Genomic DNA, 72089 nt, shown 5'->3' with positions numbered 1-72089 from the left:
GGTAGGGCCTGGTCACATTAGTAAAACCAGTAATTCAATTTAATGTGGGGGTTTGGGGTTACATGGTATCAGTCAACCTAGAGACTGAGATCAACCACATAGGCAATCCATCATGTCTATGTTTATATACGGAGCCTCAGTAAAAACCGTGAACCCCAAGGCTTAGGTAAGCTCCCCTGGCTAGCAATACTCTATCCATATTGTCATACCTTTATTCTAGGAAAGGGATGTGTCCTGATTCCACAGGGGAAAGACAGTGGAAACTTCATGTTTGGTACTTTCCTGGACCTGCTCTATGTGCTTCTTTCACTGTCTGATTTTAGTTTGTATCCTTTCCCTATCATAAACCACAACCATGAGTATAGCAGCTTTCAGTATACTCATACTTTTACAAAGTTATGTGAGTCCCTCAAGCAAATTATCAAATTGGAATGTTGTTATGGGAACCTCTACTCAGATGAACTCAATATCAAAGGAGAGATCAATGTTGGGAACTGTTCTCTCTAACTCTGTAGTTGGCTTACACTCTCATATGTACCACAGTCTCTGACCTGGGAAGCTGACCCATATGGATGACACAAACAGGTGTAACCTCTGCCTTAAGGTTGGGTGTGACCAATGGGGAGCCCGGATGAAGGCAAGAGGGAGACAGGAGGGAGAACCTAGCATTTATGAATGTGCTTCTCCCCCAGTGGAACTGCCTTATATTGGCTGTGTCATCTTTTGATACCAAGTCACTGCCCCTTCCCTTCTCCCTTTGGATAAGGACATTTGTAATTAGATTAGTTCCTTTAAAAATAAATATTTCTCAACTTCTCTTAATCTGAGTGGATTATTTATTTTCCTGTTGGTAAGGTCACTGATACAGTAAAGCACTATTTCATATGAAAACTGATGCTCAAATAGACTATGAGGAAAAAGAAAAAAAGACTTGTTTAAAGTTACATGGTTAGGAAGTGGTAAAAGTGACATTCAAACCCAAGTTTGTCTAATGGCCCAGTATATGCTCTTTCCATTACTTCAGGCCAAAGAAAAACTGACAAAGGAGATAAAGAACAGCAAGAGAAATAGGGAATGAACCGGGAATATGCACGGTCATAGTCTCTAACAGATAAGAGAATCGCAGCAACAGATTAAGGATGTGAGGAGAAATATGATAGATATAAAATCCTTCAAAGAAGACTTAACGCTTAGTAATCCTTCAATGAAACCAGTGTGCTACTAGGTTATTTCAAGTGTGAAGCATTAAATATAAAAAAAGAAAAATAAACAAATAAAATCATATAATCATTATGCACTGTAGATGAATTAACAGTGGTAAAGAAGAGTATATGTATGTGTGTATCAGCAAATGTACACACACTCACCTACGTACATACATACATACAACAAGAGACCACAGAGAATACAGACTAAGAGAAGGAAACAGTGTGAGAAGACACATTTGTGTATCACTAGTAATTTTGCAAAAATATTTGTGACTGATGGGCAGCATTTTTCATTGTGATAAATAAATATTTCATAGTAAACTATGACAGAGAAAAGTATATTTTGTATAGAATAATTTCTCACATTTCCAGGCTGCTATAAATTAATATGCAAAACCACCAAGAAACAAGTGATTGGTCTTTGTATTTTCATGAAAATAATACGTAGCTTAAAGTTGTCATTTTACGAATATTTTGCAAAACAGTACTGCTTCACAGTTCTGTGGGGGAAAGTGGCAAAAAGCTCAAGATGTGGGGTTTAAAATTTAGCAAACATTCTTCAATCAAACAAAAGAAATGCTTTCAGGGAAGAATATTAAATAATAAATTACAATCATTCCAAGTACTTACTGTTTTTAATATTTATAACAGCACAAGTATCAGCTTTTAGCAACAGAGAAACCTCTCAGTGATAATCATAAGCCAATTAAAAAGCCTCCTTCAATTTCCAACTAAAATGTAAATATAGAAAATAGCACCATTAAAAGACCCTGTCTAGTCTCTGAACTTTAAACTTCCCAGAACAAACCATGAGATCATTCTAATAATTTTAGAAACGACATGTCAGAAGTCTAACTCAAATCCCATTTGTTGTTCTGTCCACTAAGTTAGTGGGCTATCAGGGATGAAGCCAGCTATCTCTTTGCCAATAAAATAAAGTAATAGTTCTTCGAGAGAGTCGCTTTTTACTCAGTACTCAGTCTCCTTAGCTATGCACACAGATACTTTCTGGTAATGTAGAATGGACACTATATCGAGCCAAGAGGCTTGCTTGGTAAATGATTCCTTTTGCAACTTAAGCAAATAACTTCATTATTATTTTTCTTTTAACGTTCCCATCTTTAAATTGAGGGTATGAGACTAGGTCTATTAAAGCAAACGGATTCCTTCCTTTGTAACAACTTGTTTTACTGGTGATGACTGCTGGGCATGAAGAAGGATGCTTTGTGCTCAGTAAGGAGTATTTTGATCAATGAGCAATGCCTTCCATGGGCAAGCTGCAGTAGAAATGTTGTTTATTTGACATATCTGGGCTAGATGATTGTTAGCTGTCCTTTGAGCTCAAACATTTGGTAAAATGAGGAATAGTAATGAACTAATGTATAACAACAGGACATAAAGAGAACTGACACTGAGTAAGTTTTTTATCCATCAAATTAGAAACTTACAGTGGGTACTATCTAGGGTCTCTGAAAAGTAAAACATTCTATGTTTCTAGGTAAAAAAATTTTAATATATCTCACTATTGCTATCTAGAGATTATTATAATGAAGACTGATTATTATACTGACAAATGTTTAGTAGCGTTTGGATTTCAATGAGCAATGAGACCAGCAATGAGTCTCCTGAGACCCTCTGCAATATTTCTCATAATATTGCTCACCCAATTACCATTTAGGGTTCACATGAGGAGGCGAGATGGGGTAACCTGGAACTGGTCTCCTTCCTGGAGAGAAAGCTAAGGTAGAATGACAGCTACACAACTCACACAAAAAATTGACCCCCAGGATCTCATTAGATCTTTCCAGAATATGTTATTGAACAAGTTTCCAGGGCCAAAGACATGACAATGTTCCACTAAAAAGTTCTTCCACTATTTGCAAACATATCATGAAAGAAGCCACATTTGAGCCTTGGGTACTGGCATCCCTACAGTTTCACATCCAGGGCGCCCTCCTTCAAACACAGTCCATACGTAACAGAAGAAAGGTGATAAATATTATCCAGAACTTCATAACACAGATCTATAGGTTGGAAGGAAAACAGTTTTTAGCTAAAGTAGTTCACATTTTTGTCAGGAATGTAGGACTAGATGTAAATTGATAGTGAAAAAACTATGTAAGGCATAAAATATCAAGTCCAAAGAAGCTTTGAATAATTAAAAGAAAGTTATATATTCAATTGGAAAAAATACTGAGCACCACAAAACTGTAAAGGGTTGCAGGCTTCACCTCACAAGGCAGCCTTTGCATCTGAAAATATCAGCAATCTAACATGCTGCAAAACACTCCACAACGTTTAAAGTAGCATACTGTATGGCTGCACTGCTTCCAACTGTCAGGGCAAATGATGATTAGTGTTCGGTCCATGAATTCTATTAACGGTATACAGAGAAAAAATTACAGAGAAAGGCAATAGCTAGAAAAAACTTAGGATATTTTTAGGTTAAATAAAAATGTTACTGGCCGGGCGCGGTGGCTCAAGCCTGTAATCCCAGCACTTTGGGAGGCCGAGACGGGCGGATCACGAGGTCAGAAGATCGAGACCATCCTGGCTAACATGGTGAAACCCCGTCTCTACTAAAAATACAAAAAACTAGCCGGGCGAGGTGGCGGGCGCCTGTAGTCCCAGCTACTCCGGAGGCTGAGGCAGGAGAATGGTGTAAACCCAGGAGGTGGAGCTTGCAGTGAGCTGAGATCCGGCCACTGCACTCCAGCCTGGGCCACAGAGCCAGACTCCGTCTCACCAAAAAAAAAAAAAAAAAAGTTACCTGTCTAGAAAGAAACTTACGATTGGATATTTTTGACTAAGAAAATAAGGAAGATTGATAAAAACTTAGAGTAAGTTGTTTTTGCAAAAGACACTTTACAAGTTTGCCAAATTGAGCTTCATTCAAGAAATCCTAATTCAGTTTAAAAGGATTTTCCCTAGTGAGTTGAAATTACTAATTCACCGAGAAACTCCAAAATGCTCAGTTGTACCATAGTGGCCATATTTGGACAATATGGAAGGTACCTTGGACAGTAGGTATAGTATATGATATTTTAACTGAACCTTAGACGTTAAAATACAACAAACCTACACTTCTTATATATGAGTAGACATATCTTCAAGTTGTAATTGTGTAATTTCAAAGAATTATCTATTTGATATTTTCCTTGGTACTATTATTAATTCAAGTCTCTCACTTAAATTTCAGATCAGGAAAAAAACCATGACTTTAAAAACATTTGTACTTTTTAAGTAATATGATGTTATATATTACTAAAAAGTATATAACTTAAAAAGAACTTGTATAAATCAATAACAAAAAGACAAATAACCCACTTTAAAAATGGGTAAAGGACTTGAACACACATTTATCGAAGGAAGATAAATAAATGGCCTACAAGTACATGAAAAAATTTTCAACATAATTAGTCATTAGAGAAATGCAAATCAAAACTATCAGATGCTACTTCACACACACTAAAATTATAAGAATTTTTAAATCCCCACACATACAAAAATAAACAATAAAGAGTACCGGTAAGAATGTGGAGAAGAAATGTAACCCTTATACATAGCTGGTGGGAATGTAAACTGGTGCAGCCAATTTGGAAAAGAGTTTGATGGTGCTTCAAAAAGGTAAACATAGGATTACCATATAAGCCAGTAATTCCATTCCTATGTATACCTCAAAACTAAAAATAGGTACTCAAGCAAATACATGCACATGAATGTTCACAGCAGCACTATTTATAACAGCCAGAATATGAAAACAAAACAAAACAAATATCTGTCGATAGATAAATGGAGAAACAAAATTTGATATATATATAATACAATATTATTCAGCCATAAAAAGAAGTAAAGTACTGATTCATGCTACAGTGTGGATGTATCTCAAAAACATTATACTAAGTGAAAGAATCCAGACACAATGGGTCACATATTATATAATTCCAACTATATGAAATTTTTAGAATAGGTAAATTCACTGAGACAAAAAGCAGACGGGTAGTTGCCAAGAGCAAGGGGAAAGGGAGAACAGGAAGTAACTGCTTAATGGGTACAGAGTTTTCTTTTGATGAGGTGAAAATGCTTTTGTAACTTGATAGAGGTGGTGGTTGTACAACACTGTGAATGTATTAAATGCCACCAAATTTATACATTGTACATTTATAAATGATTATGTTTGTTATGTGAATTTCACTTCAATTTTTTAAAGTTTAATACAAATTTTCATAAAGTTCCCAAGACTCTGTTGATGATACGTCCACTAAAAAAATGAGGGGTCATGACAAATGAGTGAAAATGTTAAAAGGAAATATTACCCACCAGTCAAATATAGGGCAATTTAAGAATCACAATAAATAATGATATTAATAGCTTACAACTCATTGTTGGGGAAAAAATCCGTTAGTCCTTCCTGGCACTAAACAAGAAGGGAGAAGAGAAAGCTCTTCCTTACAACAGAATTCCAACTAGTAAATAGAAAAGGAATGACGGAGTTAGAAACAATCATTTTACAACATCATAATAGTACTTGATTCAGGCAAGAAACATCAGTGACTGCAAACCTCAATCCATGCATGAAGAAATATCAGGAAAACCCAAAAATAAAAGACATTCCACAAAACTCAAAAAAAAAAAAAAAAAGTCAGCATGACAAAAGACAAAGAAAACCTGAAAACTTTCAGATAAAAGCAATCTAGGCCAGGTGTGGTGGCTCAAGCCTGTAATCCCAGCGCTTTGAGAGGCCGAGGCAGGCGGATCATGAGGTCAGGAGATCAAGATCATCCTGGCTAACACAGCAAAACCCCATCTCTACTAAAAATACAAAAAATTTGCCGGGTGTGGTAGCGGGCGCCTGTAGTCCCAGCTACTCGGGAGGCTGAGGCAGGAGAACGGCGTGAACCCACAAGGCAGAGCTTGGAGTGAGCCGAGATTGTACCACCGCACATTCCAGCCTGGGCGACAGAGTGAGACTGTCTCAAAAAAAAAAAAAAAAAAAAAAGGGAGTCCAAAGATACATGACATCTGAAAGCAATGCATGATCCTGGATTAGATCCTTGGTAAGGGCATAGAAATGGCTATAAGGAACATTCTAGGAACAACTGGTGAAATTTGAATACGGAATATGTATTAGATGATTGCATTGTACCGATGTTAAATATACTGGATTTGATAATTGTACTGTGGCTATGTAAGAGAAAAACTTCTAGAAAGGATTTCCAGTTAAAGCGTCATTATATCTGCAATGTACTTTCAAATAGGTCAACAAAAATGATAGTAATAAAAATGACAATGAGTGTACACATATATGTATATATACACACATATATATAAACACACTCATACACACCCATATAGCTGTATGTGTGTGGTGGGGGAAACAGAGAGAGAAGGGGAAGAGACAGCAAGATTTAGAGTGAGAGTGAGAGACAGAGAGAGAAAGTGTATAAATGTACCAAAATGTTATAAATTGCTGAATATTGGGGGATTCATTGTGCTATTCTTGCAAATTTTTTACAAGTTTATTTTTTTTCCCAAAATTGAAAGTTACAAATTTAAAAAGTTGTATCCCTGAGAGGGTTTTTTTCATTGAAGCCTGCAAGCTTGTACAGATCTGAGACTATGTTCTCAGCCGTATTCTCTCTTGCTGGCCATTTTCCTCTTAGAAACATGGCAAGTAGAAATGAAAAATCCCATTTGCTTATCAAGTCTATCTGCTTGCCAGTGCCAGATTATTCCCTGTGGCATCATTTTTACAGCAATTTTGAGTCCATTTTTAGGAGTCTCAAATGTGTGGAATTCCACCATTTCCCTTGAGAGGTATCTTCTGTTAACTCTCTTTTCCTGAAATAGAGATCACCCTTAAATGTTTCCTTAGTTGTGTTACCAGTTATGTGGCAGAACTCTGCCACTCAGGAAGAGACTACTTATTTCTAATGGTCTGTACGCTAATGTTCTTTAATTATTAACCTTTGGCTTCAATGTAGGGAAATTTGAGAAATGTTGTATTTGGGATAAATTGTTGGTAAGTATGCATGTGCTTATTGGTCAGTTTCTGTTCCTCTCTATCCCTTGGTCTGTCCACAGAACCCAGGACAATGTCCAAGTTCTGATATCTGACCATTCAAATGGAAATCACTTTTGCATAGATAACACTTGCTGAACTCTGCTTTGTTACTCAGTAATTTTGACAATTGAACTACAGGCTCACAAAACATCAAAGCTGGAAGGGACACCAGAGACAACCAGGTTTACTACTCTCATTTTATAAAGAAATAAGGTCAAGACAGGTTAAATGACCTACCCAAACTAATACATTACATTGAAGTCAGAGCAAAAATAAGAAACCTGATCTATTCACTTCCTGACCTGCCTGTCATCTTTCCACCTACCATGATGACTCATCAACTGTCTTTTAGCTGATTATCATTTTAAGTGTTTTAGAGAATTTATAGAATACTAATTTGCTTTTCATAAACACCACCCTTGCAATAAACTTTTAAAGCAAGATTTATTTCTAGCAATGCTGAAAAAGTCTTCTTTCTTAAGGTTCGGAGCAAAACCCAGTTAATCTTGGTCCCATGTAAAATACATGGACACATGATGCATATCTTTAGTCTTCTCATTTTTGGACATATTTCTGCCTAAATACTTGTTTCTCTGCCAACTAACTAGAACTCTCTGAACAATATTTAGATCACTTTGGAAAAGGGAAGTTGGCTCACAGAGTTTTCATCTACACAGACACGGCTGGGAATCAAAATTCTAATGTTCTTGCTAATGGGGATTGATTACAATAGAAAAGGGTGACAGAGTCCCAATTTTTTTCGAATGCCTTTTTAACTTCCACATCCCAATACCTGTTTTTCCTTTCATTTCTGGTTTTGGCCAAAACTGCAATCACATATCACGTTTCAGGAATAAGGATACTTTTGCAGTACTTTTGGCTATGATCAAAAAACAGAAATGCTGAAAATATCAACAGAACATCTATTTGTACACAGAATCTTTAAGACTTTGAGACTTTGGCAACATGCAAGTGACTGATAAGAACTGTTCAACACAATGAGAGAGATCAAAGGCTAATTAGCATGGACAGAAGAGATCATGGGAAGGAAGAAAGTAGAGCGAAGGGCTATGAGGCAGTGGGGTTCAAGAACTGTGATTGTAATGGGAGCAAAAAAGTTTGGCTGTTATATTTTAAATAGCTTGTTTTCAGACTCTCTTTTTTGAGATGGAATCGCGCTCTATCACCCAGGATGGAGTACAGTGGTGCAATCTCGGATCCCTGCAACCTCTGCCTCCCGGATTCAAGTGATTCTCCTGTCTCAGCCTCCTGAGTAGCTGGGAACACAGGCATGTGCTACCATGCCCTGCTAATTTTTTGTGTTTTTAGTAGAGATGGGGTTTCACCATGTTGGCCAGGCTGGACTTGAACTCCTAAACTCGATTGACCCAACCGCCTTGGCCTCCCAAAGTGCTAGGATTACAGGTGTGAACCACGGCACCTGGCCTTGTTTTCAGACACTGAAAAGTTTTATTTGTAACTATCATAAATGAATATTAGTTGCCAAATCTGATGGTGAATATTCTGTTTTCATGATACTCGAAATTGCAGGAACATTTAGAACAGTCCTTCCTTTCTTGAGAATGTTTTTTCTCTGAGCCTCCGTAACACGAAGCTCTTTTGGGTTTCTTTTTGCTGGTTGCTCTTTCTCACTGTCCTCTGCTGGCTTTTCCATTTTATTTCACATTAGATAATAGAGTGCCCCAGGTCAGATTCTCAGGACTTCTTGTCTCCGTGTACACTTTTTTCCCATGTTGTTGCATCTAAAGATAGATATGCTGATCACTTCTAAATTTACACCTTAAACTCCAATCTCTCCTCTGAGCTCCATGCTTTTATATTTAAAATGTGATGAGTCCATTATTTGGCTAAAAGGTCGCCCAGGCTTAACTCAATATTCTGAACTATTAAAAAAACACAGTGTTTCACTTTTGTTTGCAGCCAATTTAATTGTTCACCTCATCCTTCCCCTTGCCAGCTACCAGAAAATCAAATGAACTAAATATCTTATCTAGTTAAAATTTGGTCTAGTCTAATAGTTTCACTGATCCTTCCAATCATATTTCATTTCTCTCTAGGAAAAAAAAAAAAAAAGTTTGGTTCTTCAAATAGCCCCCCTCATGATATTGGAGGAGAGAAGTCCATTGGCCTTCAAGATGATCCTGTGTGTGTACTAGCTCTTTGCTACTCAAAGTGTGGTCTGTAGACCAGCACCACCACCGTCTCCTGACAGGCTGTTGGAGATGCAGGCTACACTCCAGCCCTACTGAATGAGAATCTGCATTTTAACAAAATCCTTAGGTGATTCATAAGTTTGAGAAGCACTGAACATCTGGTATGTATTCAATGTGCCCCTGAGTACTACTTGCTCTGTTGACATTGAAAGCTGTGATCTATGGTTGGTAACACTTTTGTGGAGGTTTGGATGGTTGATTGGCTTAGTGTGGGGACTTTTTTTTTTGTCCCCATTAGTTTGCTGAGAGCCTGATAGTTCTTTGTAGCTGGATCAGCCTCACCTCAGCTTCCACTGGCAGCAACCTCCTGAATGACTCATTTGTCTTCCATTCAGTATGTAGTTCAGGAATCAGCCCAGCCTCTGCTGTTGGGACCCTTTATCCATTAGCCTTCTGTCTCTCAACCCAGCATCTGTGGCTCAGGAAAGTTAAATCACAGGGAATCCCTCTGTCCACATAATAGTGTGGTCAATTTGCTGTGACACAGTATAAAAGTGATGGGCGAACAAAGAGGTGATATTTTACCAGAGATGGGGGTAATGATATTATTGTTTACTTAATGCACCTACCCATCTCCAAGCTAAAGTCACAAGGGTACATCAGAACACACCTCTCTAACTACCTCACTCTCATCTCTCTTCTCTCTTTTCTCCCTAAAAATCCTCAGGGCAAAGTAAAAGGCTTTTAGTTTCCTTCTACTATATTTTATTTTTCTTCTTTCTGACTCTAGCTAGACCTTAATAGTGAATGGGGTCTCCCCTCCAACTAGGGAAAAATTGCATGAGCTGAGTCTCAGGCTCAGGTGGAATCAGGAAAATCTTATCTCAAGATGAAAGCCTGGCTTGCTGTATTTGGTCCAGAAATTCACACCTTAAGGCCATTGTGCTAGTTGTTTCTTCTGCTGGTTGCATAATTACATTTTTGTAAAACAAAGCTGCATCTTATACTGACTACTTCTTGGAATTTCTTCTGTTAAAATTTGAATCTCCCTTCAGGGAAATAAATGACTAGGGCTGATGAGGGCAAAGTTTTTTGTTTGGTTGTTTTTTGTTTGTTTGTTTTATATGGTTAAGCAACAGATAAAAGCATTTTAAACATTTTAAAACATTACCCTTCCATTACATGAGAAAGAGAGAATTCTGTTTGGGCATGGGCCGCAACTTGCTCTTCTCTCAGAATCCCACCTCTCACTTTATAGCACCACTATCCACATAGCAGCACCACAGTCTACCACAATGTAGAAGTCTGACTTAAATCCTCTTCTGTCATATCCCTTATACACAATCCATTAACAGTCTTTTTAGGTCTAGGTTTAAAATATCTCTGGAATACTACCATCTCTCAACATCTCTTCAGCTATCAAGGAAGTCTAGTATTCAGCATCTGTTGCTCCCCTGAACTCCTACCCACCTCTAACTAATTCTCCATGTTGCAGCCTAGTGATTTTTGAAACAGTGAGCAAAAATTGTAAGTGTAATAATATCTCTACCCTACTTAAAACTGTCTAATGGCTGCCCACTACAATTAAAATATAATTCCTTTCCATGGTTTGCAAGACTATAGGAGATCTCATCCCTGGTCACCATTCAGGCCTCGCGTCCTAACACTTCCTCTTTGTTCGTGACTCATGCACACTGGCCTTTTTCTGCCCCTGGGATATGCCAAACTCATTCCTGCCTTCGGACTTTTGTCACACTGTTCTTCTGCCCATTACACTTTGCCTTTGTTTCTTGGCCTGACTCTTCTTTCAACATTCATTCTGTGCTCAAATGTTACCTTCTAAGGGTGAACCTGTTTAATACTGCATGTGAATAATCCCTCTTTGCTATTCACTATATTATTACTTTGTTTTAATTTTTGAATGATATTTACTAATGTCTGGAATCATTATTTACTTGCACGTTTATCATTGCCTATTTATCATCTACCTCTTACATCACCCCAAGTAACATTTCTGAAAACAGTGACTTTATTTTTCACCTTTATATCCCAAGCATCTAGGACAAAACCTGGACAGGTGTTCAAGTATATTTCCTGAAGGAATGAATGAAAAAAGAAATGCTGGCAAGGGCATGATAGAAATGAGACTCATACCTGCTATGTGAACTTGGTATGCACTTTCAGGAAAGCAATCTGTATAATACATCAGGAGCCTTGGAATGCCTCAACCTTTTGGTCTAGAAAGTCAGTTAAAGCAATCCGGTCTACTGATTCTTGCTACTGCATTATCTGCATTATTCACAACATAGAAAAATTAGGAAACAAACATCCAGTATTTGGGAAATGGAGTATCTATATAGTATTAACATAGGCACTAAAATAATAAAGATTCTTTTATTTTTATGATGTAACTTTTTAAATATGGAATATTTTCTACTATGCAAGGGCAAAAAAATGTACCAAAGCAAAGTATACCAAAGCGGTATATAAAATATATCCTTTGATGTGCAAAGGCTTTCTTCCCCATTTCTCTATCCTTTTTTAGTTTTCAAAATTTTTTACAATAAAGCTGTGGTCTTTTTTATTTTTATTTATTTATTTAAGATGGAATCTTGCTCTGTCACCGAGGCTGAAGTGCAATGGCATGATCTCAGCACACTGCAACCTCCGCCTACCAGGTTTAAGTGATTCTCCTGCCTCAGCCTCTGAGTAGCTGGGACTGCAGGCATGAACCACCACGTGTGGCTAATTCTTGTGTTGTTAGTAGAGATAGGGTTTCACCATGTTGGCCAGGATGGTCTCAAACTCCTGACCTGAGGTGATCCGCCTGCCTTGGCCTCCCAAAGCGCTGGGATTACATTGTGGTATTTTTTAAATAATAATTTTAGAACACAACATTAATTTAGTTAAATAATATAGAAGGAATCAAAATCAATACATGTTTCATTGAATTGAATATGATATTAATTTTTTTCTAAATCCACTAAATCTAATACTACACAAATTGGCATTTACTTATATTTAAGTTCACTATATTTTAGTCATTCTTAGAATTGTATCTGCCCTAGGAAGATAAGTTTTGACCTGGGCCTTAAGACAATGTCCCAAATCGCACAGGAGGGACTTCATAATTCAAAGCACATGTATGCTTGCACATGCATAGTAAAGGCCATAACATTTTTTAAATTAGTAAATGAGCTCCTAACTTTATGATTATACATATATACTAATAATTTGGATAATAACCAAATTCTCCATTTCTCTTCAAATTATAATCTCCTATGGCTTGAATGTGTCCCCAAATCTCATGTGTTGAAAACCTGATCCCCAAATTCATATACTGATGACACTTGAAGGTGGGGTATTTTGGAGGCAATTAGGTTTAGATCAAGTTATTAGAGTTGAGCTCCCATAATGAGACTGGTAGCTTTATAAGAAGAGAAAGACCTGAGTAGGCATGCTTTTGCTCTTTCACCATGTGATGCCCTCTGCCATGTGTGATGTCATAAAGTCCTTATTAGATGCAGCCCCTTACCTTGAACTTCACAGCCTCCAGAACTATAGAAAATAAATGTCATTTATTTATAAATTACCCAGCCTATGGTATTCTGTTATAGCAACAGAAAATGGACTAAGACACAATTTCTTTCCATGAACAAATTTAAGTCTTCTAAACAGGACTTACTTCTCCAAGTAAGATGATGCTTGGTGTTAATTGAAATGTAGGACTGTTACAGTGCACTGCAGATCTTATTGCTACAGGCAGAAACAGAATTATAATGAATATCTGATGTTTCATGGTACTTAGAGACATTTTTAAAACTCTCCCATTAAGAGAATGAAATACAAACATAACCACTGTACTTGAAATGAAATAAGGGCTGTTAGATTTGACTCAATCCTTTCAATGCAATTTTATCACATATATATGTAAACATACACACACATATATGTATATACTTATATACACATATGTATATTCTTATATACATATGTATTATATGTGTGTGTATAATATATATTATATATGTGTGTATGTATACACACAGAATATTTCAAAAAAGATTATAAGTGATTGAAAGGACATGGAAAAATTAGACTTTGTTAGCTAATTGTCAAAGACAGTTAAACATTTGCTGTTTCCATCATTCTACACTCAATTAAGCCAGGCTAAGGATCATCTTATAAATGCTGAGTTTGTTAGATGTTTCTCATATCAAACAATTCAGTTCAATCTCTTCTTACTGAATGATTACTATATGCTAGGTATTGTGCTGAGGACCAGGAATACAAAGATGCAGACATCCTGTTCACTGCCAAATTTTGACAAGGTAACATATCTGGGACCAAATATATATCCATTTTAAAAACAGAAACTTCATAGTAAGTTTCAGTATTAGAAGAATTTTCTTGTCAGTAGCCATGATATGTAAACTGCTAAATATATACTCTAAGTAAATATTCTATAACGACATCAGATCAGAAACAGCTGGCAGCTTCAGGCTGTTCATTTCAAAATGAATTGAAGACCTGTAATCTGCCTAGTGAGGATATTATTGATAGGATAAGTATTTTTGTACTTCCACAAGAATAAACTTTCTTCTTTCATGCTTTCAAATTTAGGGCCTTTTTAGTGGTGTTAGGATGCCCCATTAAATGCTAGAAAACCATTTAGTTTATCCTTAGTCAATTCTACTGAATTTGGCATTTCTTAAATTTGGTTGAGGAAGAAATCTGCAAAAGACAATTACTTGAAATTTATGTTTATTAAAAATGCGAGACTGCCAATATATTTAAGGAAAAAAGAAAACGTAAAAACAAACCCACGACTTTCTTCTGACAATGCTGTGTTAGCGTTTCACATTTATAATTTTTTACTATTCATCTTTAAGAATCCATGAAAGAAATACACTTAGACTTGCTTGTTGTGCCTGTTTCTAGATTTTAGACATGCTAGCACCTCTTTGTTAACAGTGGTCTTCCAAAGAGAGACTTGACCAAACTGTGCATATAGGGACTGTCCTTAGTGCAGTGCTAAAGCTCTGGGCTATGAGTCCAAAGATCTCATTTAGTCATGGACTCTTGTGCAGGTAAGACACTAACTGCTATGACAGTCAGCAAAAAGTAAAACGACAAGTAATCTACACATATTAATTTCTGCATTTGTGGATTAACTGTGTTGATACATCTCGTTTGCTGAAAGGATTAAAGGAGCTCAACACAGAGGTAAGAATGACTTCCTCCCCAACTTTCTACATGGGTGTAGAGGTGGCAACCTCTGACTGGGTGTCTGCATAGCAATGTGTATACTTTTAAAATAATGTAATTGACCATACCAAAAATGGGGAGAGGGATGATAAATAACTTACTATAATCAAAGTCCTGTAAACCCTACTTTCTAGGGTGAGGAAGAAGGAATGATTGCCTGATACTTTAAGTAGGAGCTGCTTTCTTTGCTGTAGGTTGGTAGAAGCTGGAGAGTGGAGCAGGAGTCTCCTAGGAGCAGTGTTTTCTCACTCCAAATCTGAACTGGATGCTTATTAAAGAGCACCGAGCACCAGTTTGCAGTAGCCATTATGAATTTAACAGTAACCATTTGGAGGCTACAAATCCTGAGGTCTGACTCTGAACATGTGTTTGTTTATTGGCACAGGGACAGCACTACACCATGTAGTTATAAAGCACAACGGAGCAAATCTACATTCATATGAGAATCCATATTTTGTCCTTCTTTTGCTGTATGTCACACTTCTCAGTGAGACCCTAACAAGAGCAGGAGTTAAGAATAGGTCAGAAGAACATCTGCTTTTCTTATTTTGATTACGTGGGCAAGCAAAGGAATTTGCTTTTATAACACCAAAATAGCTTGGAACGCAGCAAAAATAAACGCACCTTCTGTCTCATGGAATGCTATTACAGTACAACGCTTTGTGAATGCTTGTTGGCATTTTCAAGCATTTTTTGGTCTCCTCATTTCTTTCTCAGCTCCATAATGCAATCCTCATGGTTTGAGCACTAGACTTCAAATGAGACATCTATTCAGAGAGTGTTCAGACAAAACGAGTGGTTTCCTTAGTAATGGGAACTATGTGAAAGCCTTCAGCACAGCCCCTTCAGCCAGCCAGGCTTCTCCCAGGCTTGTGGTTCACACATAGGCTCTCAGTGAGCATTAGACAGCTGGGGAGCACCCCCAAAGTCTAAACTGACCAAAGCACTGAATATTCATTGCATTTCTAATCAAGTGTACCCTTTATAAAAGGTTAAGGATGTAAGAAGTGCTCTTAATGGTGAGGGTTAATTTGCTCATTTTCTGCATCATGTCTATGGAATGGAAAGAAAGATAAGCGATTTTGCAAAAAAAGACGTGTTGTTCTTTTGTTTGATTGTATTTTACATTTCCTTACCTTAAAAACCTAAGCCTGCCGTATTCTTGTTCTGTCTATGCCTAAAGACTACTACTTCTGATTTTCCAGTTTTCTGCATAACAATCATCTTCAATAAAGCTTTGAAACTTTGCTATTAAAACAGGGTGCAAATGTTGTCTTTTGTAGTCTTAAATATATTTAAGATATAGTAAAGTAGTTTCATGTATACCAATGTTGAAGTTTTATTATGTATGTGTATTGACCCATTTTGTTATTTAGTTTCAGGACGACACAATAATTAGAAAAAGAGCTGGTTTCTCTGGGTAATACAATTGTCATTCATCTTAAATATTGACTCTTAAAGGCAGACAAATAACAACAACTATCCAAAATAAAAACCAACATGAAAATAATAAAAAATTATCTCAGCTGATATAATGTTTGCCTTTGAGGAATAATGATTTATAGATACCTTCACACTATGTTAATCATCCAATTAGGAGAATAAAAATATTGTCAAACATTTTGGGGATGAGAAACATGAGGTATAGCTAAATTGTTAGTCTTCTACCATGAATATTTTGTGTCAATCTGGTTACAAATAAGCAAACACAGGGAGCAAAAGTTAAGCTATAAAACATGCAAAGAAGAGGAGAACAAGGGCTTCAAAAGATCACTGAAGAGAAGAAAATACAGTTTGAAGACTGTTGGCTTTGGAGTCTGACTTGCATTCTAGCTTTCCTTCCTCACTAGCGTGATAACTGTAGAAGTTCACCAACCCCAGTTTCCTCTTCTGTGAAAAGGGTAAAGTCCCTGACTGCCTCACAGTACTGTAAGAATGAAACCATATGTGTGCAGGGTCTACCAAGTTTCAGTGTCTTGCATACAGTTAAACTCAACAAATGTTATTTACTATTATTCTAGGTACTTTAATTTCAGCATACATAATTTCTGCATTTGCATAGCAATGTATATTTTAAAATCTGATCTATTTCATTGTGGTTTCTGGATAGCTCAAGGAAAATCATTTCTATTTTTTAAATAATACCAATAATAAATGTAACAACAAAAACACTAAATTTGCTGTCAAGAAATAATTGAACTGAGGAATGAAGGGTGAACAGTGAGAAGCAGGCTTACTCAACACAAGTGTGTGCCTGACTGTGTTGTGGAAGAAGGGAAGAATGGACTAGAAGTTGAAATTAGAAGCAAGAAAGATGAACTAGAAAAGATGAGACTGGAAGCAGGGAAATTAGGAGCAATTGCAGCAGCCAAGGTAAGACAGAATGAACACCTAGCAGACGGAGAAGATAATTTAAGAAAATTTCAGAGTAAAATCAAGTTGCATATGGTGAAATGCAAGATATGAGGCACAAGGTCCAAAGTTCCTGCAGTTCTCTAGGTAACTAGGTAACAGCAGAAATTTAAAAAAAAAAAAGAAAAGAAAAGAAAAAAAAGAAAGCCAGTTTAGGGGAGAGCTTAAGAGGTCAGCTTTAGACACATAGAGTACAGAGTGCCTAGGGATCATGCAAGTAGAGACATTTACCAGACAATTGGAGGGATGGATTGATAGGCAGACAGATAGATGGATGGATGGATGGATGGATAGGCAGACAGATAGATGGATGGATGGATGGATGGATGGATGGATGGATGGATGGATGGATGGATGGAGAGACTGATTGATTATTTTATTTGCAAGAGCAGAGATATAGGTTTGAAAGTAGTAAGTACACAGTAGAAGAGATAATATTATCTAAGATAGTATATGAAGAACAGTAGGCAAAAGAACAAACCTAGGACAAATACTTAAGAGGTAGATGAACCCACAATGACAAGAGACAGAATGTTCAGACAAGCATGAGCATCACTTAGGAGGCTTTGATGTGCAAGAACCAAATTGGGAGGGCACTGGTTGAGATTCCAAAGCAGAATTTCAGTAACAAGGTTGGATTAGAAACTAGAGAAAGGTCAACTGAAAAAGTAGGTAGAAAGTGATGATATGATTGTAGCAAATATTGATAGCTCTTTTGAGAAACTTAATACGAGGAGGACAGAGATGGAATGACAGACTAGGGTTCAGGATTAAGGGGATGATTGTTGTTATCACTGTAGTATGAGTAACAATTAAGCATATCTACGGATTTTGTGGAAATATTGCTAGATATTTTTTCACATGGCTAGAAAAGGAATAAAAGTCAATTCCCTGAGTGAAAAGAATGGAGAGAGACACAGAGAAAAGCCAAGATGACAGACCTTTTGGATCTACAGAGAAATACAAGGAGAAACATAGGGAAGAATAAAGGAATCTGAGGAAGAGATATAGAAAAAAATTTGTCTCATTGATTTCTGACGTCATCCTTGATTGTGAATTTCTTGGCATAGTAAGATTACTTTTGTTCTTCAAATGATTTGTATCTTTCATTAAAAATAAGACCTTTGGGTATATACCCAGTAATGGGATTGCTGGTTTGAATGGTATTTCTGCCTTTAGGTCTTTGTGGAATCACTGTCCAAAGCAGTTGAACTAATTTACACTCCCATCAACAGTGTAAAAGTGTTCCTTTTCCTCCACAACCTCGCCAGTAGATTGAAGCTAGTTGATTAGGGTATTTAGGTGTTGACTAAATTTTCGTGGGTTTGCGTCCCATTAATCTAGTAAGGACTTAGTAAGGTGTTTTTTGACTTTTTTAATAGTAGCCATTCTGACTGATGTGGGATGGTATCACATTGTGGTTTTTATTTCCATTTCTCTAATGACCAGTGATGTTGAGCTATTTTTCACATGATTGTTGGCCGCACATATTTCTTTTTTTGAGAAGTATCTGTTCATATCCTTTGCCCACTTTTTATAAAGACACATGCACATGTATATTCACTGTAGCACTATTCACAATAGCAAAGATATGGAATCAACCTAAATGCCCATCAGTGATAGACTGGATAAAGAAAATGTGTTACATAAACACCAAGGAATAAATACTATGCAGCCATTAAAAAAAGAACAAGATCATGTCTGTTGTTGATAGACTGGATAAAGAAAATGTGGTACATAAACACCAAGGAATAAATACTATGCAGTCATTAAAAAAAGAACAAGATCATGTCTGTTGTAGGGACCTGGATGCAGCTGGAAGCTACCATCCTTAGCAAACTAATGCAGGAACAGAAAACCAAATACTACATGTTCTCACTCACAAGTGGGGGCTAAATGATGAAAAATCAACAGACACCAGTGCCTGCTGGAGGGTGAAGAGTGGGAGGAGGGGGAGGATCAGAAAAAACAACTAATGAGTACTAGGTTCAATACACGAGTGATGAAATAATATGCACAATCTCCCCGCCCCATGACCCATGTTTACCTTTGTAACAAACCTGTACATATACCCCTGAACTTTAAATAAATAAATAAGTAAATAAAAAGATATGGCCTGGTGCTGTGGCTCACATCTGTAATCCCAGCCATATAGAAGGAAGAGGTGGAAGGGTCGCTTGAGATCAGGCTGGGAAGCACAGAGAGACCCCATCTCTACTCAAAGGAAAAAAGAAAGAAAGAAAGAAAAACAAGACGAGAAAAATTAAAAGAAAAAATAGCAGCATATGGTGGCTTATGCCTATGGTCCTAGCTACTCTGGAAGCTGAGGTAGGAGGAATATTTGAGCCCTGGAGTTCAGGGTTGTTGTAGTGAACAATGATCATGTCATTGCATGCCAGTCTGGGCAACAGAGCAAGAACTGTCTCAAAAATAAAGAAAAAAATTAAAATTAAAACAAAATCTATAGGTAAATAAGAATCTCTGTTTTTCTCCAATTTTACTTTCCAAAACTCCTTTGAAAAAGAAAATGAGAACTCTGACCCAACTTGCTTTAGTTCTTCTAACAAACAGCCAGTGTTACTACTCACCTTACATCATGTTTCTAACTGAATTGAGAACTAATCTGTTATTAGAATTAGACCACAAAGGACAAAATCACTGAAGATCTTCTTAGCACAATGTCAGCCCCTCACCATCAGTGACTCATTCATTTGTATTTAGCTTTCTGAGCATATCAACTCATTTTTTCCACTAGGCACTGCATTTCTTCAGAGCTCTACTTCTCAAATCATGACAGCAATAAAAATTCTGTCATCAACCCTGAACAAACACTACTGTATAAAAGCATCCACTGTCTAGTGCATAAAACTCATTCCTTTTTTAAAAATAGTATTTTATTTTTGGCATCCCTTGTTGCTGACTACATTGAATTGGTTGGCTCAGCCATCCCTCAAGTATTCATTTATTTATTTGACAAATGAATGTTGAGTACCTTGTGCAGTAGAAAGTGCTCTGGCTCTGTAAGCAGAGAGAACTGAGTTCAAATTTTAGCCCCATTATTTAATAGTTTTGGGACACTGGGCAAGTAAGCTAGCTTCTTTCAGCCAATGTTTCTACGCTGTCAATTGAACGTAAAAATATCTATCTTGGCCAGGCGCCGTGGCTCACGCCTGTGATCCCAGCACTTTGGGAGGCTGTGGCGGGCTGATCACAAGGTCAGAAGATCGACGCCATCCTGGATAACATGGTGAAACCCCATCTCTAGTAAAAATACACAAAATTAGCTGGGCGTGGTGGCACGCACCGATAGTCCCAGCTGCTAGGGAGGCTGAGGCAGGAGAATTGCTTGAACCCGGAAGGCGTTGGTTGCAGTGAGCCGAGATCGCGCCACTGCGCTCCAGTCTGGAGGACACAGCGAGACTCCGTCTTAAAAAAAATCCCAATTTGAATAGAATATTTTTGAAGTTAATGTATATAATACACAAATATGTTAGTGTTAATGCTCGACAGATGTTATTTTATCCATTTTATATGCATTGTGGAGCTTAAAAATGTAATAAGACATATACTCCCTCTAGGAGAATCTTATACGCTAAAAAGGGAAACAGGTAAAATTACAGAAACAATTATAATACCAAAAAAAGATAAACAATAAGAGCGATAAAGAGTACTATTGTGGATCAAATGAGAGATTATATCTTGTTAAAGGAGGAAAACAATGACCATGATAACAATGACCACTACCATAATAATGCCAATAATAATGTCAAACATTTGTTCAAGACTACTATATTTGAGCAGTTTTCTAAACCCGGTATACATATTAACTGTTTTAATGCTCTTAACAATTCTGGGAGAAAAATGAGGTGCAGAGATGATACTTAAACCAAGATGCACAAATGACACTTAACAGAGATGAAACTTAACATGATGCTCAGAGTCTCTAGGAAGTGGCAAGGTAAGGATCCAAATCCAGGCATTGTGGTTCTACAACGCACATTCTACCAACTGCCAGGCTACTTTTCTAAGAAAAGCACACAGCAAATAAAGCCCAGGATTTGATGAAATAGCAATAAACAAGTTAAAAATCCCAACCACTGGCCAGGCTTGGTGGCTCATGCCTATAATCCCAGCACTTTGGGAGGCAGAGGTGGGCGGATCATGAGGTCAAGAGTTTGAGACTAGCCTGACCAACATGGTGAAACCCCATTTCTACTAAAAGTACAAAAATTAGCCAGGCCTGGTGGCACGCTCCTGTAATCCCAGCTACTCAGGAGGCCGAGGCAGGAGAATTGCTTGAACCCGAGAGGCAGAGGTTACAGTGAGCAGAGATCGTGCCATTGCACTCCAGCCTGGGAGACAGAGCAAGACTCCATCTCAAAAAAAAAAAAAAAAATCCCAATGACTAAGTCATTGAATACCGATCTACTGTACCCCAATATTTTCTTATTTGATGATGAAAGCAAAACTCTTTCAATGTAATTTAAGGGTTGTAATTATTCATTTATGTTTTAAAATCATTTCAATACCTTTCCATTAAAACTCAGTATTCATCTAGGAAATGCTGTAGACGTTTCCCACAATGTAGGCAACACGTACAACCATGTAATACTGTGGTTTGCAATGTGAAATTTCTCTGAAGCTTTAGTGCCTTCTAAAGGAAGAAACTTAAGAAAGAAAAAAAATGAAGGGAGAGAAGGAGGGAGAGTAAGAAGGAGGAAAAGAACAAGAAGAAGGAAAAGAAGAATTAGCAGAGGACTGTCAATCATCCAGTAGATGATAGGGTAATATGGTGGAAAAAATCTGGAATACCTGAGGGGCGCTATCCTGTCTTTAAGGTGCCAACTGTGTGTTAAGCTTCCATGGTCCTCATTTGATGATCACTCACAATTGTATTAATTCAAAAACCCTAAAATCCTTACTATATTACAGTGTAATGTCTTCATATGGTACTTCATTATATAGATGTGATACCAAAATAATTTTTTCATGTATCTTTTGAGAGAGCCACATTTCACATTTACAGTTAAGGACTGAAGTCCCTGATAAGTGAAAAAAACACCCAAAACACACAATGATTCTACAAAGCTGCTGATGCTCTTGGAACAAAATAGAAATTCCAGCCAAAGAACAGAATCATCATCCTTTTCATCCACAGCCAGAGTCATTTTCTCTTTCACATTAAAATCTCATTTCTAGTGCTCCATGATATTAAATTTATAAAAATGAGTATAAAATATTTTAAATTTATCATGTACCTACATTAAAAGGACAATTGCAGGAAAAGCACTCTCATCTCCCACTTTCAAAAAAGTGATCATTTAGTTGAAACAACTTCCTATGAAATAATGTAAGATAACATATAAATGGCTACCTTTAACAATTCTAACTGAATCAAAACTGAAAAGATTTTTTCTTGATTTCTGAGAGACTAAAATTTAAAATATTAGGTGTGATTGTTTAAAAACCAAGAAAGCAGTTTAATCATGTATCTGTTTGACTATCACAACTTACCTTCATTATGGGAGTGCATTATAATTGGTTTGATTACTGGATTTGTCAATTATACAGTCAATACCAATCGATGAAAATTAATCACTTAGATACCATGACATAAATAAAAATTTCTTTTTCAAATAATTATCACAATTTTAAGATTATTCTTTCATATGTGGCAATAAATTCTGCAAATATTGAAATAATTTAGAATATTAAAGACATCAAGATTTCCTAGATTAAAATTAAGGGGTAAGAAGGATGATTATTACTATTATTAAAAGTACATTAAATTTTATGTAAACATACTCTTAACACAACATCCCAACACTCAACCATGATCCCTAACATACAGAATTGACTCGGGCTTTCTGAGTAAATACTAGAGTATCTAGTAAAGAATGAAACCTTACAATAACATTCTGAAATAAATACTAAGTTAAATGAGATGCTACTTTTATCTTGAACTTATTTTGATTCATTTGAATAAATTCTTATAGAGAAAAAGCATTTGGGAACTGTTTCTAGAAAACTACAGAGTGAAAATATTTAGTATTTAAAGATAAGCCGATTGTTTAAAATTTTTTCTGGTATTGTTATTGTAACTGCAAACTATTGGTCTATGTCATGTCAATAAATACTTAAGGAGCAATTAGTTATGAAGACTTTTTTTTTTTTCCCTAAATCTAATAAGTGCCATTTCTTTTTACTCCACTAGAGGGTAGTCTCTCAAAACTGGGGTTGGAGTTATGACTAGTCTGCTTTTGACCTGTTGATATATTATTAATCCTCATGTTCCATTCTCCTCAACAAGATGTTTCTTTATTATACTAATTAAGGTTGTAAAACATGCATTTTTAAAACTGCTTTTTGATTTTTTCATAGATGTTCTTCGAGAAATATGCACTGCTATGTGTTTGTGTTTTCCAAATTTCTGGTAATTAATAAAAATGTTTTACATATATGGTTTATATAGTATATTTTCCCGGGAAATATCCTCTCAGAGTTAATAGGCCTAAGAACAAAGATAAATAGTTTTTTTTTATAATTTAACTTATTACAATTGAATTATTTACCCAGAGTGGTAAAAAAATATATCCTAAATACATACACACACACACACACACACACACTCACAGATACACAAACACACCTACACATGTACCCATTCATATGTAGCTCCTAGATTGATTACATCATATAAGGATAAGTCAGTGTGTATAATTAGAAATATATATTTTTAAAAAGTACCCCCTCAAATGCCAATGTTGTGAATTACAGAGAGGCAAATACATGTTTTATTTTAAAAATCTGGTCAATCCAGACAAGAAATGTCATTGCTAAAAAAAAAAGTGTTATTGAACACCAAGCACATATGCTAAATTAAGTAGGATCTATAGAGAACCAAATGCCACTCAAAACAGTTGCAAGTTTCTCTTCTTAAATAATACAGTCATTGCTGAACTTCACAGAGACAGAGTTGGAGGTGTGAGTCTCTACGAGGTGCTTTTAATATTTGGGAAATCCTTATCAGTAGTGTGTCCTGCCTATTTGCAGACTGAAAACATTGTTTCTCTGAATGACTGATAACCTCAAATTGAGAAAACTTGTCAAAAAATTCCCAACATTCCTCCAGAAAGGGGAAAAAAAAATAAGGAAAATGATACCTAGGAAAATATGCAAGCCTGTTTCATTTATTTGTATCCTAAGAGGCAGTGTCATAGAACAGACAGTTTGTTTCAGCCAACCAGACTGGAGCAGCTGCGAGTGCTACATCTTGGCAGTCTGAAGCGATTGGTTCCTCTCTGGGGAGTGGAGGGTGTTCAGTTATTAATGACCGCTGAGCAGGCAGCACCATGTCAGTGTGACAACTGATCGGGTGAACGATGCACCACTAACCACCATGGAAACAAGGAAAAATAAAGCCAGCTCACAGGATCTCTCTTCACTGGATTGAAAGCCTCAGCCTGCCGACTGAGAAAAAGAGTTCCGGGAAAAAGAAGGAATCCTGGCTGCAGCCTCCTGCCTTCCTTTATATTTTAAAATACAGAGATAAGATTATGTGCATGTGTGCATATCTATAGTACATATTTGTGTACACTTTGTTAAACAGACACGCAAATGCACCTATTTACACCGGGCAAGAACACAACCATGTGATTATCTCAACCAAGGAACTGAGGAATCCAGCACGCAGGGACATCGGAGGTGGGCTAGCACTGAAACTGCTTTTCGAGGTAAGTTTAAAATACACATGTCTTTTAAAATACGTTCTATTTCTTGTCACCTCGATGATCACGTTTTTACACCTAAATCCTCCTTTGATGTCTTCCTCTTGTCTGAATTCTAAGAGCATTTTTCTTTTATTGCACTTCTGAGAAGAAATTCACATGCAAAACCCAGCTGGCTCTGTGTGTGCCTAGCTGTGTTTGTGAGATTCTCCAACATGCATTTTACTAGCTTGAATGCCCATCAGAGGATGTGAGTGGGAGAGAAAAAGCAGTGTTGGGGGGAGGAGAAAAAGGAGGGAGACAGAAGAAAAGGGAATACTGGGGGAGAAGAGAGGAGGAGAGGGAGAGAGAAGGAGATGAGGAAGAGAGAAGGAGACAGAGAGAGGAGAGGAGAGACACGGGTGAGGGGGTGTAATTTTCCTTTTTCTTCACATTATTTGTAGTGAAAAACAGATCACACATTATTCTGTGTTTTGAAATCAACCCACCAAATGGGGCATTTTTATTCTCTCTCACCCAGTGGATGCAAATTAAGGCAAATGCTGTTGTATGTTAAGAGCTAAAACCACTAAGCAGAGTAGCGGATTGAGTATATCACAAACAGTTACTGAATTTCTGCCAGGCTACATCTTACGGACTGGGGTAAATGACTTCCCTTTAATAACATCCCCTCACTGGTCTGAAGGGACAGTGCAAATGTCTGATTGCTAATGCAGCTGGAACTGCCACACACTAGGTAAAAGGATCCCATGAACCAGAAGAGTTCTAATCTTCTTTGGTAATTAACAGGATCACAGCAGGATGGCTTTAAAGTACATTTCCTATTTAAGAAGATTGTTTGTTCTAACCAACTGCTATATTTCCTTTGCCGTTATTGAGCTGGATGGCTTAATTCGGCTCTAATTTATTCATTTTTAACAATATGTCCTTGTTTCTGTGCCTCTAATTTCAGTGAAAGCAGGCTATGAATATGAGTAGAACCTTCCTAATTCAGTGAAAAGGGGATAATGTGAAAACAAAAAGAGAAGTAAAGGTTCAAAATATCTACCTAGAATATACTGTGCTCTGGTACCATAAATATTACTGATATATTTCTCATCTTTAGTTTCAGAAGCAATGCCTCTGAGACAGAATTACTCTCAGTAAACTCTATGAGCATCCATGTATTGATGATTCATGGAATTCATTGTGGGTTAATTTTTACTTCCAATCTTGCAAAGGGAAGCCAGCTACTTAGAATATGCTTTCAAACAGACAACACCAATTGAGGATATTCATGGAAACATTCACTGCCCTCTTTACTGGGTCCTCGAAAGACAGTAAAAGAAACCTAGCATTTGTATTTCATCTTCTGGAGCACTCTCCTGCCTTCTTTTAGTTCAACTAACCACATAGTTAACAGAATCAGCTTCTTTAAAACTATGGGTTATTTTTTTCCACAACTGTGATTTCAGAGCTATTATTGGTTTTCTAGTTTGTAATATAAAGCAAAAAGACAATAACCAGCCACTTAGATCCTGCCACTTTCCCATAAATGTGTCAAAAAATGAGTCAGTTTACAATATGTAATATAAGAAATCAATTAATTCCAGTGACCTTTGTAAATGATGACAATAAAGCAGCTCTGACAATATACCAGTGGCTTCGATTTTCTCTCTGTAAAATGAACAAGTTTAAGAAGAGGGTTCCTGCTCAGAGAGAAAAATGAAAGGTGCTGAAGCATCAGCTTGCAGTATTGGCAGCTTTGCTCGCTCTGCCTCAAACGCCACATGCAATCTATAAAAAAAACAAAATGATTTATTACAAAAAGTTAAAGGTGTTTTATTTGCTTTTCTGCTATTTATTAAAAGTGTTGCTTTTGAAACAGACCAGATCTGATATTCTGAGGTACCTCCTAAGTTCCTAACCAAGAGGAAAAGAAGTAGATACTCAACCCTCTGATTTCAAACTCCCATATAATGTAGCATTGCAGTATTGATTTCAGTTTTTCTTAGACCTTTTCCAGAGAAAGTTTGCATGCCAGACACACATTCTTAAATCTAACCCGCCTTATTTTAAAATTGCAATCGATGACACCTAAGAACAGTGGATTCACTGTTTAACCATAGTAAAGCTCACATACGTATTTTGTGGATTACAGAGATCAGTAATGTGCCCACTTGAGTCTGAGAAATACCAACACTCCAGGCCCCCAGTGTAGTCACTCAGTGTGTGCCAGTGAGTTTGGTGATTTGATCAGCACCTACGAATGCCAGATGATGGACATATGTGTATGCCTGAAAGACTTAACCATAGTCTCCCCAAATCATGTAACTATACCAGAAATAGCAGCTTCCTGGCAAGACAAGCTTCAAAGGACCATTTTTTTCAGAGTGTCGCTTGTCACAGGCAACATGCTGAGTTAGAATGCTGATGAGTAGGTGGAATTTTTTATTTGGAGGTGGTTGTTCTTGTTATTAATGGCTAAATAAACAGTGCTACCAGACTTCTAGGCCAGCAATTTAGTGATCTACGAAAAAGGTGATCAACTTATGATGCACTAACTATATTTCACTGTTTCTTTGTTATATTTTTTTTTTAACATCTTTTGCTTTTGCCATATGATGGGTTTGATGTTTCACTCCTCCACCCCAGTCTGAATTTTTTTGGGTGTAACATTCCTATGTAACATGGCACTTGATATTTATTACAAACTAAGTTGATCAGAAAGCTTTATAAACTGAGTTAAAAAAAAAAAAACACTTATCTAAGTTAAAGGTTATTACTTAATTAGCAGCCCCTGAAAATGGGCATAGGCGAGGTATCTGTTGGCAAATCTGAAGGAGATCATTAAAAGAAAGCTAATAGCAGGCTAAAAAATGAGTTCTTACTTCTAGTCTCAATAAGGATGCTCCTCCAAAATGATTTAAAATAATGTGGCTCCAGCCAGTCTGAAGAAACACTAGACATGTGTACAGCCCACTAAAATGTTCCATGTAGACCTGGTTCTGAGAGTTTAACTACTTATTTATCATTGTTTGGCACATGAAACTAAATAATCAGGTAAACTCTAGGCAAAACATCAGTACATCTTGTCTGTGCTGTCAAAGATAAAGCTGTCTGATATTGGCTATGCAATGAGTACTTAGGAAAGCTTCACTGTGTAACAACTGAACATAGCTCCTGCTCAGGGAATTCCTCCCCTCTCCTGAAAAAGTGATGTCTTGTTAGACATCTACGAAGTCACTAGTAAAACATGATAACAATTATTTCTTTAGCCACAACGTGAAAGGAAAGGAAGTCAAATTCTAATATAAAGACAGTAGCTGGTGCCAGAGGATGGGAACAAGGAAGAGGGATAAATCAGAATGTTTTTCTAACTTGTTGAAAGGAATCGAAGGTCTCAAAAGATGCTATTTAGAGGTCATTAAATACAGGATTAACAAGGAAGACTTAATGCCCATCTCAAACCTTTCCGAAGTAGTACAGTACCTACAGGGCTATCTACTATATTTGCATAATTGTCAAGTTTGTATACATCTGCTTTCTATTATGTTAATTCATCTTTAGGCCATAATAAGGGAAGAATTATCTATGGTGCCATTAATAAAAACACATTACACAGTTTAAGTATACGGAAATAAAGAAGGGAGACATGCTTTCATAGAATAGAATTTTTGAATTGAAAGAGACATTAGTAGTAGTCTAATATGTTCATTTGATAGGTGAAAAAAACTGAGGCTGAAAGGGTTTGAAATCGTTATAATGTAATATACTGTACTTTGTATTCACCCAGCTATTTATTGGAGAGGCCCAGGTGAGAACTCCTTACAATACTTCCTCCAGCATTCCATTAAAATTCTGCCTCCTTAGTCTTTCAAATATAATGTTTTCTCAAAAAACTATCTGAAAAAAATCCCCCCAGACTCACAGATATGTGCAAAAAAGAGAAATGTTTATTCAGATAATCAAGCATTCTAAAAGCAAAAGCCAATATTCAATAACAGAAGCAGCAATGATTTATTAAGTATATAACACCCAAATATTTCAAAACCGTAATTCATCTTTTGAATGTGGTTTACTATATTCTGTAAAGAGTCATAAAAACTAGAGTTTTGCCCTGTTTTTAAAACACGTTAATAATAATAATGCTGCTATCCTTCACTTACAGAGACTCAGCTATTGATCATCCACTATAAGTTTTAAGGTTCTCCAAGAATTCTGAAGAGCCTCTCCACATCTGTTTTTACTTGGGTTCGCTATAAATAATTTAAAGCACTTAACATGTGCCTTATTTTTTATATACAGTGTCCATTCTCAGGATCCATGCTTTGCTTATACATCTCATTGGAAAACAATAAATATATTATCAGGATAGCAATCCTTCTCCTTCTCTCCCTCCCCTACCCCATCCCAACTTACTTTCTGATTTCTAGAGTCAGAGTGGGAGCTCCAGTAGGCAATGACATCTCCTTAGTATCACAATCCTCTTCTTTTCTTTTGGGCAAATTTCTCTCTGTTTTTAAATGTGCTCTCCAAAATTTGCTTCACATAATAGTAATTAATTGACTCAACTTGTAAGGAGGATACAAAATATAAACACAATAATTGTGAATATTTGTTTAAAGCTCTACCATTTACAGAGCAATTTTTCAACAATTACTTTGCTCCTCAAAACGATCTGGTGAAGTAGGGTAGATATGATGATGATGCACATCTTTAAGACAGGAGAATGAGGTTCTGTGAGGTTAGAGACTTGCTAACATGTTGAGGTGCAAGGGTCTCTGACTCCAGAGAGTGGAAGAAAATATGGGTGCAGCACTGGTCCCTGGCATTTCTGAAATTAGTCATAAATGTCAGTTCCCTTTTTATTGAACTTCCGCTCTAGATCTTACCCTTCCAACAACTATGTTTTTGTACCATACCACACCATATCTGGATAGATTTTTGCAAATTAAAATCTTTATTTCTTAAATCATAGCTATTGCTCTGCCTGAGTTAAATTAAAAAAAAAAAAAACCCACAACCCACATCTGTTCTTGGCGAAAAAGACTGTATGTTGTTCTACCTACTCATCCATATGTTTGTCTGACAGCATTAGCACTTTGATAAACAGATACTTGGCAAAGGTCTCAAAAACTGGATAAAATGAGATGAGTAAATTATTTAGGGATTTTCCAGGTTACTAAAAATTACGAACAAAGTCTCCAAAGTCACTTAAGAACCCCCAATGGATCAAGTGTCAACATAAAAGCAACTTCTTTAGCATCTCCTTTCTGGTTTGTCTTGGGGAGAAAATGACACACTAAATAAGATAAAAATACTAGTTAATTTGAAAGTAAACTGGTATATTTGTAAACTACTAAAGTCAAAATGCCAGTAAACTTACATACATTATTCTGTGAGCCCTTTCTAGTGGAGATTTTGTCTGTCAAAAGTCATACAGACCTTGACATGAATAAAAATCCCTTTAAAACATGTTCTAAAGTTTGTCATTTCACGCTTTACTTCCAGGAGGTGAAGCATTCCACAGATAATCAGCTACACTACTCAGGGAAGGAGTTTAAACATCACCACCCTTTGCATGTCTGCATAAAAAAGGCCCACTGAATCAGTTAAAGGTTAGCATCAATAGGCAACATTCTCTATTTCCAAAGGCCTGAAGCTCCTGGGATCTAATTCGCTAAGGAACAATGGAAGAGGCACTGTTTCCCAGCTGGTACAAAACAGGACTTGAGGAATGGCAGAATGTGTTCTCCCGGGATTAAGCCCCTGAAGGTGAAGCTCGGGACTCACAACACTTACAAGTGACAAGAATAATAGTAGATATTTTAACTATGGAAGACATTTGAGAGACTTCATTTTCACTGTGGTAAACAGGTTTGATTTGGACTTATAACTTTTTTCGAAAATTATCAAATTAATAACGACTACAATGAAATAAAGGCAAATATTTTAGTGGATTCATTCCCTGGGGTAACATTTGTTCTATAATTTACAGTCTCATAATGTTGAGAGATCAAAGCATTTAAATAACATTGTCAACTAACTTGCAGCTTACCTTTCTTAAGAAAAAAAAAACAAAACAATGTTAAAAACAGACGTATTTTTCAAACATACAATTCATGTTGATTTTTATATCATTAGACTGTTTACTGTATCCCTATACTTATATGCCTCCGAAATATGGAGTTTTAATGGGGTCTAAGTTTAATTCTATTTTTATCAAAACTCAGTCACTCAGAAATACCAAACACTGAACATGTTCTACAAAAAGTATTCAACGTCTATAGAATACGTGGAACCACAATGACCTTTATTGAAATTTCAATAGTTGCAGGAAATAATTTCAATATATATCTACACAGATATTTTGATTTCTACAAAGGCCAAGGGGTTAATGGCATTACACTGCAGGTGCCCAAGGCATTGAGAACAAAAAAGATACAGCAAGTGAAAAGAGAATTGAGTCTAGGTCACAATGCTATAGCATTGAAAAGAAAGTGCAACAGAATAGAATGGAAAGAGCAAAACAAGGTGATTGCCATATATGAAAGATAAACATACTCTAAAAACACATAAATTTTGAAAGCTCTATTCATAGTCATTCTTGAATGAAAAATATATAAAATGCCATTATAACATATAAACTTCATCCAAGTCAATTTGTTGTGTGACTAGCTGAACTGACTCACTTACCAAACACATAGTTTATATTTGTTCCTCATATTGTCATTTATTACCCACATATTTTTTACACAAACACTACAGTTGTTTAAAGAGTGTCATAAGGTGATGTTCAGCTAACTTTTTAAAATCAGTGAGGCATTTTCCAAACCACCATTTCCTTAATCAATTACTTTTTAATGAGGAAGCAAAATTTCTGTAAATATCAAAGTCTCATTTTTATATTTAGGCTATAAATTATACCATAATATGCTGCTGCTGGGCAAAATAATCAAAGTAAGGAAGAATTAAAACAAATGTTATGACATAAATTAATGTAAGCAGAGACCTTATACATTCAAACCACATCATCTATCTTAGACAGTCCTTTACTGGCTAAAGGAATGGTAGTAATACTGGCAGATCTCGTTTACAACATACAAGCATTTCCCGTGCCAAACATTGTGCTAAGCACTTAACATACATTTTCTCATTTAATCGTCATAACAACCGTACTATGTAAGCACTGTGTTTAACCCATTTTACCAACATGAAAAATAAGGCTTAGAGAAGAAAAGTAACTTGCCATAACTAATGAAGAACAGGAAAAGGAACCTAGGTCAGTTAGCTCTCAAGAACATGCCTTTGTGCATGAGGCAACACTGCCTCCCATTGGTACTGCCTAAATATAGCTAGTTTATATCGCCTTCCAAGAGTCAGATTCTCTATCAAAATACAAAAACTCCGTTTATAGTTTCATATCATGCATTCTGCTCATACTAGAATATTATATCTTTGTAGGATTTGTCTTTTGTTTCTGAGAAAGGAGTGATGCTTTACTTATTTATATTTGAGTTTCGCGATCCACTAGATTAACTAAAATGATTTTTTGCAGTTCAATTCACAGCCAGACCTGTGAACCGGCAGCTTATAGCTTCCTCTTTCATCATTTTTCCATCAAGTGGAAGTCAACATACTTCTTTACCTGAGGTCATGCAGTATAAATGACACGAAAGAAAAATTAAAACCTAGCTCGTTGGCCTCAAATTTCATTATTTATAATAAGGTTTCCTTGTATCTAGTTCCAAATTTTGGACACTTTTCCCCCCTCATGCATTCTCTTTTAAATGATGAACATGAAAATAGTCTGAATACAATTTCATTGCTACTATGAGCATCAATTTTCAATGAAATTCATCAGTCTTCCTCAGTATGCATAAGCTTCTAGCCCTGCAAGGTTAATTGATGAAAGCTGTAACTTGCTTTTCAAACTGAGGATGCTGAGCCAAACCTAAAACTTTAGTAGAAGCGTTCTATACTAGCTGTTTGTAAAAATTCAGCATTTCTTGCTGTGTCACCTCCTGAAAGGACTATCAGGGGAGTCCTTCGACTTGACTGTCCTACGAAACAAAATCTGAATGTAAAATTAAAGCAAAAATGTTGTTGAGGATTCCTCCAGTGATTAAAAATGGAGTTTATCGAGTTCACATCAATATATACTTTCTGTTCAAAATGAAGATTTTTTTTTGAAAATTATAAGCAATTAGAAAACTGAAAAAATAAATTCCATTTTGAGGTGATAAAAGGTTAAAGTACTGTGAATCATGAATAACCTAACAAATAAGAAATAAAGAAGGACATGTATAATTTTAAATTAAACTTCTGGGGGTTTTTTCCTGCTACTTCTTATATACAACAAAGACAAGGAAGAGGAGGAGAAAGAGAAAGAAGAGGAAGATGTTGGGCAACATTTATTTAACATGCTCCACAGACTGGAACCTGGGTAAGCTCTTTGTTCACCTCCTCTCATTTCACTTTGGTTCCATGAGGGAACTGAGGCTTGAAATGGAGAAGCATTTGCCCATCTTCGCTCAGTGGAAAGGTCCTGATTTGAATCCTGAATGTCTGACTCTGAAGCCCATGTTATCATGTCTTCCTTAGCATATATTTCTCTCTTTTTTTTTTAATTTCAATAGGTCTTTGGGAAACAGATGGTGTCTGGTTACATGAATAAATTATTTAGAGGTGATTTCTGAGGTTTTGGTGCACCCATCACCCAAGCAGTGTACACTGTATCCAATGCCTTATCACGTATTTCTTAGAATAAGCGTAATATATTAATCCTTAGAGAAGCATTTGACTTTTTATGCAGAAGCATCTAACAACAGGCTCTTTCTACAGTTTGAAACTTCTCAGCCAAGATCAGGGGTATATATATAATAATATGCTCAAACTTTATATATAATAAAAAATATATATATAATATATTAAAATATTTATAACATATAGATTTAAAATAAACATAATAAATGCATCAAACTTTACAGTTTTACCACATGGTGCAACCTGATTAGTATAATATTGTTTCATAAATATAATGATAATGAACACAATATAATTCAACTAATCTAGAAGTATTGTGGATTTTCTACTTAAACATTCTTATTAATCTGTGTAATTTTAGAAATGTAAATTATGTAAAAATATCATGGTTGAATTCCAGGAGAATTTATGAACATCTAAGATCTTTCTTAGGGAATGGAAATCACTAATGAAATAAGGAAAGTTTTCTTGATCATAAATATCTTGCAAATTGAACAAGTAGAACAATGTTTTAACCTTATTCTTTCAGCCATGAATGTTGATCACCAGATTTGAAAATATTTGAAAACTTTTAAATATCTTTCTATATTTTGTAAAGATGATGAACATTTATAAGTTTAAAATTCCCCCATGAAGAGTTTTTCCTGTCTAGAATGGTAACTCCTCCTCCTTGATCACCACATTCTGCCTCCACCCCTGCTAGTAGTATCCCAAATTCTCAACCCAATTTAAGCATGATGCTTTCTTTTCACATCATCATATTTAGCTTCTAAGCAATGTGCTGCTCTGGATTTTACTTGATAGAGACTTTTATGTCTTTGAAAGAAGAAATATTCTAAGATAATATCTTACCACTTATTCATTTAGACATTTCATCTCATGGTCATTTAATCAAGGACCATGATATAGATACATCCCTAGTCATTGAACAGAACCTTGGCATACTGATAAGGAATAATGTCTATATGATACAGCAAGTAGAATCATATATTTGTATCTGTGATGATGTACTACCAAACTCACTTGGGTACTTTTCATGTGTGATCTCAGAATCTGTAAGAATAACACCTAAGAATCCATATTTATTTTCTGCACAAAGTTACAGAATTATTGGGTAAAGATTCAAGTCTTTTTTCTTTGTCCACTGTCTACCATTTTTGTTTTAGATTTAGTAAAAAAAAAAAAAAAATTACTTGAGACAATCAATTGCTTGAATTAATACAGAATATACATATAGGTACAACAGGTACAATAGGTATACTGTCTTGTATAATTCCTGAGAAATATACAAGAAAAATAACAGGTTAAATAGGTATATTGTCTTGTATCTTTCCTGAGAAGACTGAGAAGAGGATATAGCTAAGTGAGTTAGGGGTTTGATTTTAAGGGATATGACTTCCTTAGTAAATGACCTCAGTTAATATGTAATAATGTAAGGCTGTGGTAAACATAGTTCCTATCTCTACTGTCCCCAATCTAAAAAGGTATGCCATCCACAGTCATTTCTTGGCAGTCAGGTGATATCTCTAGGGTACTAGGTTATGTATCCTTAGGAGAAACACCTACCAAAAATGGACACACCTCTTCTGCCCACATGTTCATGAACTCCAATTTTCATACACCATATCTCACTATATCTCATTCCATATAGAACTCAAATGAGGGTCACCCAGAAACTGCCACCAATATGATTAATGAGTAAACTCTATACTGCCCGTCAATTTCTTTTAAAACAAAATGAGTCAGAATATAACAGAATCCCTATATTGGGACAGATTTTACAGATTTTAGGTCCCTTGTTAAAAGTGACTTAAAGACATAATTAGAACCCAAACCAGGTGACTCAATCCTTGCCCAGTGGGTATTTCATAGCACATTGACTATAATCACAGTTTTAAAAAGTTTGGACCATACGCTCCTGTCAAATCATTCTTTTTTTTAATGCATCATGATGACCAAAAGTTCCCAAACTCAACCCTATAGAGAAACTCAGCAGTGCCTTCTCTGTGAAGGGCCCATATTTGTGGAACCTCTTAGCTGCTGGAGTTTAGCAGAAGCACAATTCACTGTCATCCAGTCAGTTTTCAAGATGTCTCTTTAGATTGTCATTTTATTGACAGTAATGTGTTGCTGCTGCTTTGCATCAAGCATGTTAATTACTTGAGTCTGGAGTTTTGAATTTGTGACCTAAAGTGATTTTAGCTGAAGAGTTGTTTTGTTTAAATCAGTCAAATAAATGAGAGACAGAAAAATTACTAAGTGGAAGTCTACAAGTATAATAAAAGAATGGAAACCATAGAAATAGCAAGTTTGAAGTTTCATACCTATCTAAAAAATAAATAGAATAATCCAGCTTCTTCGTGCTATTCAATTAGAAACTTCCACTACTCTGGGACATTCCATCTCAAATTTAAAAAGTTCTGAAACCATTCTTCACTAATTCTCTTTGCTAGGGTCATAAAAGACTTTATAACATGTATAAAATAATTACAATCATAGAAATCATAAATCTCATTGTAAACTTATTTTTTTAATGTTAATGAAAACCCCGTTGTAGACCATATAGTATAGGACAACGAGCACTCAAGTCCCTGAGTTGCTAAAATGTAAACACTGGTGACAATAACATGGTCTTCTTTAAGACTACAGTGTGCATTTATCATAGTGACTTCACAGTTTTCGTTTCTCTCTTATTTTTACTCTAATTAGCACTTTGTGTGAGTACTAATGAATGTTGTTAAATTTTAACAATATCTATTAGACTTTGTTTCTTACAAAATGTAACCATATCTCAAGTAATAACAACTGCATTACTCCATCATCTCAAAAAACCTGTATTAGCATTTCTGCAGATTTATAGTTATAATGGTACTTCTTTCTCTCTATTCCATTGCCAACAAGCATACATGCATACGTTTATACTTTCACACACAGACCAATATTGGATTTTTTTTAATATCTGACAACTGCTAATAGTTTTTACCAGTTTATAAATATTTAACTAAGTCTAGCCACACTGATTTGCATCTGCTTTCCAAGGACTTTTTCTTCTTCTAAGACATGTCATATAACTAACATGGTAAATAGCATGATACATTTTTAGAATTATTTTCATAGAAATAACCAGAAAAATATCTACTAGGCAAGTAAAATTCTACAACCTTTTATGATAGTCAGAGCCAAATGCCATTTAAGTAGTTCTATTTTGCTCTGCCATTTCTCCTGTTCCAATATTTTCAACTATAAGTTTAAGTTACGGCAAATTCTAATGAGTTCTTATCCATATGATGACTTCTTAATATGATAGCGATTAACATTTAGTAACCACTCTGTATGTGTCTGGTGCAGAAGAACTTTTTATACTATGAACTTTTAATGCAGTATTTTATTTAATTTTTACAACATCCCTTTGAAGTAGGTACTATCATCACTCACCTTTCAGGAAACAATGACATGGCAGCAGCAGACAAAGAACTAGAGTCCATGCCTGATCCCTTAATGACTAGGCTGCTTCTATTGAACACCATTTTGAGAGTACGAGAGAGCAAAATAAGGCATCTGTATTCTCAATTCAAGAAATCTTGGGGTTAAGTGTGGAACAAAATGAGAACACTGAAAAGGGATACTCCTGTAACACGCGTGTGGGGGAAGCCTACATTTTCATTTTCACTTCCCCAGGTTAACACTCTTCATATCTCTGAGTTTGGGCCTATATTCAGGCAACTTTTTTGAAAGGCAAATTTGCTGGAGGATGCCTTCCTTCATTCATGCATGCACATACATATGCCTTTACTATTCACATCTTGAGCCAATTTTGCAGAGTTGGAAATGATGAAACTCCAGGTACGGGAGAGACAAAAGTCATATGATTTTCTTTTTCCCACTCCCTCTGTGTCCCATTTTCCTGTAAATGTTTAGTTCTGTAATCCACAGTTCAAATTTATTATAGAGAATGAAATAATTTCTTTTGTTATCTGCTTTAGATTTACCAGACTCTACATTTTGTTCTGGAAATTGTTCTCACTTCTGTTGTTAATGCTCCATGTTTATATATTTTGATATGATGTCACTTTAGTAACTAATACCATCACTTCTATTGAAGCTGATATCAATTTTTTAAAAGGCTGAGGGGATATTGTATGTGAAACTATTTAGTATGGTTGCCAGCAGTTTTAAATCATGCTAAACAATAGAAAAGTCTCATCATTAATCCCCCTATCTAGTCTTTTTGATTCGGGGCTTTTTAGAACAAATGCTAAAGAAAAATTTTTAAATGTGAAGAAAAGGAAAATTAATAGTAGGGATGAAAAGTGTGGCGGACTTGCCACAAGTGATGAGATGTTAATGTATTCACAATAAGCTGTAAGCTACACTTCTTATCAAATTAAAAATATGCATACAAATACCCAGGCTCTCAACCCATTGGAAGAAGGGCAAAATCTATTTAGAACGAGAGGGTCATGGCTTCTAGAACAGTGGGGAAGACAGGAAAAGCAGGGAAAAGAGGACAGTCCCTCACACAAAAGAGGAAGAAAAATAAAAAGAAGAGATGGGGAGTTCCAGATATAATAGCTCTTACAAGTGATTTGGGTCTAAAATGTGAATCTACTTGCCAAAATACAGACAGCAGAGGCATGACCACAGACTTTCAGAAGCTCCCAGTCCAGAGCTATTTCCTACTTTCTTACTAAAGGTCTCATTGAGACAATAATATATTCTTAACTCTGTAGATTGCAAATACGTATTTTCAAATAAAATAACACAAAATCTTTGAAGTGCCCTTTAAAAAGTAATTTGAGTCTTCTTCATGAAATAAACTAAAGAATTCTTATGTCAATAGGCTGAAAAATTACAAAACAGATGTCAAATAACCTTCATTTTGCAGAAACAACATTCTATGAATCTGACATCTAGTTATTTCAGTTAACATCATGTATAAAACTCAGAAACTCAGAAATTATGCATCCAAAGAATGGAATACTAATTCATGATAGCATGTTGAAAAGAGCGTATGAGAACAATACACCACAACAGTACATAAATTGACCAAATGAGACTGCATACATTCCCGTCTTCCATGACAACAGAAACTTACTGACAATTTACATCTGGTTTGCTCCCTTATTCTGCAAATTACACAAATGGGTTGCTGTAGCAACTGCCACATGCAATTTAGCTGGCTGGGGGGAAAACACCCTTAGAGTACTTTCTAAGAAACAAATACAGCATGTATTTTTATTGTTCCTCCCACCCTAAACTGAACAAATCTCCTGACAGGTCTATTTTCTCATAGCTTTAAAAATGGGCTTGCTCTCTGTTGTTTGCATTTATATTACATGTACTACCAATTTATGCAAATGGTGAAAAGAAAAAAATCCATAAAAATATAAAAGAAATAGATGAAGATTGCCTGAGTCACATGAATGGGATAGGGCCATTGTCTTTTATAGCATCCCCACTTTTTATCATTGACAGCTCTTTCAGCCAGTTTAACTCCACTGATGTATGTATTAAATCTATGAGTGACACTCCCAGGAATACACAACACCTCAATTCTGAAAGCACCAGCAAGGCCAAGCTTATTTTTCTGAATCAGAAACAAAAACAAGTACAAATAATAGGCAGCTAATTTTCTTAGAAACATATTTGTAATCTCACAGTAACACATAACATAGTCTGTTTCCAAGGATACAGCAGAGGACCTTAGAACATATAATACCAACATTGGTGCACATTAGAGCAGACAAATTAGCACCTACATGCTAAATAAAATGGGAGGAATACTCATCCTTTACCTACTTACTTCTCAATTGGGAACTAAGAGAAGAGGCAAACTATCTGGAACATTGAAAGCCCTGAATGTGGAACAATTAAAGCTCAAGTCATTGTTCTCCTTATTTAAGGGCAAGTTTGACAACTTTTCAAACTCGACAGATATTGGTCTGATGTGGGAAGGTCAACTTTTTTGAAGGATCTTAACTATCATCCCTTGAAATAATAGAAATTTCTTCTCTCTAGAAATTCACTTGTTTTGAGAAACTCTCTAAGAAAAACAGTCCAATTAAAAACACACAAATAAAATGAAAAACAGATATGTCTTCTACCATCACTATTTTTGCCATGTGGAAACTTCTCATGAACTTCTCACCACCCGAGGCTTGAGATAAAGGCTCGCTATTTTGAGGCAGAGACTCAAATATGGGAAGAGTTGGTGAAGTATGGCTGCTAAGAGATGCAAGGGACTTATAAATAACATTAAGATAGCAGGAATTAAAGTCTCGGTGTGTGAAAATACTGTATATCTAGGATGCAGATAAAAACTGCCCTTACAGATCTTGCAGGGAAAAGTACCTGACTATACTGTATAAGACTTCTGCTGTACCATTTAATCATACTAAAAAAAAAAAATGAATCAACACACAAATAGATTTCTTTTCCACTGTTCTCAATTTAAAAATAATTGGAGAAATGTGTGTTTTGTTTAGAAGAGTAAAGAAAAACATTCATTCGATAGTACCACATAGAATCATTTGCTTAATAGCATTTCTAATATGTTATGCATTTATTCAATTTACTTCTTTCTATATTAAAATGCAAAAACAATTACTCTGGATATAAATCCTAGAAAACAATCAAAGTTTCTATTAAATCAGAGAAGAGACAGTTAAGCTGCAATGTGATTTGCAGATGCTCATGAATAGACAATACTTAGAATTTCTCTCACTAGAATGTGAAAAAGATAGATGGGAGAGATTCAGAAACTTCATTCTTTCCCCTTTCCCTCTGTCTGTCCTCCCCTCCCTTCTTCCTTCTCTCTTTCCTCTCCCATTTTTTCTTTCTTTTTAGACAGACTTTGAAGAAAAGTTTTTATATGAAGTCTAATAATTTAAATTATATGGGCATGTAAAATTGCCTTATATTACAATGCCAGCCCTGCAGCAGGTAGAAAATTCCTTTCAACATTCTATTGTAAATAGTTTATATATACTCAACTGATCAGTCACAGGGGAATATGGGCAGATTCAATCTCCTACCTCCTGTCTCTAAAAAGAAATTCTGGGTAGTTCTTTGTATACTTATATTAAAGTCATTTCTGTTCAGTAAAAACTCAAAATAAGCATGTTGAAGAAGGGGCAATGGAATATGAAGCAATGAATAAAAAGATTCTGTGCATGTATAACAAGCATTCTGTATTTTACCTTATCTGAACAGAATTTTAGAATCTATATGCTTTAATTAGGGCTCTAGTCAAGTAATAATCTCAAATATGAAATTCAATAGATGCGTTTCATGCTCTGATTAAATGTCAAGGCCACAGATTTGTTATTTCAAACCTAGTGAGCAATAATTTTGTTGGCTAATAATAAACTCCCAAAGATTTATTTGCAACATTTGGCTGTCCATTTCAAAGCTCTGGGTCATGCTGTAGTATTTCCAATTCTGCAGATAATATTACAGAATCTAGCATGCAAAGCTTAAACTTTTAAGTAAATTTTACTAGTTTCATGTGTGCTGAATAGACTTTGAGTTCTTCTCTGAAATTTTGCACCAAAAATATTTCCCAGTTCCAATTTGCAGCAAATATTGTCTTGATTTGCATCAACTTTTCCTTAACAAAGTATATATGGCTTTCTTTACAATACTGTTTTTTATTTTTATTTACAGAATACAGTACACTGTCTTCTGTAAGTGTCACTTTCTAGTGCAGATTCTTAACCCCAGTCTAGGTTTGGAGACACAAACCTCACAGATTGTTGATGTATTCCATTTGATCACTATCAGCTGGCAACAAGCATGGTCTGGCCTGCAGCCACAGCAAACCAATTTTCTAGAGGACTTTTCTCAGTACTTAACACTCAATTATATTAATGTTTATTATTGCTCTTTTTGTTGTTGATACAGGTTTTTACATTAATTCTGGAAGTCTGTGGCACTTCCAGTCATTAAGAATATATTATAACCTAAATTACATGATTTTCTATATTCTCCAAATACAAATGTCACAAATTTTAAGAAACTAATCTGTATATCTTATACCCCCACTACACTGTGCTATTACTAGAGATATAATCTATAAAAATCAATTGAAAACCATATCTCAAGTACAAAAAGATATACAAACAAAACATACGTATCTCTATTAGTTTCCTCACAACAGATTTATTCAAGATATAATGAGAGTAGACATTGGATTAGAAGAACTTTCATGATTCTTTTTAAACAATCACAGATTTAATTATACCCTTCTAAACATACTAGTATTTTCAAGTGGGTTTTGCTACACTTTTGTAATCTCCTGAATTTAAAAAACACATATTTATTTCTGTTGGACAAGCTTATATCATCACTAAATAGTTCATGCATACAAACCACATGAGTCAATTCAGCATTCTCCAGCAAAATAAGGGTCACAAATGAGTACCCTGTACAGTAAATTTGTTTAAATGTATAAGAAGATGGAAATTTATAATTAAAAGCAACTGATATTCATTCATTCAGTAGATATTTATTGAACTGCAATGCCAGGCAATATTCTAGCTAGGCACTGGAGATATATAGCTCTGAACAAAACAGGAAACAACTTCAATAAAGCTAACATTCTAGTGGAGGTGATGGGAAGTAAGCAAAAAAAAAAGCAAATAATTTCTAGCAGTCTTAAATGATCTATAAAGAAAACAACATGGTGAGAGTGACTTTAGGGGGTATTTTAAGTAAGGTAGTTCATAAATAAGGTTTTACCAAGAAGAATTAAAGACCAAATTAAAGAACAAACATCTAAAATGTGTAAAACATTTTCAGTACAATTTAACATGTTCATTGCCAGCTACATGATTAACCATTAACTTTTCTTCCATAATTAAAGTTTTTTTTTTTTTCAAGTCAGGTTTCCAAGGTTTGAGGGAGGCACATCTCATACAAGAGCAAGAAAACCCAATCCTCATGCTTATGAACTACAAAAGCGTCTTAATTAAGTTTTAAAAGAAAGTATCATTTAATTTCACTGTGCAAAGAAGACAAGTCAGCATTGTATAGGCTTACGCAGTGAGTAAGACATAGGTCTAGACATGAAGATGCTTCATTAACAACTAGTAAGGGGGTCAAGTACATATATCTCTATAACACAAAGCTTTATTACACAGAGCTCATAGGAAGAGGCCTGAAAATGGAGTCAGGGACCTGGGACAGAGTTCAGGAGCCATCACTGATATGGCCCTCCAACTTTGACCACCTCATGAAATCTCTCTGACTCACCACCTGTAAAGTGGGTATAACTGAACATGCTGACAGGATTGTTAGGGGAATCAAGTAAGATCATATGTGAAAATTGAACTGAATTTGTACATTATAGTACATTATGACTGTGACTACTATTGCTGTTTTTATTGTTTGTTGCTATTGTTATATGATGGAAAACTGAAGTTAATGGAAAGGGCCCTTAAAAAGTCTTCAGGGGACAGGTGCAGTGGCTCATGCCTGTAATTCTAGCACTTTGGGAGGCCAAGGTGGGCGAATCACAAGGTCAGGAGTTCAAAACTAGCCTGACCAATATGGTGAAACCCTGTGTCTATTAAAATTACAAAAATTAGTGGAGCATAATGATGAACAGCTGTAGTCCAAGCTACTCAGGAGGCTGAGGCAGGAGAATCACTTGAACCCGGGAGGCGGAGGTTGCAGTGAGCTGAAAACATGCCACTGCACTCTAGCCTAGGTGACAGACCGAGACTCCTAAAAGTATTTAGGATCTGAACTATACTAAAATATGCAAAGATAAGTAAAGCATCAAAGATCCTATCTGTTCATGGAGATTAGACATAAAGACATCATTAGGGAAAATGATATTCTTTTTCAAATCTCTGTTTTCCATACAATTGAAAGGAATCAGTCATTAAAGAAAACCTCAAAACTAATATTTTTCAAGTCCATATCCATTATTGTGACAGTTTAATTATTTTTCTCATATATTTAGAATAGCTTTTATTCACTGAAATAATATCTTATCTTCCAAGAAAACATAAACAATACCAGGAATGATCACAAATATAGATTATATCTTACTAACCAGTGTCATGAATTATAATTAACAGAAATCATGAAAAAGTTTTATTCCTTTCTTGGTTTGGATGTTGAGCTCCAAGCCCAAAATGGTTTAGTATAAACTTTACTACATAACTATCTTAAGGAAAATATATAAAAACATAAGTATAAATATCAAAATATAAGTATAGAATACAAACAACTTAAAGTTCAAAAAATGTTTCTACATAGATGAAATTAATGTTGAGTAATTCTTGATTGAGCAATGTGAAATATTTCTGCAACAGACATTAACTTGTAAATTAAATAACTTTCCTTCACAAAATAATTTTGTCTTGGCATATTGGAACAGTAAAGTTAGGTGAATGCCACAGATCAAATTTAAGGGATTCCAGATCTTAAACCATGTGACTGTGAAGGGAAAATTTATTCTCCTAACTCAGATCCAATAATCAAACACTATTCATTTTATCCATAAAAATGTATTAAATCCTACCCTGTGAAGCTGCTATAACATAATATAAAACCATTCGCTTTTCTGAGCCTAAACTGATAGTCTGAAACATAATCCTAAATTATCTGGAGAGAGCTTATCTACTAAGAAATTTTCCCAAACAGGTGATTTGTCACTTAGCTTTCACCTAATCCATATATGAGATGAACACCAGGCTTCTAAGAGGGAAATGAATGCAAATTTACAACCTTCTTTTTAAAGAACTCTTTTTCTCCATTAAGATTTAGAACTCCCTTTGGGGCTCTAGTCATGTACAATCTTGCAGACACTTAAGTGGGCATACTGCCTATACTCTTCATGGGTAGCAGTTGTAAAAAAAAAAAAAAAAAGAAAGAACGGTAATGTCACCAAGGGCCTATATTGTCCATTAACACAAAATTAAAATTTGGTACGCATCACAAATTGTACTGCTTTCCATTAAAAAAAAAAAAAATAGCCCGTTAGTATTTTTACTTCCCCCCTTAACTTTAGCCCTCTCTATTCAACACTTAAGGCAAAATGTATTTCTTTTATCATGTCACTTTTTGGGGGGATCTCATATTTCCCAAATGTTCATAACCTGATATAGACTAGTTCTTAAATGCTACAGTAGTCAAATATTATAAACACATTAAAGAAGAATTTACCATAAAGCCCATTATGAACAGAAATAATGTGAATCAACTCATGTTCCCCTGCATCAATAGTAATTTTAAATGAATTCCAGGGGGTTGTAGGCAATAAAATTTTGCAAGGTCATCTACATAAAGTAGTCCTACATAATTAACTTCAAGCAGAGAGCTATTGTGAGGCTTCTATAAAGTTAAATGATTGCACTCCATCCTGGGTGACAAAAGGAGGCCTTTTCTCTGAAAAAGAAAAAATACATGCCTTTAAGTTAGGTGACAGGAAAAATGAAATGTAAATATTTATTTATTTATTTATTTATTTATTTATTTTTGAGATGGAGTCTTGCTCTGTCGCCCAGGCTGGAGTGCAATGGTGCAATCTTGGCTCACTGTAACCTCTGCCTCCTGGGTTCCAGTGATTCTCCTGTCTCAGCCTCCCGAGTAGCTGGGTTTACAGGCGCACGCCACCAGGCCCAGTTAATTTTTGTATTTTTAGTAGAGACGGGCTATTTTTAGCAGAGACTGGGTTTCGCCATGTTGGCTGGTCTCAAACTCCTGACCTCAGGTAATCCGCCTGACTTGGCCTCCCAAAGTGCTGGGATTAAGGCATGAGCCACCACTCCTGGCCCCGGAAATGCAAAACTTTAACCTGCATACAGTGCCTTTTATTTCCACACAGGAAATAAATAACAAAGCTTCACTGACCTAGCATGCATCGAGAACTTCAATTCTGTCTGTTACTTTGTACTTCAGAGTGCCACCATCTCACATTAACCGTTCAACACAAGTGTTAGGGAAAGAGCTCATGTCCTGTACAGTAATGAATTTCCACTCACAAAAAGATGCACAAACATGCACACAGCCATAAATATAGCCTCCATGTCTTGGTTGAAACTCAAAGCCATAATTCAGGAAGTTTTTTCAAAGCTTATGGTGGAATGTTTGTTGTTCTATTTTTAAAACATTTTTGTATCCTCTGGACACAAATAAACCAATGTTGTTTTAAGCAGATTGTCAAGACGTTAAGCAGGAAACAAACCATAGAGCATGAGGGAAATCTGACACACTTTTAAAAAGAAAACAGACAATACCATGCTTATAATAAGGAACTAAAAATACAGACCACATTGCTATTATCATCTCCCTTAGGTATAGTCACAGAAAAGCACCATCCATCTCTGAGTTTATGGCAGGCATCAGCTGACACCAGCACACCCGAAAATGTGGTGCTGTAATTTAGTCTCTTGTTTACTGCATTTGAAAAAATTATTTCAAACTGAAGAAGCTCATTTTATTTCCTTTCTTCTGACATATGTTCTATCTTCCCAATTCTTAGTAAAAACGTAAAACACTGATATTAGTGTTGTTTTATTTAATAGCAACGAGAACCAATATTTTATTATATGCAGAATAGAAAGTGAACTACCCAGAAAGATTCTACTCTGAGTTCCTTCAGAGGAATGGTCCTCTCCAAAATATAATTTTAAGATTTCTGTAATAATATTGTAATTAAAATGTTCTTCATTCTCTCTCTATACTACGTCATTGGACTCTTGTCCACAGGTTTCCTTATCTTCTTTACAACCCAATGACTTTCTATTCTGTCAAACTTAGTTAATCAAGGAATACAAATGAGATGAAAACCTTTTTTGCTGCCATCCTTTTTCAGCATATCTATGCTTCAGAAACCATCCCTCCTGAGATTGATAAAAGCATTTACTTGTGGCAATCAATATAGAATGGTCCTTTTTTTTTTTTTTTTTTGGCATACAAGCCTATCATGTCCTCCCATGTAAAAGGCCCTAGAGAGTAGTGCTTGCAAGATCAGAGAGCATAAGGCAGCATACTCGTATCTGTTCATAAAATCAACTCAAGCTGCAATCACTTCATTTCTTTCTTTTATTTTAACTATACCAAGGAGATGGACAGTCTTCATGTGACATAAAGAATGGAGACTTCAAAGACAGGATATTTGGCTATCTTCCAATTAAAAACATGACTTAAAAATCGTTTAAATTATCTGGATAATTACCCCAAATGTTTTCATCTGAAATGCAGGATAATTGAAAGTGGGTCTAAATGAGACACACATTTCCCAAACCACTGTACTGTGAGGCACAATATAAGTCTTTCTCCTGTCATTCAAGCAGGGAAATCTCCAAATCTTTGGAAATTCCTTTGAAGATAAAAGGATGACATCATTTACCAGTCATATTCTGCACTAGCTTCTCAAATAAACTGTAACTAAATGACAGGAATGAGCTTTTAGAGACCAAAACTGTCAAGAGAATAAGGAAAGCATATTTGGGCAGACTTTTCCTCTCAGTTGGGCAGACTTTTCCTCTCAATTTATGTGAAATTGTAAAATACAAATTAAGGTCTAATTAAATCCCTCAAAACATCTATTGATAGAAATAAAGATTGGACAAAATGGGAAAATTTAATGCATAAATTTAGTCAATCACATTCAAAATTTTTAACAGAACTGAAGTCTCTCAGCGTACACATACACACAAATCTACACACACACATACATACACACACATTTTTGCCAGGAAAACAATGATTTCTCTTACAAGCATAAATGAATTACTCCTGACATACAAATTTTTCAAATTCTTCAAAATTTTCATGAATTTGTACAGGTCCTAAGAAACTTTTTATAGACTATTTCTGATGCGAGTGAAATTAGCACCTTGTCTATCTCTATGCCCTAGTTTGAGACACATAAAACGTGAATAAACATGAAAACCTAAAAATATCATAAAATATCTGAGTAAATCCTATCAGTATCCATCCAAGTACACAGTATTAAGTTTGTACAAAGAAATATATTGGCTGGGTGCAGTGGCTCACATCTGTAATCCCAACACTTTGGGAGTTCAAGGACAGCAGATCACGAGGTCAGGAGTTGGAGACCAGCCTGGCCAACATTGTAAAACCCCATCTCTACTAAAAAGATAAAAATTCGTTGGGCGTGGTGGCAGGTGCCTGTAATCCCAGCTACTCAGGAGGCTGAGGCAGGAGAATCATTTGAACCCGGGAGGTGGAGGGTGCGGTGAGTGAGCCGAGATTGCGCCATTGCACTCCAGCCTGGGCAACAGGGCGAGACTCCAACTCAACCACCCCGCCACCAAAAAAGAAACTAAATATATTGAAACTGTTTTGAGAATATTTAAGGTTACTACAAAAATTATATAATGATAGAATTTGAAGATAATTTTTATTTTAGAAATGAAATCACAAAAGGTCACAAGGTCTCCTCCTAACTCCCAAGTCTGCATACTTACACAATACCCTACTGTTAAAGTGCTGGTAACTTAACAGAGAGGCATCACCCAAATAGAGATCTCTAGTTTAATTATAACCTGAAGCAAACTTTCCATCACTATTTCCCAACTTGGAAAACAAGATGATTATGCTTCAATCTAAGATGAGTGATTATTAAGGACAGTGAATAAATGAGTGCTTTTCCCAGAGAGACCTACACTTGGGACTGCATAAATGCTAAATAACAAGGTAATCATAGAAGAAAAGTTAAAAAAGCAAATCAGGCAATCAAAATCCATTGGCTCTCAAACAATATTGAATACTGTACTGTTATGCCATATTGTAAATCAGAATTCCCCAGTATACGGAGTGATGCTTATAAGAAAAATTATAAGCATCAAGAGACAAGTTATGGCTTAAAATTATCATTTGTTTTACTAATCATGTACAAAAGTTAACTTCACAAATAATGCTATTAATGAAGTACTCAGTTGAGCAAAATCAATAATTAAAAATAACAAATCAGAATTTTCACAATAAAAAATGACAGTATCATGACAAGCTGGTAATTTATGAGTACACAGAAATGACTACCCAAATGTGAAATACTCCTGTAATTAAGATTTCATTCCCTGCTCTGTAAAAGAAAATTATAAAGAGAGATTTCTATACTGTAAACTACCCTTTCTAAATTATAGCTAACTAGATTCCATAAATTTGATGTATTAGGGTGACACATTTGCAATTATTTTATATATATATATATATATTTTAGACAGACTCACACTCTGTCGCTCAGGCTAGAGTGTAGCTGGCGCGATCTGGGCTCACTGCAGCCGCCGCCTTCCAGGTTCAAGCAATTCTCATGCCTCAGCCTCCCGAGTATCTGGGACTAGAGATGTGCACCACCACACCTGGCTAATTTTTGTATTTTTACTAGAGACTGGGTTTCACTATGTTGGCCAGGCTGGTCTCAAACTCCTGGCCTTAGGTGATCCACCCACCTCAGCCTCCCAAAATGCTGGGATTACAGGCATGAGCCACCGCACCTGGCCGGAATTATTGTTTAAAGAAAACTATCCCCATGTAGCACAAGCCTCAAATTCTAAAAACAAGAGAAGAAAAAAGATAAAACATCCAAGATTCTCTCAAATCTGCCCAAAGCATATTTTGAGACTCAGGAGAGAAAGTTGTGCTATTTAAGTTACTATTGGTTTCTCTGAGAGAACTTCATTACAAGGCCTTTACTGTCATCTAAAGGACCATCATCTGAGCCCTATATCATGAGGAATGGAAACAGCACATGATTTGTTTATGATCTGCATTAATGCTTGCTGGGTAAAAATAAAAGTTCTTAAACATGACAAGGACATAAAATAATATCAAATTGCCCCTCCGTTAAAAAAAAACCTATAGCTATTTCAATAATAATAATAATAATAATAATAATAATGAGGATCTTTGCCAGTTTGAAAATCTCAAAATATCAGATTTGAGAATCTGAAAATATCAGAATCCACTCTAAAAACACTCTAAAAGATAGTGTCCATTAAATACATGGGTGGACATGACATACATTTTACTACATAAATTTTGAACAAAAATAATTTTTCTCTAATAAACAAATTTCTTTATAATGGCAACCCCATGCAAAATCTCTACAATTTCAACAACAGTGAAAATTTAGTGCACATTTTGTGAGAAACTAAGATTCAGAGGGCAATGTGATTACTCTCACATAGCAAAACTAGCCTTAGAAAACAGTTTTTATTTTATTCCTTCCACAATATTCAACTGCTTTATAATTTTGTCTGAGTAAAACTTTATTATCAAAGGAAGAGAAACACCCGACAACACTAACAAAAAAGGCAGTACACCCATACAGTTGGAGGAAACACCTTTCTGAAAAGATACCAAGATGTGTAGTGCTATTTTAAAAATAAACATTTGACAGAAAGTAGAACTTAGTGGTTAAGACTGAGCTTTAGAGGCAAAATGAAGGAATTTGAATTCACATCTGAATTTAGATCAAGTGCTCTAATCGAGGCAATTTACTTCCAGTTTGCCTTAATTTAATGACTAAAGTAACTCTCTCATTTGTTTACTACTGTGTAGATAAAAAGATAAAATAGAAATAATGGCAGGTAACTAATTTGATAGTCTTTATTAAAAGCTCCATAATGACTAAAATTCACTGATTCTAATTTTTTAATAGCATGGGACTAAACTATTGAATATAAACTTGTAATAAATTAAAAAAACACAAAGGTTAAATTCAGATAAGTGAGTTTACACACATTCAATTGTTAGACACCTTTGGAAAAAAAATCTTTGATGTTCACAGAATAGTATCACATAAGTTCGGAATGTGAAAGAATCTTAGAGCTCATGCAGCCAAATTTCTAAATTATAGAGATCAATAATCTGAGGTACCAGAAAGTGAGGTATCCTGTCCCCAGTTACAAAATCATCCAGTAAACCTGGCCCACTTTTCTTAATGCAAAATAAATTTTCTTTCCTTAAATCAATTTCTCATTAACATCAGTTTTTAAGGATAGCATTCATTAAAATATTCTAAATAGTTACCATTATCCATTTCCTGAAAGTTGTCATATAAATTCAAATAATTCGTTTCGAAAAACTGGAAAAGAAATATTTCCCAAGGAAAATAGAACAGTCTTTTATAGGGATGCAGTTAGTATAATTCAACAATATCTTCGGGATATGGAACTTTCAATTAAAACTGAAGAAAGATCAAGTCTTACAAGGGAATATGAAGTCAGATAATGGGAGAATAGAATTTAAGTTCTTTATACAAAGGAACTTAGCTAGTAATTTGCTATAAAAGAAAAGGAAAAACTAGGTTTTAATGTACCCATGGCAATTTTTGTCTTCACCAATTTTTCAACTTAAGTATCAAAATGTTTCTTTTCCTCAGACTCTGTAGTCTTTGTAATACACATAATGAGGTGCAAAGAAGAAGGCACACTTTGCTCTTAAGCTTTAGCATTATAAAAACTCATCTAAAAGACAGTGGATTTTAAATCTTCTTATCCACATATCCTCATTATACCCCAGTGGATTTTGTATAAGTATCACAAAAGACCATAGAACATTCATGTTGCTCCTTTTGGAGGAACAGAATTAAGCATTCTCTCCTTTGTACATCCACAGAGCATTGCACACGTTTTTATTGTAAATCAAATCTACTATGCATCATTGTCCTTAGCTATTTACTCCTTTGATCACTGAAAACTTGGTGAGCAGATATTTTATCTTATTTATTGCTGACTTTCCAGTGTCTACGATAATGCCTGCCAAAAAGTAGGTGTTGAATCAGTATTTCATAAATGATGAAAAACAGATAAAGAATGAAGATCTCCTCACTAAGGAAAAGTAGCTTTATTCATAAAAGCTTCCACATATAATTATACCAAGAAACAATTGGTATTTTCACAGTAAAGAAATCTCAAATTGTAAGTGTCCACAGGAATTGGATATATAAGATATGAGAATTATTACAATTGTTTGATTTTAACGGCCTAAACTAGGTTTTAATCCCACCCCACCATTTATTTGTTGTGTAATATCAGGCAGATGAGTCTCAATAACCTTACATTAAAAAATGGAGATTAAAGTACGTCACCAACCTATCTCACAAGTTCATTAATATTAAATTAATAATGAATAAGAAAAGGCTTTGAAAACTATAAAGCACTAAGAAGATACAATTATTACTTACTTATTATCCTGCAAATAACCCATACTAAATAGCATATTAGTGAAATATCATATTCATTTCCACAGACATAAGAAAAAGTCAATATTATGCTAAAGAAAGGATAAATTTCTATATTCTCTATTGTGTTTCCCATACTATTGCTTCCTACAGACCAGGAGAAACAACATTTGAATATGCTCACCACTATAAACACCCTCACTTTCAACAGCTTTCAGAATAAATCTAATTCAAAATGTGGTTGTTTCTAGCATATGGCCATGTAAATGATGAAATAAGAAAACACTTTCTAATTAAACACAAACATAACTTTTTTTATTATACTTTAAGTTCTAGGGTACATGTGCACAACGTGCAGGTTTCTTACATATGTATACATGTGCCATGTTGGTGTGCTGCCCCCATTAACTCATCATTTACATTAGGTATATCTCCTAATGCTATCCCTCCCCCGTCCCCCCACCCCACGACAGGCCCCGGTGTGTGATGTTCCCCTTCCTGTGTCCAAGTGTTCTCATTGTTCAATTCCCACCTATGAGTGAGAACATGCAGTGTTTGGTTTTCTGTTCTTGCGATAGTTTGCTGAGAATGATGGTTTCCAGCTGCATCCATGTCCCTACAAAGGACACAAACTCATCCTTTTTTATGGCTGCATAATATTCCATGGTGTATATGTGCCACATTTTCTTAATCGAGTCTGTCATTGATAGACATTTGAGTTGATTCTAAGACACTCACCGGGATAATTTCAAAACAAAAAGAGATATTATATTAAGACTCCCCCAGAAAGAATGCTTCATCTTTAATATTTCTGAACCTCTAGTTAAAGAAGAATATAGGTACCTCTCTGCTCTGCTGGAGAAAGCAGACCTAACCAATTAATTGACAGAAGTAATGGTTTCTCCATTCTCAGCTAAGTGATTTATGGAAACATACAGAAATACAACTGGACTTTGTATCTAGATTTTTCTTTCATTCTGGACATAAAGAGGCAACAGATTTCTATTTTCTATTTTCATTTTATTCGGAGGGGTATATGCTCCCAAATGAGCATGCATATGGAATTGTAACCATCTGTTTACTTCTGTTTCCCCTCCAGACTGAAAGTTTACTAAAGGAATCAACCATATCTAAGTCATCTTTTTTCACTCTAGCTATTAACCCAATAATCAGCATGTAGAAAGTGCTCAATAAATGTTGACCAGATAAATTAAAGAATAAAGCACAGATATAACAGATTAACTTTTCTCTTAAAGTCTAACATTCCTTTGTAGTAGCCTGAATTTTAATCTCTGGATTTTAGTAATATATGTAACACAAATATGATGTTAGTATATATTTACACACATTAAAACAGATAGATTTACTGAAATTAGAAATTAAGCAGATTGAATTGCTTAACATGGAAAAGGATGCAAAAATGATTCTATTAATAAAATTAATTTATTGTTTCATTCGAAACATTTCTTGAACATATACTATATTATAATGATAATGCCCAGAAGATGGGATGCAAAGTCAGGCAGGCCTCATGCTCTCAAGGAGATTAGTGACTGGTGAAAGAAAGGATCAAGGAAATGCTTGACAGAGGCAAGTGCTGGAGCCATGGGACCACTGTGGAGGGGCAGCTAAGTACATCTGGAGGGAGGGGTTATATGAAAGTCTTGTATGAAAGACTTCCCAGAGGGGAGATTCTTGACCTAAGGTTTGAAAAGACGGTAAAAAGTAATTTAAAACAAAGAAAGAACTATTCCAGGCAGAGTAATGCAACCATAGCTCTATCAATAGGGAGAAGATTCCCTGCAGGAAAAAGGCAGATGGTGAGGTAAACATAGAGAAAAAGAAGGATCCCCACATATCAAATTTGCAACTTGGTGTTGGAAATGATTATATTTCAAAGACACTGGTATCCATTTAAAAGAAAAATATCTAGGTCTTTGTGTTACTGATTGCATTAGTCCATTCTCATGCTACTAATAGAGATATATCCAAGACTGAGCAATACAAAGAAAAAGATGTTTAATGGACTCACAGCTCCACCTGGCTGGGAAGGCCTCACAATCATGGCAGGTGGCAAAAGGCACATCTTACATGGAGGCAGGCAAGAGAGAATGAGACTCAAGCAAAAGGGGTTTCCCCTATAAAAACATCAGATCTCATGACACTTATTTCACTATCACAAGCATGGGGGAAACTGCCCCCACGATTTAATTATGTCCCACCAGGTCCCTCCCACAACACATGGGAATTATCGGAGCTACAATTCAAGATGAGATTTGGGCGGGGACACAGCCAAACCATATCAGTGATGTAATAACACTGTTTTTTCATTGTTAGTAATGGAAGGTAAGTTATTCTCAGGGAAAAATAAAACAGCCAAATGTTAATCTTCTGAACTTTAGTTAAGAATGATAACATACAGGTATATCTACAGCAAGTTAAACTTAATCTTCTCTGAAGACTGCAAAACTCAAGTCACTTTATGCAAAGGAGACTATGGAGAGAAGTATGAATGAAAATGGGAAACAGCTAATACCACTACATCTAGCTTACTTAACATTTTATAATTTTTGTCTCTAAATCCTGTCTCCTGGGAGCCTGTTGAATCACAGTCTAAGTCATTTGGTTATAAGTGAAAAGTATTACTTATTTATTGACTTTTTATTTTGCCTCTCTAACAAGCAAAAAAAAATAAAGCCATCAACAGTTAAAAAACTTAAAAGTTATTTTCCTTTTTTCCCTATAACTAAATTTCAAAGCTAATGAAAATATAATGAATAAAATTACAAGGTATAAATAAGTAAATATTTGAAATAACAGAAAAATTCTGGAAACATATTCATTACAATAATAAATCTTTAGCCTTTTAAAGATTAAATTTCTCAGCCTGCCCAATGTCTGGGCCAAGAATTATCAAGGACAGTCATGAAAATGATAAAGTCACCAAGACATACTGAAGTACTTAAACTCTAAAAATATAATTTATACATGAAATAATTATAATTAGTTAATAGATATTAATTATGATATTTTTCATTTGTACTAATTACTGTTCTCTTTTTTCTTTCATATTTCATTTTATTACATTTAGCATCATGCTGCTATTCCTGCAAATACTGAACAAGCATGGGATTTGAATATTATACTTCTAAATAAATGAATTACTCAATCTCCTATGACCATCTATACATACTCCACCTTCAAAAAGTACATCAATATTATATCATTAAGAAAATAGTAACCTTCTCTTCTCCAATATGCATGACATTTTTGGACAATGCAGTTGTGGCACTGGCACTTACTTCAGTGAAGAAAAACTTTGTGGTTCTATGGCATTCATCATTTGACAAATGCAAGTATCTTCCTTATCAATCAGCTCCTATTGAACTTACTAGTACTGACTGTGGAATCCTTAAGGGCCCATTACATTTCTGAAGAAGAAAGCTAAGATGAAGGACATGCCACTCCAAATTCATGTGCTACTTGGCCTAGCTATCACTACACTAGTACAAGCTGTAGATAAAAAAGTGGATTGTCCACAGTTATGTACGTGTGAAATCAGGCCTTGGTTTACACCCAGATCCATTTATATGGAAGCATCTACAGTGGACTGTAATGATTTAGGTCTTTTAACTTTCCCAGCCAGATTGCCTGCTAACACACAGATTCTGCTCCTGCAGACTAACAATATTGCAAAAATTGAATACTCCACAGACTTTCCAGTAAACCTTACTGGCCTGGATTTATCTCAAAACAATTTATCTTCAGTCACCAATATTAATGTAAAAACGATGCCTCAGCTCCTTTCTGTGTACCTAGAGGAAAACAAACTTACTGAACTGCCTGAAAAATGTCTGTCAGAACTGAGCAACTTACAAGAACTCTATATTAATCACAACTTGCTTTCTGCAATTTCACCTGGAGCCTTTATTGGCCTACATAATCTTCTTCGACTTCATCTCAATTCGAATAGATTGCAGATGATCAACAGTAAGTGGTTCGATGCTCTTCCAAATCTAGAGATTCTGATGATTGGGGAAAATCCAATCATCAGAATCAAAGACATGAACTTTAAGCCTCTTATCAATCTTCGCAGCCTGGTCATAGCTGGTATAAACCTCACAGAAATACCAGATAATGCCTTGGTTGGACTTGAAAACTTAGAAAGCATCTCCTTTTATGACAACAGGCTTATTAAAGTACCCCATGTTGCTCTTCAAAAAGTTGTAAATCTCAAATTTTTGGATCTAAATAAAAATCCTATTAATAGAATACGAAGGGGTGATTTTAGCAATATGCTACACTTAAAAGAGTTGGGGATAAACAACATGCCTGAGTTGATTTCCATCGATAGTCTTGCTGTGGATAACCTACCAGATTTAAGAAAAATAGAAGCTACTAACAACCCCAGATTGTCTTACATTCACCCCAATGCATTTTTCAGACTCCCCAAGCTGGAATCACTCATGCTGAACAGCAATGCCCTCAGTGCCCTGTACCATGGTACCATTGAGTCTCTGCCAAACCTCAAGGAAATCAGCATACACAGTAACCCCATCAGGTGTGACTGTGTCATCCGTTGGATTAATATGAACAAAACCAACATTCGATTTATGGAGCCAGATTCACTGTTTTGTGTGGACCCACCTGAATTCCAAGGTCAGAATGTTCGGCAAGTGCATTTCAGGGACATGATGGAAATTTGTCTCCCTCTTATAGCTCCTGAGAGCTTTCCTTCTAATCTAAATGTAGAAGCTGGGAGTTATGTTTCCTTACACTGTAGAGCTACTGCAGAACCACAGCCTGAAATCTACTGGATAACACCTTCTGGTCAAAAACTCTTGCCTAATACCCTGACAGAAAATTTCTATGTTCATTCTGAAGGAACACTAGAAATAAATGGCATAACTCCCAAAGAAGGGGGTTTATATACTTGTATAGCAACTAACCTAGTTGGCGCTGACTTGAAGTCTGTTATGATCAAAGTGGATGGATCTTTTCCACAGGATAACAATGGCTCTTTGAATATTAAAATAAGAGATATTCAGGCCAATTCAGTTTTGGTGTCCTGGAAAGCAAGTTCTAAAATTCTTAAATCTAGTGTTAAATGGACAGCCTTTGTTAAGACTGAAAATTCTCATGCTGTGCAAAGTGCTCGAATACCATCTGATGTCAAGGTATATAATCTTACTCATCTGAACCCATCAACTGAGTATAAAATTTGTATTGATATTCCCACCATCTATCAGAAAAACAGAAAAAAATGTGTAAATGTCACCACCAAAGGTTTGGACCCTGATCAAAAACAGTATGAAAAGAGTAATACCACAACACTTATGGCCTGTCTTGGAGGCCTTCTGGGGATCATTGGTGTGATATGTCTTATCAGCTGCCTCTCTCAAGAAATGAACTGTGATGGTGGACATAGCTATGTGAGGAATTCCTTACAGAAACCAACTTTTGCATTAGGTGAGCTTTATCCTCCTCTGATAAATCTCTGGGAAGCAGGAAAAGAAAAAAGTACATCACTGAAAGTAAAAGCAACTGTTATAGGTTTACCAACAAATGTCGTAAAAACCACCAACTAAACCTACTCCAAAAACGAACAAAAAAAAGCTAGAGACTGCAGCTGTGCTAAAAACAAAACAAAACAAACAAACAAACAAAAAACAACATAAAGAAAGATTACTTTCGAGAGAAAAGTTTAAGCTTCACTAATGCTGCTCCTGACCAGTGGAAATATGTACAACGTCAGCATTTTAAGTAACTGGCTTCAATGGGTACTGTGGCAACCAAATAAAATAACTCCATTTTCTAAAACTTTCATGTAACTTTTATGTCTGGACTACAGTTAAAGTGGACAAAAACATTTCTGTATTTTTTTTAAGTATATAAGAGTAGTTGAACTGAGCAATACCTCCTCCTGTGTTGTATTACACATATTAGCCACGAGTTTTTGCAGTGACCAGATAAACTTGACACGTGGTGTAATAAAATGGACAAATTCTGTAGAGTAGACACAGTGAGTATGTGGACCTCTTTTATAAGGAAAAATACATTTTGGATTAAAATCAATTGCTTTTGTCTTGTTTTGTTTCTAAATAAAGAGTAATTTCTGGGAAATATCATCTGATCAGATATCATTTAAATGATGACATTTTTAAAAGGTGTTTTTCCAAAATGAAATTTGGAATGCTAAGAGTAAGGCACTTTTCTTGGGTGATGGGACTGCCTACATTTTTATAAAGTCTCAAATATGGATTTCAGAAAGCATTTAATCAATATCAAATGGCAATCATAATTTGTATTTAACCCTTTAACTATTGACAGAAACTCTAGGAAATTATGTATTCACTTAAGGATTTTAACAAGTAGCTTTTGGAGTAGATTAAATTATTAGGTTGAGACAATATAAATTCAGTATCTGAGCAACCTAAAGTCTTATTTTAATTATTAGCAGTTGCTTAGTTTTAGGCTGCCTGCTTCTTTTTTTTCTTTTTTTTTTTTTTTTGAGATGGAGTCTCCCTCTGTTGCTCAGGCAGGAGTGCAGTGGCAAAAACCTCGACTCACTGCAGCATCCACTTCCCAGGTTCAAGCAATTCTCCTGCCTCAACCTCCCAAGTAGCTGGCATTATAGGCATGCGACTGAATCTCCGGCTAATTTTTGTATTTTTAGTAGAGACAAAGTTTTGCCACACTGGCCAAGCTGGTCTTGAACTCCTGGCCTCATGATCCACCCACCTCAGTGTCCCAAAGTATTGGGATTACAGGCATGACCCACCATGCCTGGTCTAGGCTGCTTACTTTACAGAAACTATTGCCAAATTTCATTATGACGTATGCTCTAGGTATAATTTTCAAATCTCTCTCTGATTCAAAACAGTTAAGGAGCTTCACTGAAATAACAAGCAAATAACTTAATAATTTACTATATTGAAACACGGCAAGGAAACAGCATGTTTCAGTCCAAGACTAAGATTTTAGAATTACACCCTAAAACATACAGGATTAGTAGTAGAAGTTTAACAGGTTCAACTTTCTGAAATTTCTTTTATTTAGCTCACCCCAATATAAAAATGACATAATTCAGATACTTCCAGAGTTTGCCAAAAATTTAAGAGGAATGATGTTAACTAAAGGAAAAGCTTCTAAAACTATTTTAAAGTAAAAGAAAAAATTAACAATTTAATTTTTTAGTCCAGTCCTCTAAGAATATATTTAAGGCACCTGAAACCCACAGCTTAAAAGATTACAAATCGTTGAATTGAAGTGCCAAGTACATTAGTAGTTATTTTAAAATCTTATATAGGGAATATAAGGATTTCACTTAAAAAAAGAGAATTAAGATTTTTGAGGATTTCAATCACTTTTACAAACAAACTCCCACAGTCCTGAAAAAACAGAAGTGTTTTTGTACAAAGCAAACATTCTGAGACAATACCACAGTTTTTATAGGCAAATTGTTTATCTCTCAAAGTTACAAAGCTTTCATGTTAATTGCTATTGTGTCTGCTCATAAGCAACTTTTAACTTTTCTTACAATGGCTTTCTGCATAATATCAGCATCGCACTGGCCTATAAACATTTCCAGCACTGTAGTCATATCAATTTATTTCTTAATATTAGACATTTCTTTTGTGATAGCATTGACAGTTTCCAATTAAATCCTAGCTGTTTTTGACAGTATAGAAGGCAATTGTTATGAACTTCTTAAAACAAAAGGACAAATTGAGTTAATTTTAACACAACCAAAACATGAAACTTGCGAATTCAACGTGTTTCCCAAACACAAATTTTACAACCTGATGAATCACTATCACACAGAGGCTGACATTAGAATTTATCAGCCAGACATGCTCATATATCATGAGAGGTTTCAGCACCACAAACAGAGCTTTACAGAGCTCAGCTATTTGTCAAAAATATAGGAGCTGAAATACAACCTATTAGGACGCAGGCATAGTGTAGGTCAGCAGCAACTTAAGCATGTACCTTGTATGTTTCTTTGAAACCTATGTGCCTGAAGAAGTATCACAAACATATCATAGCACTGAGAATTCATTTTAATCTACATATTTCTTTTAAAATTTGTTATGAAATATGCATTCTCAATAGACATCTAGCAGTGAGCACTAAAATGAAGTATTTTTGTTACAACCAAAAATATACAGATGCTCAAGGCAAATCATGAACTTACTTATCTGATTAAATTTTAATATAAATTTCCAGTGAGAGAGAAAAGACATCAGCTTCAATGAGAAGGATGTTTCATACTCTCTGTTACCTCTTAATCCTCACATAAAACTAAGTATTGGTCAAAGTACTCAAAGCATTTAACTTAACGATTTTGTGATATGATTTGAATGCTCTTGTTGCAAAACAGAACTTTACATATAACAAATAAAACTCTAAAGTTTATAGCTGTATGAATGCCACCAAACTGTTCACCTTGTATGGAGAAAAACATCTTGGCACAAAAATAATTTTTGAAGAATTACATACTTTATAATTTATACTACAAAATAAAATTAAGATTTTCTAACAATAAGCATGCCCAATTGAATACAAAAATATATAAAAACAGTGCGAGACCAAATATATAATTTATAATGTATATAATTGTCAGTAACGCTAAGCAGCAACAGGTTGGCAGACATATGCTAACCATTTCACCAAGAAAGAAATGAAATAGATTTATGGTACATATACTAGTCATTTCATACTTATTTTAGTGCTAAAGTTTTTATTCTAATTAGACAAAAAATTTTAAGTAAAACTACACACAAACAAGCATAAGTTTAAAATAATTCCTTAGTTTATTCATTTAATTATCTTTTGTTTATATTCAATAAACATTTATTGTATGGCTATTAGTCACGAGAGAAAGAGAAATAGGACAAATTTTCTACCATCTAAAACTTATATTCTACTAGATTGTATTCTGGTTTATTTTCTTTATCAATGTTTTCACAAATACATGTTAACTGTGTGATTTGGTAAACTACCAGCCTTAATCATTCATATTCTCACAAAATGATAATGCTCAGAAAAACTACAAGGTTTTTCTCTTGGTCTAAAATGCTTTACTTATCACAACTTTGATGTAAAAGCTTGCTTCAAATATAATATTGATCTTATTCACTATATCTGCAGAAAATAGCCTACCTAATACTATCCTTAGACTGGCTAAATTAAGAGGCATATTTAGGCTGGGTGTGGTGGCTCAAGCCTGTAATCCCAACACTTTGGGAGGTTAAGGTGGGTGGATCACAAAGTCAAGAGATCGAGATCATCCGGGCCAACATAGCGAAACTCCGTCTCTACTAAATATACAAAAATTAGCTGAGTGTGGTGGCACATGCCTGTAGTCCCAGCTACTCGAAAGCCTGAGGCAGGAGAATCGCTTGAACCCGGGAGGCGGAGGTTGCAGTGAGCCAAGATCACACCACTGCATGCCACCCTGGCAACAGAGCGAGACTCCGTCTCAAAACAAAACAAAACAAACAAACAAAAAAAGGCATATTTAGTTACCACAAATTATTTCTATGCATAAAACATGGATAACTGTTATGTGACCCCTATTTCAAACTCAAAGAGAAAATGAGAAGTGAATTTCAAAAAGGTTTATCTAGCACCGACAAAATGTCTATGTATCTTTACAAGGAGGAGAACCAACTTAATTAACTATCCACATTAACTCTTACAAGATGTTCCAATAACTATAAAGGATAATCTTAAAATTTCAGAGATTAACGTTTTAGATGAAAAATCCAAAATGTGTCAGAAACTAATAAAGCAAACAATAAAAACAACTAAAATGTTTAAAAGTATACATGTATTAAGGAGTGGAAAAAATCTCAATAACATATCTCACCCGCCATCAAAAATATGAGGAAATAATTCTAATTATATATGTCACCATTCATAGTATCTTGGGCTTCATCACAATGCTGATTTTCTAGGAGATAGGGAGTAATGAATAGTAACTAAATTGTGGCTATATTTTCTTTTATCCAATCTTTTTCCTCAAATTTCCCAAGACATTATAGCAAATAAGTAAAAATGTTTGTGAAGAATATGGTTGTCACCATTATATTTACTATATTATATATTATATATATTATATATTACTACCATTATATATTACTATATTTAAGGATCCCGAAAGGATATTTTGCAATCAATTAAACAGAAAAGACTACAATGATCTTCTTTTTCAGATGCTAATATTTTCACTACAGCTTCGCTTCTATATCATTTTACTTTAACGAATGCACAGATAACTAGGTCGTTGCTTGGGAGAACTACAGCATTGTATTGGAACGCCATGTCTAGAAACAGCTACAATGAATATCATGGAGTTTTGGGAAAAGACAGAACTGACTCCAGTTGCCACACAATAGTGACTGCTTTTATCTGTTCATTTGAAAAGTAAGGACTTGAGTGGTCATGGCCTAGTTTTATGTTATTCCTCTAAAGGAAAATAAAAATATTATTTTTACAGAGGAGCAAAGTGCAAAACCAGAGTTAATATTAGTAGTCATAAAACATACATCAAATTCTAAGAAAAATTATTAAGAGAAAAAACTTTTAAAAAGAATATTACAGCAGAATATAGATTATTTCCAAAATTTGACCTAAACATTTCATTTATAATATACACAGGAGGCTCATGAATTGAGTAGTCTGCATTTAGAATTCTCAAGTGAGAAGACATCATATGAAATAGAACATGATTCCTTTTTGTTCATACTAAAAATAGACAAGCCTACAGAGATTTGAATTTACCTATTCTAGTTCACTGTATATACATCTCAGAAGGCTCCTATTTCCTTTTTGAAATATGTCAGAAAGCATATGCCAACTAAGGGTGTAAATACCTCACAGATATGTCGATAGGACTTTTTCTAGGAGCAAACTGAAGAGTTCAAATAAGTAATACATTCAAAGCTAGTATAATACATAATTTCAAAATTATTGTGAAATGGCCCAGAGTAACAAAGCATAGCAAAAAGAATTGTGGTTGACCTTAGTAAGCCTTTTTAGAAGGATGAACTATAACATTTGGAGACCTCACAGTACTTTGTATGTTTATATTTATCTTTTCTAACTCTACTATATCACCAAGAAACTAATAGTATTATTTGATCATTGTAAGGAAAATGCAGCTTCTCATTAAAATATATGGTTCAGTGTCTGAAGTTATTGATTCAAAATCCAATTGTGATACTCCTTTGTAATGTTTACCAGCCTCTGGAACAAAGAATGGAGTGAGCTTGGGACATAAATTAACCCTCCTAATCCTTACATTGAGAGAATCAGGGTGTAATAAAATAACCTCCCTGTCATTTGTAGTACTAGACTCAAGGCTGGTAAAGACAGAAATAGTTCTTAAACCAATAGAGGTATCATTATTAAAGCAATATAGCTAAACATACCCAAATGGTTTTTCAAAAGAATACGATATAAAATTGAAATTCATTATCAGAACTGGGATTCAGGTCAGATACCTCTAGTAAACATCTCTTTAATAATGGTTGCAGAGAAGAATCATCTGTTCAATAAAAAACAAGAAATCATGTCTCCAAAATAACTTTAAAGCTCTTACCTTCCTATCTATATGTCTTAGTAAATCAATCAATGAAACAAAATTCTAGCATAGAAGTTTCATATTAAATCACTTACTTTATCAAGATTTTAAAAAAATTTACATATAAAATGCATGAATTCATATAAGTATATCATGCTAACAAGTCAATTCAAATCCTTGAGTGTAAAAAAATTTCTTCTAACCACAGATATGGCATATAGAAAATGTATATAAAAAGTAGAAAACAAAATATTCATTTCTTTCTACAAACAACATCTTTTCCACACAAATCAAGAGGAATTAAGTGACTGCAATGAAAAAACAAAAAAAAAAAAACCACAACAAAAATAACTGTGTGAGGCTAAAGGGAATGAGGGTTTCCTTCCAGTGGATTATGTGTGCCACAGTCCAGGGTCGGTCCTAAAGTGACAATGCAACGCTTGAGACATTTTGTTGACACATGCATGCATAGAAAATAATAAACATATTATTAACATATTATATTTGGATAAACATGCATTTATATTTACTTGAGTAGAAAGATTACAGATTAGGAAGGAAGGAAAAAGGAAAGGAAGAAAAAAAGGAAACATTGACTAAATTGTGAATATGTGCCAGATTAACAATTTGCTGTGCTCCTCGGAAATCTACTTCAGATCTAAAGGAGGGGTGTGGGAAAATGAACATTTGCTATCTTACAATATGACAGGCATGCTGATAGGCAGGCCTGCACATCTCTTTCTGTAGTATAATGCAATATATAGTACATATAAATATGTATATTACATAATTACAACCCAATTTATGTGATCCTCATGAAATTTCTTTTTGAGTTCAGCGTTAACATTCCAATTTTATATATTTGGAGTCTCAGAGAAGTATTTCAGTATTTTTCCCCAAGAAAACTTATGAACTATATGAATATATATATGAACGAATATATGAATGAATATATATGAATTATATATATTCATATAGTTCATATGAATGCATATTAACTATAACAAAAATAATAACATAGAGAAAAAAAAACAAATGACTCAATACCAAGAGAAATAATAACAGGAACTTTATAAGCATGCCATAACTCACAACAATAACTAATAGGTGATTTTCTGGAGAGGGAAAAATCCATCAATAGTACATTAGATTCATTAATTGTTCCTATTATCTTCTAACTCTCCCCATCAGTATGTTCTTTTATAATATTCCTATCTTAGTTTTGCATCAGAAAATGGAAATAAAGAGTCTTTATTTGTCAAATTGCAGTTACTACTTATTTGCCAAAGACAAAGAACACTAGTTTATCAAAAAAGGAAACCCTATGCACATTCTTATAAATAAAACCTTTAAAATAAGAACATACATCAAGTTCCAAGTAGATGTAAGGCTAGGGACTTTTAGAAGAATTTTTCTGCAATTATTTCCATGCATCTACTTCACATTCCCAATCTACAAAGCTCTTCTCTTTCTCAGTCCCATTATAGGAAAATATAGAATGGTCAATCATATTTAACCTACTTGCCAACTCTCCGATTACACTTATCATGCACAGTAACTCAATCTTAGCAGGTACATCTGCATAAAAAGTGAAGTTTGAGGAGACAGAAACTTCTCTTCAACATTTCTATCCTTGTGATTACTGACACTATAGGCACTGGAAACTCAGAACACCACATTAACACCAACAGCTTAGAGAGTCAGATGTCATTGTGAGCTGATAATGCTTAGCTTTGTTGATTGACATGTAATCTATTGCAAATCTTGGGTTCTTAGGAGTTCTACTTTATAAATTGTATAATGTAGTTCAAGAGAACAAAATTATTTAATATATTTAGGTGACATGGATTGCATATTGATAAAAGAGGTAGCAAAGAGTCTAAATAAAAACTGGACACCATCAAACTTATCTGTGTGATTAAAATCTATAGCTACCCATAGAGGAAGCTGATCATCTATATGTCCGAGTGAAAGAAAGAAGATTGTTCTTCAAAAGACTTTCTTAGGTTAATGAAATTCTATGGAATTAAATTGACATGCAGAAATGTTTTTATGTATAAAGAAGCTCCTCAGTATTCAACGAGTACTAAAGTCACTATGTTGACCTATGTTCTCATCCCAAATGATATGGCGAGCTTAGTTGTTATTACTGTTGTTGTTATTTTAATGAGTCATTGTATGTTAGTGCTCCTTCCAAGGGTCAGGTCTAATAGCAGCAAGGTGTCTAAGCAGGGAAGCAAGGAGTGGCCCATGCTTTATTCACACACCATTTATTGAAGATCTACTGTGTACCAGACAAAATATTAGCCACTAGAGATTCAATATTGACAGCAATAGACAAATCTCCTGACATCTTAAAACTTAGAGTGAAAAGCTGAATACCAACAAATGAATCTGGCAATTACAATTCAGGGAAATAAAAGCATGATAGGCAGGGGGACAGATTATACATATTTGGGGGGTTACAACATTATCAGTTATTGTAAGATAGTCCAGAAAGGCTTCTAACTCAGAGTTAAGATAATCTTTACACAATATCCCAATTAGAGGGCAGAGAAATGTTAAGGGTAGACTAGGAATGGCATGAAGAGACTAATAAGCTGAAAATTTTTAGTAATGACAAGAGTGCTGCTAGGCAATTGGGAGACAGTTCTGAAGGACAAAGCAGGAGCTGGCTTCAGAAAGAAAAATCAGGAGATGGGTAAAAATCAACCTTTATTTTGTGCTAACCATGTTAGAAACCAGTATCCTAGGGGAAAAAAATGACTATGCCAAATTTAAAAGACCAGAATTAACTTATAAGGGTACAAAGATTCATTTGTCATATTTCAATCCTATCTCCCTATATAGTCTAGCACCTAGCTTCCTACAGAGTTAGAAATATGAGAAGATGTGGGAAATAAAAGAGAAAAGAAAATAGACATAGGCACACTCTATACTCCACCCTCTTAAACTTTCCCTAATCTGAAATTACACATACTAAAAAGCCTCACAAGTGTACTCTCAGAAACAAACACCCTCTATCTTCACAGTTATTACAGTCCAGTATTTGATGGATATCTAGTTTCAGATATTTTAAAAATACACCTCCCATGAAATTAGTAGATGGTCAAAATGTCACTCCAGCTTTCCACTGTCTCCCCAAAGGACAAATAAATGAAACACAGCCTAAGTATTCTGGGTAATTTTGTACATAGAAGCCCAAATGTAATGTGAAATTGTGGTTGATGTCTTCAAGACTGACCTAGTTCTATTTCCACTGTGTCAATTGTATTTCTTTTTCAGAAATTTCATAAATATGTTAACATAGAGTTTAACGAGTATATAAAGAGAAACAGACATAGGAAAAACCAAAAAAAGTACTGTGCCTTATTTCTTTAAACTGTATTTTGTATAACACCAGACATACTTCTAACTACCTAGATTTTATATCATTTTCTTCAGGTAATATTTTGTAAATGTTGTCTATTATGTTTCCAATTGGGACGCTGAACTCAAAACAACTTTATGTAGATGTACTGATCCACATAAATCAGATATCCATTCTAGATTTTCTATAGTTTCTTATCACTGTGCTCTCCTAAGAAGCAAAGTTTTATTAATATTATCTAATATAAGGTAGTCTAATTTGGATTATTAGAGTAAAAACTGTACTATGTCAACAGCATTTTTGAAAGCTCAATTTTGAGGATGCATTTTTATAGTATTAACTTATCTCTTCCATTATAAAAACATAAAATTTGGAGATATTTTTGCTATGACATTTTCTCAAAAGTGTTTTGGGGAACTCTGATACATACATTATGAAAATAGTTATTTTTCAATCCTTCAATCATGTTTTGTTAAAAAATTTTTCAGAGATTTTCACCTGAAACCAGGAGAAAATTCTAAACAAAAAATAAATAGGATAAAAGCACATCACATCCATCTTCCTGTGACATTTAAAATACTCATACCTGAGTATACTCTAAAAAGACCTCTTTAATATCCTGATGCTAGCTCCTAATTTAGTGGAAAGGACTCCATCTCACCACAGATGTATCTTTTCCATTTCACTATGGTATCAGTAATAGAAAAGGGCCAGGTAGCCTCTTAAACAAAATTTTAATAAATATATATAACAGAGTGATTTTCATTTTACGGATAAGGGAATTCTACCCCGATACTAGGCTATACTTCTCAGGCCAGCTGTTTCAGTGTGAATACTCAGACTCTCAGGGAGAATATGTAAGTAACTCAGCACAAATTGTCATCTTATTCTGGAAAAATATGAATCCAGTTTTAACTTTACAGAAACCAGAAGATATAAAACACCATAATATCTATGAGACCAATGGCCCCTGATTTTGAAACTAAAATTAAATATGATAACACTCTGATTACATATTTATAAAGTACTTTTTAAGATATAAGATATTCTCATACATATTATGACTGGGATTTGATTTATTATCCATATCTACTCTGTGATGTCAAAAAAGTGATGCTAACCTACCTTGATGAATTATTGGTTGGTCACGAGGAAGGAGAAATTGAATAAAAGTATTTTCAGACGAATCTGCAATCCCATTGAGTCTTTCCACTCCTCCAAAGTGAGCACTGTCAAAGAGCTGTGAGCGTCTTTCTTAGAAGTGATGGGCCTTATCAATAAAGATTTTTCCTGTATTGGGAAAAGCTAACCCTGTGATCTTTAAATACTCTGGCTTCAGAAAGGAATTTTCATATTAAACCTCTTCCAAAGTTCTTGACTTGAAATCCCAACATTACCATCATGATGCCACATTATTCTTTTAAAATATACTATTTCAAAATACTAAATAATTTTTACATGTTAATAACTTAGTATATTTTATTATAGAAATAACATATGCTTTTTATACAAAATCAAGAACATACAAAAAAGAGGGCCTCACATTCTCCCTGTCTCCCAAATACACTCTTAAAAAGCCTGTCATTCTGCCTTTGACAAACTTTATAATATTATCTCTTGACTCCACTATTTCACTCTTAATCCAGACTAGAGATGCCCACACTTTCAAGGTATCATCAAAGACCTCTTATCTCAGAATAAAAGATGACCTCAGTGCCCACCCTGTTATCCCCCTATAGCCCTCAAATCTCCCAATAATGTGACCAACAAACATTACCATTATAAAGTAAATAGGTCAGTTGCTTATATGTCACCCTACCTATTTTTCTTTTTTTTTTTTTTGAGGTGGAGTCTTGCTCTGTCGCCCACCCAGGCTGGAGTGCAGTGGCATGATCTCAGCTCACTGCAAGCTCTGTCTCCTGGGTTCGTGTAATTCTCTGCCTCAGCCTCCCAAGTAGCTGGGATTACAGGTGTCCACCAACACGCCTGGCTAATTTTTGTGTTTTTAGTAGAGATGGGGTTTCACCATCTTGGTCAGGCTGGTCTTGAACTCCTGACCTCATGATCCACCCGCCTTGGCCTCCAAAGTGTTGAGATTACAGGCATGAGCCATCGTGCACAGCCACCTTATTATACTCTTTAAAAGTCCTAGGAGTAAATAGATTTTTTCCTCTCATGGTAGCCTGATATATTTGTTTCTTTCTAATCTTTACCAATTCTATTTTAGAAAACAAAAAATAATGAATCTAATCTACATCCCATAGGGCAATCCGGCAAGTTACTGATTATGCTAGCGTTTCTGTAAGTTTTGTTTGTTCCATACTGAAGAAACCCATGTGCTTAAAGCAATTCAGGTCACTCTTCTCTGGATATGATTCAAGTCATTAAAGTCTCTCTTCAAATGTAGTACCGGAAATTGGAAGCAATCCTCCAGGTGTGCTAATCTCTAATCTCTTTATGTGGCTGGAGTAGTATTAACCAAATTCCTGCACTATTTTCAAATGGAAGCAAAGCCGGCTGTAAATGGACAAGGATAATTCCACTTGATCCCAAATGATGTGGTTCACAGCATCATCAATATCATCATCACCATCACTTAGGAAATGCTAAGCATGAACAGACGTATAAACTCATTTAACCTCTATAAGAAAGAGTCTTTCAGCAACCATATTTTATATTATAGGTAAGAAAATTCAGGTAAGGAACTTTTAGTAACATCACTAGCAAGTTTTTATAGGTGGTAGTGACAGGGATTTGTTCTCCATGTTAAACAAATTGAAAGGTTGAACGGTGGTTAGTTAGCTTGCTAACACCTACTATAGTCCTTGGAATTCCTCATGTACACTACTATAATCTCTTAGACAAATGTCATTAAGCAGGTAGCAAGGGTAGGTCTTAGCATAACTTATTAGCATCAGCAATTATCATAACAGCATAGAATTAAGAATCTCACTACAAACAAATAGAAATGCATAAATCTAGAAGCTAACTACATATGGTCTTTGTCATGTTGAAATGCTGCAAAAAGATCGTGGGTTGGTTCACTTTCTAGTGGCAATAAGGTTTAGTGGAAATGTGGTAAACTTCCTTCACCTCAGCTATTTGATAGCATTTATAGTGGTATAGCAAAAATAAAGTAAGCTTTATTTATGAGAAGACTCATTCTATATTCAATTTATAATGATAGGCATGCTGGAAGATCCATCTAGATACCTTATAAAAATGGTCTTTTCTATTGGAAGTAAAGAATTTTAATCATTGTTAGTTGCTGATTATTCATTTCACCATTTCCTAATCATGGCAAAAAAATATTTGAAGCCAGAATTCACAATTTTCCATTATGCAAAAACACTGCCATATTGTTTTATCTACTTAGTAAGGTCATTTTTTTCTATTTCATATACTTAGACCACATTGCTCAAAATAAGAAAAGGCAAATATAATCAAGCTTGATAAGCCAAGAAGCAGAGCAAATGATAGGAAAAATACAATTCAATTTGAGGAATAAAAATATTAAATTACTACTTCAAAGCTCTGAATGATAAAAGCGGAGTCAGAAGCAGTCTCTTTCTTAAAACTAAGTTGTATTTCAACAGCTCTAACAAAGGAGAACAGAAATTAGTGTTGGATCTTTATGAGAACTTTAATATGAATGATTTAAGAAATTATACTTTAAAATCTCATTCAGTTAAAGTACAGATGTATATGCTACACCTTTTGGTTTTGGTCTTTTGTTTTTAGACAGGGTCTCACTCTGTTTCCCAGACTGGAGTGCAGTGGTGTGATCTCAGCTCCCTGCAACCTCTGCTTCTCAAGCTCAAGTGATCCTCCAGCCTCAGCTTCCTGAGGAGCTGGGATTACTGGCATGAGCCACCACACCCAGCTAATTTTTGTATAAATGCAGTTTCCCCATGTTGCGCAGGTTGGTCTTGAGTTCCTGAGCTCAAAGCTATCTGCCCCCCTCGGACTCCCAAAAGGCTGGGATTACAGGCCTGAGCCACCAAGACCAGCCTTTGCATAAACCTACTTTAAAATACAAAAAGGTATTCCATTCATTCTTTTCAAAAATATTTAGTGAATGTGAATAATGTAATATTGCCTCGAGTAATCGTGATGTTTTTGTTCCACTGGAAAACAACAAGGGCCCTTTAGCTACAGGTTTTATTCTGCTATTGTCACTTCAGCACTAGCAAAACTAGGGTGACAGTCTCATAAAGAAAATAACCAAAGGCTCTCACTTTGTCCAATGACGTGGCAGCCCTCCAGCACTGGCATTTCCTGCCCTAAATTAACTCCGGGGGGCCATAAGATCAAAGTAAGAAGGAAGTAGCGTGTCTTTCTGCTTAGTTGTGGTAGCTACTTTGTATTACATGGGCAATATAATTCATTGTTTCTTATATAACTGCTTAAGCCATTTTAAATTGTACTAGGCAACTGCAAACAAACAAATGTTATTACTTGTTCCGAGTTAGGTATACTTGTAAATAAAACCCTGCAAAATGACTCACAATAAATCAAAGTAGTCCTACAAGAAAACAGAAAGCTAGAGAAAGATTAGAGATAAGGTCCTGCCAATAGATACTTCTATTTTAAAAGAAAAAAACTCAGCTGAAGTCCTATTTGGTTCTCATGAACCTGAAAGTATAGTTAGTTGTTTTGCCAAAAAAGAGTCCCAGACATTATTTTTTCACTTGCCTGGAATAGCTTGGCATTTCTGCACCCTCAAGTAATAAAACTTACTTGTAAAACCCTTCAGGGCAACACAGATTGCCTGTATTTATTTTCTAGGAAGGAAAAATATTGAAAATTATGATGTATTCAGAGACCACAACTATAGGAGGAAATACCATACTGCTAAATGTTTTTTAGTTGACATGATGTTTTAAATCATCTCTATTGATCTCTTTATGATTCAATTTGGCTACTGTGAGAATAATGAACAAATAAATGAATGTGATATCCATTTGATATCTAGTATTTCACCAAAAAAAAAACCAAAGGAATAAGCCTGGATTTTTTATCTTTGCCCTATTTACATTGCACAATGAGGAAAAAAATTTTGGAACAGAGCTAATAAAAGATCTACATTAAGACACAATTTTAAACCTTTGGGAATCACAGTGGCACTATTACCCAGAAGCAAAAATCCTAAATGATTCTATGAACAGGTAACAAACCACAAAAAACAGGTAACAAGGGCCAGAGACTGGACTAGATTGATATTTCTTTTTCTTCAGTAAGTATTCACTAAGAAACTAAAATGTTAGAAGCTTCAGGGGATAGGCAACTTCCCTGAAATAATTTAGAGAATTACCTATGGTGGGAAAAACTATGAGAAAGTAAAGAGGTTTTTTTTGTAAAT

General features: G+C 35.1%; 1 protein-coding gene across 3 annotated transcripts; it reads left to right on the top strand.

Moving 5' to 3' along the window:
• Positions 1-24062: 24062 nt before the first annotated feature.
• On the top strand, positions 24063-57890 carry LRRN3 (leucine rich repeat neuronal 3). 3 transcript variants are annotated; one of them, XM_011948170.1, is made up of 4 exons: positions 24063-24859; positions 30347-30453; positions 33200-33281; positions 54859-57890. In XM_011948170.1, exon 4 carries the CDS (start codon positions 55217-55219, stop codon positions 57353-57355), a length of 2139 nt encoding a protein of 712 aa, XP_011803560.1. In that variant the 5' UTR covers positions 24063-24859; positions 30347-30453; positions 33200-33281; positions 54859-55216; the 3' UTR covers positions 57356-57890. The 3 variants fall into 3 exon arrangements, with proteins under 3 accessions (XP_011803560.1, XP_011803557.1, XP_011803559.1); XM_011948167.1 differs by lacking the exon at positions 30347-30453; XM_011948169.1 differs by lacking the exons at positions 30347-30453; positions 33200-33281.
• Positions 57891-72089: the final 14199 nt, after the last annotated feature.

This window comes from Colobus angolensis, unplaced genomic scaffold, assembly GCF_000951035.1.
Source record: "Colobus angolensis palliatus isolate OR3802 unplaced genomic scaffold, Cang.pa_1.0 Scaffold275, whole genome shotgun sequence".
Classification (NCBI taxonomy): Eukaryota; Metazoa; Chordata; class Mammalia; order Primates; family Cercopithecidae; genus Colobus; species Colobus angolensis.
Note: the sequence above shows the minus strand (reverse complement) of the source record. Positions and strands in the feature narration are given on the sequence as shown.

Bases quoted from the DNA above. Each gene is read 5' to 3' on its own strand.
- LRRN3 (XM_011948169.1), top strand. From the start codon at position 55,217: ATGAAGGACATGCCACTCCAAATTCATGTGCTACTTGGCCTAGCTATC.